Source organism: Capsicum annuum, chromosome 3 (genome assembly GCF_002878395.1).
Source record: "Capsicum annuum cultivar UCD-10X-F1 chromosome 3, UCD10Xv1.1, whole genome shotgun sequence".
Taxonomy (NCBI): Eukaryota; Viridiplantae; Streptophyta; class Magnoliopsida; order Solanales; family Solanaceae; genus Capsicum; species Capsicum annuum.
Genome location: NC_061113.1, coordinates 263,685,386 through 263,757,474, shown reverse-complemented (window position 1 = coordinate 263,757,474; position 72,089 = coordinate 263,685,386). Strand labels below are relative to the sequence as shown.

Sequence of the window (72,089 nt, the reverse complement as noted above, 5' to 3'; positions counted from 1 at the left end):
ATTGTAAATACCAAGAATATGCTAAAACATTATAAAACCCACCTCACATCATATATCGAGATTTCACAAATATAAGACTTTCAATGAGCAATTGTTTATCAAAAATACAAGATAATTTATTTATTCTAAATTTTAAAAACATACTAAAATTTTAAAAATTTACCTCAAATCATATAAAAAATTATATACATTAATAAAATATTTCTATATCTAAACCCATTTTTCCTCTACATATTGTAGGTTTGGAGAAAAACATCTAAACCTAAAAAAGAAAGAAGATAACTATCATTAATTAATTAATTAATTAAATAATCTTAATGTTAGAGTGATTCAAAAAACTAAACAAAATCCTTTTTAAGTTTTTAAAATGAAGGATTTTTCACGACTGTCAAGTTTTTTCCTTTTTTTGTTTTTTTGTTTTTTTGGCCAACTTCAAGTTTTTATTAGGTTTAGATTTTTTTTTTCTTTTTATCTAGAATATTATTTTTTATTTTTGGTGTACAATTGTGGGTTTTAATATGCATGTTTTCCCCTTATATTTTAGGACTTCTTTTTCAAGTACACAAGGAGGAAAAAAATCTATTAACATTAATTTTTCATATATTTTTTCTTACCATATATTGAAGGATTCGTTTTAAATACTATTATAAATATAATGATATAATAATTAGAAAAAATAAGTCAAAAGATAATTTTGTATACTACATAGACTTTTAACAAAGAGAAAAAAGTTCAAATCACTTTTCTAATGATATTCACACTTTTAATATATTATAGATAAAGATTATAGATTATAGATTATAGATATAGATCATAGATCATAGATCATAGATATAGATTATTGACATACATTCTATCATATCAATAATATATTATATATTTATCAGAACCTTCTCTTTGTGCTGTCTATCTACTTATATTATTCGCACAATCCACATTAATTCAAAATGAGTTATACATGTATAAATTTAGTTCGTAAGATGAGATATGCATAGTGAATATCCTAATAATTAACTCTATTTTTTATTTTAATTCTTGTACATTTAGTTTGTAAAATAAGATCCTAATAATTGACCAGCAAGGATATTTGAACTCGTCAAAACAATATAATCAATTGTTGCGGTGTATCGTATGCTAATCTGCCGAATTTTTTATGCACTAGCACCCAACCCCTACCCCCATGGTTTGGCTAATTTCTTATCAGTTCAATATAAATATATTGAGCTTCTCAAAACAAGTAAGTAGTATATATACTACTAGCCTTCCTCTTCAAACACACATAATATAGTATAATATATGATCATTTCCATTTTGAGATACATATATATATGGAGACACAACACTTACTTTTCATCTTCTTTTCACTCTTGTTATTCCTTTCCCTCATCCTTCATACATGGAAGAAATCGAAAACCTCTAACAAAAGATTGCCTCCAGGGCCATGGAGGCTACCTTTTATTGGAAACTTACACCAATTAATGAATGGCAGGTTGCCACATCGTATTTTCAAAAATCTATCGCAAAGGTATGGACCGATCTTTCATTTACGTCTAGGAGAAGTATCACTCGTAGTGGTATCTTCGCGCGATATAGCAAAAGAGATAATGAAAATTCAAGACCTTCATTTTGCTACAAGGCCTCCATCAATGGCAGGAGAAGTTATCATGTACAATCACTCGGACATTGGAGCATGTCCGTATGGTGATTACTGGAGAAACATGCGTAAAGTTTGTATTGTGGAGCTTCTTAGTGCAAAGATGGTCAAATCATTTAACTCAATTCGACAAGCAGAGATGTCAAGTCTCATTTCATCGATCAATTCCATGCCAGATTCAATAATCAACTTAACAGACAAAATTTTTTGGTTTACAAGTTGTGTAACTTGTAGGTCAGCTTTTGGAAAAGTAATCCATGGTCAAGATAAGTTGATCATGTTGGTGAAGGATATCGCGTTATTAGCTGGATATGACTTGACTAGTTTATTTCCTTCCCAAAAATGGCTTCACGATATTTGTGGATTGAAGTCAAAAATATTGAAGATTCACAGAGAAGCCGATGTAATTTTAGAGAGTATCATTAATGAACATAAGGAAAATCGAGCAAATGTTAACAAGGGCAACAGCGATTCTGGAGGTGAAGATCTAATTGATGTTCTACTACGAGTCATGGAGAGTGATGAACTGGGAACTCCCATCACAAATAACAATATCAAAGCTGTTGTTTTTGTAAGTTTAGTCCCATATAAAACATTATTACACTCTCGTTTCTTCATTTCATTTTATTATTTTTTTAGTATTAAAAGTTATTAGGTATACCTGAATATTTTTAATATCATGCAGGACATGTTCTTAGCAGGAGCTGAAACATCATCTGCAACAATTATTTGGGTATTGGCAGAATTGATGAAGAATCCAAGTATCATGGCTAAAGCACAACATGAAGTTAGAGAAGTCTTTAAGGGAAAGAAAGTAATTGATGATATTGATCTAGAAAAGTTGAAGTATCTAAAATTAGTGATCAAAGAAACACTAAGGCTACACCCTCCATTTCCTTTATTACTCCCAAGGGAATGCAGGGAAGAAACAAGAATTGGAAAATACACAATACCTATCAAAACAAAAGTCGTGGTGAATGCATGGGCAATCGGGAGAGATCCTAAATACTGGCATGATTCGGAAAGCTTTATCCCGGAGAGATTTGAGAATAGTTCTATTGATTTCCGAGGGAATCATTTTGAATTCATTCCCTTTGGCGCGGGAAGAAGAATGTGTCCAGGATTGTTATTTGGGTTAGTGAACGTACAACATCCTTTAGCTCAGTTGATTTATCACTTCGATTGGAAGACTCCTTATGAAGCCAATTCAGAGAATTTTGATATGACTGAAACATATGGAATCACTGCTAGAAGAAAACATGATCTTTCTTTAATTGCTACTCCTTTTGATATCTCTTAATAGTTGAATTTAAATAGACTTAAAAGAACTTTGCTCCTTTTAAGTAGCTGCACTAGTTGCAACTTGCTTATCAGTCACTGATAAATAAGGTAATTCATTTATAATAATGTCTTAAATTAGCAATATAATACTAAAGCTTTTCCAATTATGCATGATGTTTTCATATTGAGCTCATAAAATTTGATGATTTTTGTCCTTTACTTTCACGAAGATTCGTGTCATTTATCTTCTAGTGTTCATAATTTTTTTTGTGGATGTCTATGAGGTCCATCATGTTTACTGTTTTCTGTGTCTTTTATCTTTTAGGTCTTGAAGACTTGTGTTTCTTCTTTCTGTAGTTACACGATTTTTTGTAACTCGTAATTCATTTTACTATTTAGTACTCAATTATTTCATTCTCTTTTACTAGTTCAGTATTAACTGCCCACTCTAATAAGACCAGAAAGAATTTGTTTTACTAAATCATCCAAATCGTGAAAGCAATGATTGGAAATTGTGGGTACTTAATAATAAGACCAATGCTGAAAAGAAATAAAAGTCAGATACTACTAATTAACGTACTTTTAGCAATCATAACAAGAACAAATCAAAGCACAATTACTAAACATCACACATCTCATTAAAAATTAGAGAAAAAAAGTTTGGTGATGTAAATTAAAAACAGTGAAATGATTAAGGAATATAATTGTCTTTCCTCATAAAGCAAATTAATATAATAAATCCTTAAACTGTTAACAACATCATTAAACTTAAAAAGGATGCAATAGCCACAAATCCTCCAAGTTTGGATGTCACACTAGCTGTGCTCTCTGCTGGTGGACTTGCAGTTTTGTTACTGGAAGCCGAACCTGGAAAAAAAAAAAGGTTACGCTTGCTAAGTATTTGAATAAAAATGCTGAAACTGTTAGTGTGTTAGGTTAACAACATATCAGTAACATTTTCGATTAAATGACCTTAAAGTTTAAATATATATATATATATATATGTACACACAAATATAAATGTGTCAAAGATGAATGACGAAATGGAACAGCGAGAGAATCAAAGGATTTGTTTTGAGAAAAAATTCGCAAATAACAAAAAAATAAGTCTGAGGATGAAACGTGCGTATAAATTGAAATGTCATAAATTGAGGATGACCAACTTACGACTTTTTTGATTAATGTTGAGAATACTTACTGTTGGTGTCTGGAGTAGTGGGAGCAGTTGGGGCTGCAGCTGAACCAGGTGATGCAGCGGCTATTAATGCACATTAAAATAAAAACTTAGTTTAGTCACAAGTAAATTTAATTGATAGGCTCATTTAGTGTGAATTATTATCAAACATTCAGATTAGATTTTAAATTATGTATATGCTATCAGGTCACTCGAAACATTGGTATTAAAGAGAGCATAGAACAAATAAGGCTTTTTGATCAATATTAATATCTTCTTAAAGATGGTGCAAATACAAACATGACAAATAAAATAAAAGGGCGAAAAGAATTTCTCATGCAACGCATTTATCTCAATCAACTTTACCAAATGCAATGCATATTATATTGTGAATCAAGAATGTTAGTATCCATGATGAGAAGTAGAGAACCAAAAAAAAAAATAAGGCGAAATTCATCGACAATCTCTTAAAGTTGACATCAATTTTTATGTAGACACTTAAAGTAAATCTTTCATTTTTGAAATCTGAAGTAGGGTCATGTTGGATTATTTGACACTTTTCGCTGACATGCGACTCACTAAGAGTAAGTGCAAGACTTATATTTAACTAATTTTTATTTTATTTTTCTCTTCTTCTTTTCTGATTCTCTGGTCACACCGTCTTCCACCATTTTTCAATACAAATTTGTTTTCAAGCCAATCATTATATTGTTTTTCCAAATTTATCATCACCGTCCTTCACCTTTTTCGCGAGAAAAAATAAATATCAACACCCATATTTTATACCTTCTCTCTTTTTTCCTCTCCCTCTTCCCCCCTTCTTCTTAATTCCCACATAAAACACTGAAACATGAAAAAAAAAATATATCTAAAACAATTTTTAGCACATATATAGAATAACAGTTCTACAAATAATAAATCTATGCAAAACTTGGTTTAGAAGAAGAAAATATATAACTGTTACCATTTTTGCAAAGGGAAAGATCAGGTTTAGCCCCACAAGATTTTGCAAAATCTAAAGCTTCATCTTGAGTAACATTCAAACCCTTCATCAGATCAGCATTACCAAACACAGTGCAAAGACACTTTGCATCATTTGTCATCATTTCTTTCAATGGCATACAACAAGTTGGTGGGGGATTTTTCGAATGCGATGACAATGCTGGTTGACATGGCATTAGTTTCTGCATGCATGACATTGCAGAAGCCCCGCTTCCACCATCACCATCACCAACACCACTAGCCAAAAGCGCATTGATCAGATTTTTATCGAGATCAATGCCATGAGATAAACCCATAAAAACCCATGAGAAAATTACTGCATAAAATGATTTGGAATATGCCATGGTTAATTCTTTGTCTTAATTCTCTCGATGGATATGAATTTGTGGTGATGAGGAAATGAAACTATATATATATATATATATATATATATAGGGGGAATGTAAGATGTAATGTAACTGCTATTTTTATTTTTGGAACCGTATTTTTAGGCAGTTATAAAATCTTAATCATTCATCAATTCAAAAGTACTTTTCTTTTTTAACTACTTCCTATATTTGAATCTATTCTTTGTGTCGTCCGTGTCTCTAGAAATACCCTAATTTTCGTTAATACTGGTGACCAATTCCATACATTAAATTACTAAACTTATTTTAACCTAAAATCTAGGCAATTTCTCCATTTGGATTTGCAAATTTTTACACTAGGAATGGTTCACAACTACCCATGCTTCAATCCAACTTTGCCACATCAAATAAGATTAAGGGATAAAACCTTATATCAAACACATGGAATGTTTTTTCTTTTTTTGGTAAACAAGCCGTGGAATGTTTATGCAAACACAGAATGTAAATAAGTTTTTTTTAAGGATAATCCTACTATTCTGACCATTCGTGAAACACAAAGAATATTATCCCACTAAATATATTGCACTAAGTTTAGTGAACTTTATTTTAGAAGGAGCATTTTCCCAACAAAGAAAATTACTTTTCGTGAACTCATTCATCTAACGAACATAAATTATATTTGTAGAAATCTGCACAACTATTACATTGCTGCTGTTTGCTTCAAGATGTAAGCTTCGGCTATGGATTCATATGAAGCCAGTATTTCGGCAGAGTATAGAATTATATAAGCGAAAAATCACTAAAACAACAACAAATATCAAATTTAAATCTGTAACTTTAAAACTATAATAATGAGTTAAGAGCTAAAACGTTGAACCCATCAATTTTAAAATCCTGAATCTGCCCTTTGGTTTGCTTCTTCCTAAAGTCATTATGAGGGAAATGTTGTAGCATTAGTAAAAGCAAACAGTCTTTCAAGTGAAATTGTTTCTGCTAATCTCCAACATCAAGAGAACGCCGTGATGAGCTAGAATGGAGCAAATTCCAGAGATTATCTGCCAAGCATAACTCGGTTTACAACATCAACAGGCAAGGCATAAGCAGGATCTATTGGCTTTATTCCTGGATATTCAAGAAGCGAAAGCCCTGGATTGCAGAAAAAAATCAAAAGAAACAAGTAAAAACACTAGGGTTTCCGGGAACATCCCTTAAATTTGCTTCTAGTTTCATTACTTCATATAGTTTTATCACTTCAATGAACAGCATATTAGAAAGGACAAGAGCAATCATACTTCCTAGAAAACGTGATTTTGGACAATAGAACAACATAGAAGCACTGCTTCTGCATGATTTTCATATGGTAAAACTTGTTCAAGAACACATAGGAATGCAGCAGCCTATGCCAAGGTCCTTTTCAACATTCATATGGACCATCATATCATCGGATAAAAACACATTAGCCATTTCACAATTAAAAAATGTCATTTGTCCCTTACCAGCGACTCCAAAGTAAGTATGGAAGACATCAACTGCATCATCTGGCCTATCTGAAATTCCACCATTCTCCTTATCCTACATTCATGAAAGGAATACAACTCAGGCTTTATGAAAAATGTCAAACAACTACACAAAGATTTAGTATTCAATGCCAAGCTTCAAGTGATCATAGGGAGTTATTATATTCGGATGTAACCTGACAGTCTAAAATAAATTGTACAAGTTTTCCCTTGTCAATCCAATGAACCCTGTCGATCATAATTAAGCTGGAAAGAACCCACCAAGAGTAGCATACCTGAGAAGCAACAACATGACTATCAATAAAACTCATAACTGACTTGCTGATAGAAATTACAATGTCGCAAGAGCAACAAACATCAGGAAGCTTCTCTGGGCGCCCATTTAGACCTCCAGATTTGACTTGTCTTTCACATAACCACCAACCAAGGAGGTCTTTATCAACATGATGTAGAGATCCTGTAATTGCGAGAGCTGCCACGCAACAGAAAACTGCAATAGTAGCACAGTCAAAATTGCTTTCAGTAAGCAGCAATACACAACACAAATAACAAGACCGCTGGAAATATGGACGCTAAGTGGAACACACAGGTTGAAACCCAACAAAGAGCCAAACCTCTGCTCCTTTTCACTAACAAACATGGCATTCACCGTCATAAAACTGTATTTCATAGCAAAGGAACATATTCCTTCTTCAAATATTCCTTCTTCAAAACCTGTTCCTTCCATGTGAAAGAAATAAAAAGCAAAGGAGGGATCTTTCTCCAAAGCATTCTAGAATTATGTCCATTAGCTGATCATCAAACTAGGACCCACAAACTGATAACTTCTCTTAATATGTTTATCTGACATGCAGATCTTGCCACTGACGGAAGAAATTGTTCTTCATCCCCTCGTGACTATGCCAAAGCTGCTGACTCCTTGGCATATATTCAACATCCGTATGGCATTATTTTTAAACTTGTTATTTATCTTTTTGGTTTCTGCCTAGTATCCCGGGTTACCCATGAGAGCTTATTGTCTTGGTTGGTGATAATTATGTCTTGAACTCTGGTTATTTTTTAGGATAACCGAGAAATCCCCAAGGACTAGTGGTGCGGGTCTAAATTCAGTGGATAATATATTAGAGGAATTAAATAGAATGATTAGGGGATCGAATCCTTTGGTAGAAGTAAATTCAAAAAAGAAACTGGACGGTGTGAAAGTTTTCCAACTCTTAAATCAATAAACTTACACCTTACGTTAGAATAGACACTCTCGTTTTTCTTTCAGTTTAAAAGCCATTGTTAGTATAATAAAATGCATGATTTCTACATGTGACGTACTTTGCCCCGCATGAGATTCTGCTCCTGGTGTGCATCCAAATCCACCATCCACATTCTTGCAACTTATAATATACTTCACTGCTTTTCCAACATCAATCTTATCCAACCGATGCAGCAACGTGAGTGAAAGGATCGAAATGTAAGAGAACCTACACAAAGTATATTTAGGGTCATTATATTTTCGATTCCCGAAGGAAGGATCTTACATTCCAGAAGGAAACACATGTATCTAAAGATATATAACTTTTTTTTTTTCGAAAAAAAGATACTGCTTAATCCTTGGCATTATATGTATATTTAAAAATGAGAAACCAAATAAAGAATCTTCTTTTTGATAACGGTGGTGTCCGGGCCAGCTTGCGCGCACCTCGACTAATTCCACGTGATACCTGTCACCTCACACCAACAACAGGTATCTGTCCACCAAGGCTAAAACAGATGGGAAGAAATCACCTAGTGTTTGTCTCTATTGGGAATTGAACCTGAAACCTCGTGGTGCTCAACCCAACTTCAATGAACCATTAGGCAACACCTTTAGGTGCAAATAAAGAATCTTTTTTTTTTAAAGAAGAATCTTAAATTTATAATAGCAAATAAAATGAGAAGTTGCTACCGTGTATCGACTTCACCCCATATGTCACCAGAAAATGATCCATCTTCATTTTGCAGGCCTGCAATATCTATGCTGAAAAGTTAAGTTCACAACTTAGCAATAACCAAATTTCATAAAAGTACTTCAACTGCCAATTTCGAGAATGTCACTGTTGTGATGAGTAGTCTCGATGTTAATTTGACCACATTTCTTGGTTTTGTGAGCTTAGAATTGTAAAATTAGAAGATGACAGCATTGCAGCAGGGTTCACAATGTAGTATATAGATCTAAAAGATTTGTACATAGAACCTCCAAAACAATTGTCAATGTCAGAGACATGAAGTAGGATACAATTTGACACCTTATCAATGTCAAGGACATGTAATTTATCAAATAATGCCAAGACTTGAATGGCACTGAGTGTATATAGCAGATGCGGATCATGCCCAATATTACCACCAAATCCACCTGCATATTATACAAATAGAGAAGTGAGCCTATACATACAGATCAAGTAGATCAAAACATTAAAGTAACTACTTCTCAATGAAAAAGAAAAGAGAATAGCAACATCCATTAAAAAAGAAGCAGGCATAGCATAGCTGCAACATTTGGATATACTGACCAAAAATCATTGCGAGAAAGCAAGAAAGAAGTGCAAGACAACAACCAGATTCATGTTGGCACTGCATGACCCATGAAATAACTTCATCTTGCTCCACAGCACCAAGCTTGCCCATGATATCCAGAGTTGTCAATCCCCAGTATGCCCCATTTAATCTCAAATGCTCCATCACCACAGATTCAAAATCATCTTTCCTCTGAAGGTATAGAGGAATGTATTAGAGAAAGCAAATGATAGAGTGACAAGAGAAGTGCTTCAGTGGGTCCCTTTGGCAAAAAATTATACTATTTATACATGGTTAAATTATTTTTATGTGTATATAGTAGATATTGAATCCCCTTCGATTTGTTCATATGTTTATTTCTGAACCCCCTCAGTGAAAATCACGTCTCCTCCACCGCGTGTACGAAGGAATCATCTCACAAGCATGAGAATAGGAGGAGATAAGTCGCATTTCTTCTGTTTGATGTAAGATGAAACCAGGACTGTGGAAATGCTAACCCTAATATCTCACTCAAACAGGCATAGATTACAGTGACTGAATCCCACGGATTTCAGGTATCAAGATTAAATCTCAAGGATCAATCCCACAGTCAATCATATCACAAAGTCTATCAAGCCAACCTATACCAGACCAAAAGTATGAATCCAAAGCCACTCTTTATGTTCCAAACAACTCCATGGTCCACTTTTTCAAGGCTGGATATGATAGCCTTCCAAATATGACAACCATAATTTTGAACTTGACAATTTTCGCTATCTACTCAGAGAATCTACTTGTATCTCCTATTTAAGTTGCTCAAAGTATCCCACACATTGAAAGGAGCCTAGTAGTTTGCTTAGAGTAGAGCACACAGGGTATATGAGTAGATATGAAACAAATGAGAGTACCTTCTCAACAGTAATAATGTACTTAGCGTGCTTTTCCACCAGCAGCTCACCCATCCTGCACTCATCATGGCTTAGATTTACATGAATGCCAAGACATCTAACTTTTACAATTCCGATCTCTATTAGCAATCAATTAAGACAAGTAGTTATTTTTTCACTTCGATTGAGAGTGTCAAAACTAAAATCAACATGCATCTCACTAAAAAATCAAACAAACAAACAAGACTTACCTGTTACAAATTGGATTTGACGAGTTTGGGGGTAGAATTGAATGAAAAGAGTCGCGCAAAGAGGAAGCAGAATTCTTTCGAGTTTTCGCGATCAGTCCCTATTCTCTTGACTGAGGAAAATAAGGCAACCGTACTTGTGCAAATTACAAATATTGTCCCTTAAATATATAACATAAGCAGTTTTGGTACCTTAGATGAGTTTTTTTTTTTTTTTTTTTTAATTTGATTTCTATTTGATGAACTATGACTATTAAATTACTCCTATCAAAAATCATAAAATTCAAATTAAAAATTTAATCAGAAATAGTAAGAGATTTGCACTTACAAACGTTGTGCACAAAACTTTAGAAATAAAACAAAATTTGCAAAATTCACCTCCAATGTAAATTCATGTTAATCTTTTTTATTTTTCACATTTCCAACTTAACAACCAGAATTTTGTTGAGTATTTAACTCAGAATTTAGGTGATTTTATAAATATGAAGTGATATCTTAAGAGAAACTCTTTACGTCTGTAAAACTGATTGCTTGTTATGAATGAGCCCAACTGTTACTAACAAGGCAGCTTATGCCTATCTATTTTCAGTTGTTAACCAAAAGCTATTGAAGTTTCAGCTATGAGTTGGCCCACAAAACAAGTGTGTTTTCTTCTCTTAACCAATGTTTGGCTTTTTGGTATCAGAAATTATTTTCAGATCAAATAAAAGCATAGTTTTTGAATTTAAAAAGAAAATTATCAATGTGGAGCATGCAACTATAAGCCATTTATATGATTATCATCAAACTAACCAAACTATAGTAAAATCAAGAGGATAGCTATTCAAATATAACTGCTTACATTCATCAAAAGAAACTACAGGAGTCTTCCTGAATCAAGTTGCAAAAGATGAATCTTTGACAACAGTATACTTTTTAAGGAACTGTGCCTTTTGTTTCAACAAACTTTAAGTCATTTCAGTCACAAAATAAGCCACATGATCGACTATTTCCTAAGAGCACGTAATGCTCTAATTCCATCAATATCGATCAAGTTAGCCTGCATACTGGGCTATCTTCTTTTCCAGCGAATTCTTGTCAGCACCAACAACCCTGTCAACCTCCTTGCCGTCTTTTATGAAAAAGAAAGCTGGAACACTGCTGACATTCCATCTTGAAGCCACATCTCTTGCCTCGTCAATGTCAGCCTTTAGAAATGCAACTTTTGGATACTTTCCGGGCAGGCTTGTATAAAATGGAGATATAAAACGACATGGTCCACACCATGTTGCAGTAAAGTAAAGGATAGCCAGACGTGATGCTGCTGAAGCAGCATTTAACTTTGTCTCTAGTTCACTCACAGAATGGATACCAACAATTTTTCCTGTATATAACAAACCAGTTAAAAAATTATTGCATAAATATGTAGACTTGTCTCTCTTTCTAGACTTAAATGAAAGTAGCACATTGTAGAAAATGAGAGTAAAACAAGTTTTCAAAAAGAGATTTAACATAAGAAAGTTCCCGAAAGCAAAGATGACATGACCTGTAGCTTCAATATAACCAAATACTCAAGAGCTTCCCCAAAACATCATCTAGCTGCCACCAGCAGCCTTCCCAATAATCTCCTTCTCCTCATTTTTCACTTCGCACAGCATATACCACCTTTGTATCTCAAACCATACCCCTCCCCCACCCCAAACGGTCAACAGATTCTTTCCACTTTCTCCCATGACAAAGAGAACTGACTACCTCTTGGCTAGACAGGGTGTGCTCTTAACACTGGTCCAATCTCCTTGATATGATTAAATATCATACAATTTCCAGAAGGTACCTAATAAAACCTAGAAACCAGTCACACAATTTGGTGCATGTAACACAAATACCTACACATCACCCATTTTCTCATACCCGCGTGTGTACTTTTTTTTTCCGGATCGCCCCTGGTGTCCAGGCTTACGCACACATTTACATGCCAGCATTTAAGCTATCAATTTTTACAATACCTTGAGGTGGTCATTTACCACTTCACTTAGTAAAATATGATAGTTCTTACAAGTTACAGCTGATTATAGATGGCAGCTAACTAGCTCAATGGAGGACAACTGTGGTGGTGATGCTAGGTATTTTTCATCAGTTGAAGATTGTACATATCAGTCTTGATAGTCTTATCACTTCAGTTTACATTGTTCGTAATGTACACCAATAGGTAAAACAAAACCTGGATAATCGCAGGAAGAGACAATGGGTATGTTAATTATGAGCACTGTCTACTGGCAAAAGAATGATGCATACTTCCAGTGTATATATTACAATCTAAGTTGAGCGGACTCTTCATTTTCGATGCTGCACCCATGTTGGATTCTCCAAAAATACACTAGCTTTGGCGAATCCGACATGCATCCGTTGACATTTTTGAAGAGTACGAGCAACATAGATTACAATAACAAATGATGGGCTCTTTATCAAAAAAATAAAAATGCTGGGCACTAGTATAACGTAAGAACTACTGCCAAGAATGAACTATCAGTCGCAACAGACTTAAAAAATACACTTAAATGCAACCATCATATCAAATGAGTAGTGAACTCGAAAAACAAAGGACATACCTTCATTTGAGTCAGAAGCAGAATCAGGATCCTGCATCATATTTTTGAAAATAGAATAACTCGTTAAAAGAAGAAATTGAATTTACAAGCAGATTAGATAAAGGGACTGCAGAACGGGAACAATCAAAATTCCGAAAATCGCAACGCAACTCAGTAATCCAGATTTAGTCCCTCGTCATTTTTGCCATTACTAAGCATGGATTAAAATGTAAAGATCAACCAAATCTCTTACAAAAGCAATACAAAATCTAATTTTAATGGTGTCTAGCCTTGTCAACAATATTCCACCACCACCTACCTCAACGAAAAAAGATGAGGTAACGGGTCAAGAAGGAATATGCAGCCAACTGGATGCTAGCTGAAATTAGGTAGGAAGAGTCGAAGAGATAACACAGGCTGCAGAAGACAAACAGAAAACTAAAATACAAAATGAACAAAGTTGGAGGTGATAGGCAGAAGGTAATTGTACTCTTCATTTGTCAAGTCTACACCTTGAGAGTGGGGGCTAAGCAGGGCAGTTGGAGCTCGGAAATAAATTACTGTCAATAACCAATCAAAGGATGTATATATAACAAGGATGTGAGGTTTAGGTACAAACTAAATCATGAATAGATGCCACTGGCTGAAGCTCATGAAGGAGAACAAACAGTGAACATGGTTCTTACTTCAAAAAACTACATCGTGTGACAGCGAGAACACAAAAATATACCCGAGGAAACTTACAGAAGCTTCATGTTCAGATTGCTGTTCTTTCTTTTTACTCTTTTCATAAGCTGCCTGCAATGCAAACTGTAATGTCAAGAATACAGAAAAGCAGCCTGTTAGTGACTAAATACTTTCAGTACACTAAAAAACACCTTTGCTTCTGCCTGACGCCGCTTCCTGTCATGCTCGATTTTCCTCAACCGCTTCTCTTCTCGCAGTCGTCGGTACTTTCGGCAGTGCTCTTCAATTTTGTGAGCATTAGGTTCAACCTGCCATATTTTCAGGCTAAATCATTTAAAAGTTTACGGAATTTCTCTCCTCTTAACCCCTAAGTTAAGTACAAACGATGAAATTGAACTGCATTTAGTAGAAAACCGTGTGCACCATCACCACAATATTTGATTCACACGGTCTGGGTACATAGGGGGGAGGTGTAATGGGCAAGAAGAAGTTTGAATATTTGACCTTTTTAAGTGTCTCGGCGATCTCCTCATCAAAATCAATCATGGATGCCAAACGAAGATCGCTGGCCGCCTCTTTCCATAAGCCCAACATTGCTCTAGCCATACCCCTCACTTTGTATCCTTTTGCTGAGTCAGGGTTGACCTTTAATAAAATGATGCAAGTGTCATTAGGACTTACAATACAGCCACAAGCACAGAGGAATCTAAAATTTCTTCAATGTAAGCATGTCTTGAAATAGCTTCTGAAACACCTTTAAAGCAGCATCAGCATCACGGATCGCAGCATTGGGTTTTTTCAGCTTAACAAAGACGTTAGCTGCATAGACATTAGTATTCGCCAAAAGATCACATGAATGACATGATATAAACCCAAATTTACTAACATTAAGATGAATAGATGATAAATAGGCCAGATACTAACCTCTTGTTGCATATAATATTGCAGAACTTGGATTCAGCAAAATAGCTTCAGTTAAATAATTTATGGCTTCATTAAGCTTGCCTGCCAGGAAAATACATTTCTAATAAGGCGTAACTATCCTAACCAATATTGTAAAAAGGGATCTTCATTACACAAAAGGAAAAGACTAGCGTGCCTTCAGATATTGCGTCCAGAGCTTTAGCTTTTGATATTTGAGCAGCATCTCGGTTTTCATCTGTTACTTCACTTGAAGAATCTCCCATCTGCAATTAGATCCAACAAAAAAAAAAAAAATTAAATACAAAAGATCACGCAGAAGTCCACCTAACCCATTCATGACAGACCTGTTGTGGAGGATCATTGTCAGGTTCCACAGTATCAGTGTCATCCAACTCAACATCAGACTCTATGATGTCCTCATCCAATTCATCAAGATGTTCCTCTTCACCTTTTTCCTGTTGGGTCATTGCTCGGTATGAATACATGAAATAAACAACATTTCACCATTTCACTATAGCTGTTTCATAATGGTGCTATTTTTATCATCACATTTTATAGTGGTATTATGTTACCGCAAAACTGATAATCAACATGTGGGAAGCTTTTTATAGAGGAAAGTAGCACCAGAATAAAGTATCAAGCCATTCTGTAGCTTCAATATTCTTATCAGAAAGATCTAAGAAAAATTTTTGCAGCTCCGGCTATAACTAAATAAGGATAGATTTGACATTTGCACAAGCAAGCCTTATATCCTGGCAAAGTGGGGAGATGGTTAAAAGAAGCAAAAGTTATGTTTAACTCATAACAACCAAAAAACAAAGCACAGTTCTGTTAATCAAACTTGGCGTCAACAGTCAAGTAAGCACTCTAACTTTGAGAGTGCACATCTAGACACCTCAACTTGATCTCTACTTGATCTCTACTGGCAATAAAACACTCCAACTCGTCTCACTGTGTCTCGTGGACACCAATGTTGACACGGCACATAAATTTTGGAGGTATCCATATGATCATTTGTAAGTTGGAGTGTCTGTTGATGTATTATGCCTTAATGTTCCCAGCCAATGAGAACAAACAATGAAACAAATAGAAAGAACTCTATGATAAATAAATGTGATGCTCTACGAGCACCCAAGGGTGTGACCTAGTGGTTCAATGAAGTCGGTTGAGTACCACGAGACAAACACTGGTGATTTCTTCCGCTATGTTCTAGCCTTGTTGGACAAAGCCACCTTATGGTTATCAACCCCCTTCGACTAATTTGTGTGCCTACTTCTTTCGATTTTGAACTCCCTTAACAAAAATACTGGCTCCACCACTGTAAACCTGGTATTTGTTGCTGGAATTAATCGAGCTAACCTAGACACCACGGTTATCAACCAAAAGGAAAAAAATGATGCTCTAATGTATGGCTTGCAACATTTCTGCAGAAAGTGCCATCGACTAGCATAAATGTCCCTTTACCTCAAATCAATATATTTAACTTCCTGGCCCAAGTCAAAATTAAGTCAATTCTGGTCAAAGTAACCTTGACAAATCACAAAAATATTCAATTCAAGTAACAACAAACGTCCATCAAATTTCGCCCAAAGTGTTATTGTTACATACAAGGGACGTGATGATGAAAAATCGGTAAAACAAGTAAGGAGGTGGGGGCTAACAGATTTAACTGGTGATGGAGGAATTCGAGCACCCAAGCTGTAATCAAAAAAAAAAAAAAAAAAAAAAAAGAAACAGTTAATTCGATTGTCTGGTTCGTTCCGCTTAAGGAAATTCCCAAAAAAATAAAAAGTAGTAGTAACAGCAGCAGCAATAGGAGTACCTTTCGAGAAAGTTCCTGAAAAAGGAAAGGGAAGGTTTTAGTAAAATAGAAGGATCATTTTTGCAAAGATGAACAAAATGCTTAAGGTCTTCAAGCTTGTCATCATCCATCATCTTCCCTAACACCACTTTCCACTCTTTTTTCTCTCTCTCTCTGTATTACTAGAGAAACTTGACTTTTGTCCGAAAGATAGCCAGGTTTTCTTTTTCTTTTTCTTTTTCTTTTTCTTTTCTTTATTTTTTATGTTTTTTTATTTAGGACTGTTTGATGCACGGAGATTTATTTTAAAATGAGTTTGTTTTTAGTTCAAACAAATTGTCAGGTACCTTAATTTGGCATAAATTTTTACTTTAACATCTAAAGTAAATAGTGTTTATTTTAAACATTAAAACTAACCTCTAACTATATCATTTTGACACCTATTGACCAATCAGCATAAATAACAAAGAGAGCGTAATACACTTTAACAATCAATTAAATAACTATATGTGTTAATTAAAATAAAATAAAAAATTAAAACTGTTTAGTTTAATAAGAACCCCCCACCTAACCCGACCCCTCTCTCTTGGGATGACCTTTTTGTTGAGCTTTCATGGGAATTAGGATGGGCTTTCATGAAATTAGATCTGAAATTGAAATTTTTCAATAAATACACTTTGTTTCGTTATGAAATTTGGTGCATGTGATTGCTAAACGGCCTCTAGCTGCAGCATTTTCATGCTCCCTCCGTCTTATTTTACTCGTTCCAAATTGATATAGCACAATTATTAAGAAAAATAATAAATAACATGATTAAGCTATCATAGTACCTCTATTAAGTAATATTTATATTTTAATTTAAAAAAAAAAATAATTAATACAAAGAATAAATCTAAAAAAAAAAATTATCTTATCTTAATAAGTAAAAAAGAATAAGTAAAATGACACATCAAATTAAAAAATTTGGGATGAATAAAATAGGACGGAGGGAGTACCTTTTTAACAGCCAGCATAAATAACAAAGAGAATGTGCAAAACAATCAATCAAATAATTACACGTATTATTTTTTAAAAAAAAAATATATATTTAGTTTGACACCCCCCAAACCCAACCCTTCTCTCTTGGATGACTTTTTTTTTTTGAGCTTCCATGAAAATTAGGATGAGCTTCCATGAAATTAGATGTGAAATTTAAAAATTAGAGTAAATACACTTTATTTCGTTATGAATTAGAATAGAGAATCCGTTAATGGTGGTGATGGGTATTTTTGGATGGAATTTGATTGAAAATTAAAGCAAAGGAGAGTGATGATTTGTTAGTGGTGTTTGACGAAAATGGTTCGGAATTTTAACTGGTCGAAAGTGTTATTATGGAAGTGTCGGAGTTGATGGAGATAATTGATCGGTAAAGAGGTTGTGAGAGTGTAATAGGTGAGGAATAATGTGAGTTGTTGTATTCAAAATTTCAAAAAATGAAAATAAAAAAGATAAAACGGGGGAGGGTGATCAACATAAAATCCTAAAAGAAATGGTCACTTTCAACCATCGCAATACCTCTGAATCACTGAAAAAAATCGCACATGAAGGTCAATAATGGAGTAACTCAAAAAATCATCTTGTTAGGGTCGAAAATCAAGCATTTAATAGCTTTATACCTTCGTTCACCATGGAAGAAGTTTACGTTTTAGGAAATAAAAAATAGTGACTAAAAATGATGAAGAAAATAAAATAAAAATCATCCAAATAAGCTTCTCACACGCTCTACTCACTTTGTCATATCAACAAAAGGTACCAAAATGACACAGGAGATTAGTGTAGATGTTTAAAATGGACAACCTCGATATTATATGTCAAAGTAAAAGCTCGTGTTAAGTTTAAATGTCTAGCGATGTGTTTGACCTTTCTTTTTATTTTGAGAAAATATTCAATTACCCTCCTGAACTATACCCAAAAGGGTTATGTCACACCTCAACTTAAAGGAGATCCTATTACCCCTGAATTAATTAAAAGTGGAATTTTCACTCTCTTAGTGCTTATGTGGCACATACATGGCACATACGTGTGCCTACATGGATATTTCAGTGTGTTGCACCACGTATGTGCCACATAGGCACTAAGGGGGTGAAAATTCCACTTTTAATTAGTTCAGGGGTAATAGGACTCCCTTTAAGTTGAGGTGTGACATAACCCTTTTGGATATAGTTCAGGGGATAATTGGGTATTATCTCTTTTATTTTTGGTTCAAAATTAGTTATTCCCAATTCTAATGTTATTATTATGTATCCCACCTTAAGAATGAAAAATTAATTGCGGAATAACTTGTTTTCCAACTACAACCCCTTAGCAGCGGCGGAGTCAAGATTTTCATTAAGGGAATTCAGAAGTAAAAATATGAACTAATCAAAGGGAGTTCAACATCTACTATATATGCATAAGAAATATTCTTAACCATATAAAAATAATATAATTTTCTGTCGAAGGGGGTTCGAATGACCCCCTGAAGCAAGGATAGCTCCGCCACTACCGCTTAGTATTCGAATCATAGACATCATGCAAACACTACAAACAAGAAACTCCAGACACAAATAAAGTACTCTCCCCTACTATTACCAACACACTCTTACCCTCTATCCATCTACCCTAATCCGCGCTCTCCACACCTTCTTATCAAGGGTCATGTCCTCTAAGCTGTAACTGCTTCATATCATGCCTAATTACCTTCCACCAATATTTCTTCAGCTTACCTCTACCTCACTTGAAACCATTCACAACCAGTGACCCACATCACTGAAATGGAGTATCCGAGTCCCTCCTCGTCACGTGCCCGAACCAATGTACTCACTTTTCTCATTGTATCCTTCACCGAAGTCACTCTCACCTTCTTCCGAATAATCTCATTCTTCACCCTATCTTTCCTAATAACGTCTCACATTCATCGCAGCATCCTCATCTCTGCCACCTTCAATTTTTGAACGTAAGAGTTTGGTCAACACTCCTATTGAATGCAAACACCTATTGAAATTATTCTTAATATTTATCCTTTTGCTTTGATAATGCAAAGAACAGAACAAAGCTCATGGATTTCTTTTTCTTTCTCACTTTTCTGTGCTATGTGAAAGACATGTGTCCCTTTTCCATTAGAGAGAATTTTTTTTGCCTATTTATATTGAATTGTTTGTTAAGTATTTCTGAAGAGGTGGTTTCGACCACCTCTCATGCAATTACCAAAAAATTCTTCCATTCCCATTTAATTACATGTCATGCCTCAATATATAATAATTTCATTATCTCATCATAATGGTTTAAATATTTAATATATTCTATTAATTTATATTAATTAACTATAACTACATATTGGAAGTAAATTTTTTTTTTTTATTTATTTAGCTATCATGTTCAAAACTAATTTGTTACCACGAATCACAATAATTAATAACTTAAAATATTTAAAATACATATAGAAATTTTATTGACTCTCATTATTTTAGCAATGCCACATAAATTGAGATAAAAGAAAAAATATTGCAAATCATAATAATTAAGAACTTAAAATATTTAAAAGATATATAAAAATTTTAGTTGATTCTCAAAATTGTATTCGAGCCACATAATTTGGGACAGAAGAAGTAAATATATTATTTGATAATCACATAAAAATTATTATAAATCACAATAATTAACAAGTTAAAATACTGTTTTAAAAATAGATAAAGTTCTATTCAACTCTCAAATTTTATCAGTGCACCATAAATCATGATAAAATAAAAAATTATCTTAATTAATTGCAACTAAATAATCAAAGTAAATTAATTTTATTATTTTAATTGACTTTTATATAAAAAATTAATCTTTTTATTTATTTATTTTAGTAAATTTAAATGTTAAAATTATTATTTTTTCTTATATGAAAATACTAATATTTAGACTTAACTTTAAATTTTTAAAGTACAAAATTAATAAATTTAATTGAATAAAATAAATTTCTAATGAATATTTTCTTAGAATTTGTGTTGGGTCAATATGTATCAAGTTAAAAAGAAATAAATAAAAATATATAGTAAATTTTTATTATTGTGAAAGATAAATATAATGCACTATCCAATAATGTTTAATAATATCATATTTTGCATATGTAAATATAGCATCCCGTATTTAATTAATTTACCATTTCGATGAATTATCGATGATTACTATTGGATATGGTAAAGTATATTAATTTTTATAGTAATAACATAATCAATCGCTTTTAATTAACTATTATGAGTCATCTAGGTATTAAGAAAATAAATAATATTTAATGAAAAATAAAATAGACATAAAATGTGAAATTAGCTCTTAGTGTTTTAAATTAAATTTTTATCTTTCGAACGATGATTTTACCATACCACTTCTTATTATAAGTCATTTATGTATTAGAAAAATAAGAATAACAAAATGACATGTCAACATAAAATATTTGATTGACTATCAAAATTATATTAGTGTCACATAAATTGGGACAGAATAGAAGAAGATATAAAGCAACATATATTATTTGAAAATAAAATAAAAAGTAGAGTAAATAACAATAATTAACAAAAATAATTTAAAAAATTGACCGATTTCTGTTGCTTCAATCGTGATTTTAATGTATCACCCGCAATTAATTATTATAAGTCACTTATGTATTGAAAAATTAATAATATTGAATCCACGATTATATATATATACACACACACACACACACACATACTGTGAATAAAAATTTTCATGATTTTTTTTTAAAAAATAAAAATTACTACATATACTCAAAGGGCAAAAGAGTAAAAACACACAAGAAATAAATGTAGAGAAATCAAGAAGCGTCAAATGGATTATTAACATTTGTAACATTTAACATATTTTTAAATGTTTCCAAATTCTTCTTGAATCAACACATACAGATAATAAAAATAATAAATAATAATAATTACATTTTACTATATCACCCCTAATTAATTATTATGGTCATTTATGCACTGTACCGCATAAGTTGAAATAGAAAAATATTATAAATCACAATGATAAAAAATTTAAATTATTTTAAAAAATATAATTGGCTATCGTCGACACAAAACTCTGGACAAGGAGAGTAGCATATATTATTCAAAAATTACATAAAAAGTATTAAAAATTACAATAGTTAACAATTTAAAATATCTAAAAACAATTTAATATGTTATATGTTTCAAAAAAATTACATGAAAATACTAGAAATCACAATTATTAACAACTTAAAAAATTTAAAAGATATAAAATATTTGGTCGACTCTTAAAATTATATCAGTGTCACTAAAATTGGAATAGAAAAAAAGTATTATAAATCACAATAATTGAAAACTTAAATTATTTTTAAAATATAATTGACTATCAATACCACAAAAAATTGGACAAAAAAAGTAACGTATATTAATTTAAAAATTATATAAAAAAATATTATAAATTACAATAGTTGACAACTTAAATTATCTAAATACATATTAAAATAACATATGCTGAACTCATGCTAGATTTCGGATGAATCCTAAAAAACATATGCAATCCTTTTATTAAAATTTTTTATTTAAATATATCAAAATTGAAAAGATAAATAAATATCTTAATATTGGGCCCGTGCTGACACGGGTTATGCTCCCCTAGTTAGACAACCATATCAATCTGCTGATTTGAATTCTTATATTGGTCATATTAATAGTTCATTAAGGTGTTTGGATCAACTTATTTTTAAGTATTTTTGGTTTTTAAGTATTTTTTAAAGATTTTTGAAGGTATTTGACAAAGACAAAAAAAAAATACTTTTAAAGTACTTTAGTTTAATCTATATCTATATCTATAATCTATAATCTATAATATATTAAAAACGCGAAGAGCCTTAGAAATATTTTTTGAATTTTTTGCCTTTCATTAAAAGTCTTTGTTTTAGACAAAATCATCTTTTCACTAATTTTTCCTAATATTTAAGAATTGAAATTTAATTAAATATATTTATGAAAAAATCTTTCCTTATTAGAAGTCATCAGAATTAATGACAACTAATAATTTTTCCATTAGTTTAAGAATCCTACATTAACTAAATTTGATTTTAAGAAGTTTTGAAAAATTTAGAAATAAATATAAAAGCGTTGGAATAAGAAAAATTTAAGAAGTACTAAATTGTAAAAAGTTTTAAGTACGTAATAAGAATGTAATCAATGATTTTGTAAAGATTTGACTTTAAAAATAAGAAAAAAATTTAAATATAGAAAAAAAATTGACCGTACCACAAGTATGATCAAATTGATGCGTCTCTCTTGACGTCTGACAGCAAGGGAAAGAGGTATTGCATGACAAATATAAAAGTGATGATGTAAAATATATATGTGTCTACTCTAAAATATATGTTTATATTATTGTAAAATATATGTTTATGTTTATATGTAAAATATATATGCGAAGAATCTTTTAAAAGTGATTTAAACTTTTACACTTAACTAAAAATCTCCGCAAACAGATAAAATAATTTAATTTTAAATAATCAAGCATAACACGTGCGGTTAAACTAGTCTTTAAAAAAAAAGATAAATTCCTACTTACTTTTGACTTTTAAAAATAACCGACAACAATGATTTGCATTCTGATTTAGTTGAAATTGTTTTCAATGCACTGAATTGCCACAACAAAATTTCATGTTGTAAGTTGGTAATGACATATCCAAGAAATTATATTATGTATAAATTGAAGGAAAGGTGTCAATAAGTCTTGAATGAATGATTGGTGACATTGACCAACAGATAGGGTCAAACATCAATAGGAAACTTGATTAAATTAATTGTGGACTTGACTAATATTTTAAAAACTTTCTAATCTTTTCAAAAAATACAAATCAACCCAACCCACACCCCTCTTCAATCCCAACCAACCATTCTCTCTCTCCAGCTTCTCCCAACCAACAGTTCTGCAAAATTTCTCCCTTCAACTTCCGGCGATAAATAGTCGGGCGAGTTCATTTTCGACTTTCAACCGTCAATCGACGTGAATACTTCTCCGGCGACAATAACTTCGAGTTCTTCGTCCTTCTATTTTCTTTTTCACAGGTAAAAAATTATGAAGAAACAGAGGAACTTGAGGCAACTACTCTTCTGCTATTGAAATGTGGACTGAATAAAACCCTAATTTCTGGCATTTCTGCATTTCTTCTTCTCGTTGTCGTACTGTTGATTCGAATTTATTGGTGATTTTTTGTCACAGTTCATATTCTTAGTGTGTATGTGTATGTGTGATATGTTGGTGTTGTTGGGTTGATTTGTTATTTGTCTTGGTAGAAATGGTATTGCAACAGTTGAAACATCTGATGTAATAGATGAAATATATGATGCAACAGATGAAAATCTGATGCAACAGGTGAATAATCTAACAGATCATTCATCTGTTGTGACAGACGACTCTTCTATTTGGAAGAAATCTAAACAATATTGATCCAACAAATAACTGATTAGTGATCTATTTTTATTCTTTACAACGGTTTACTCTTCATTTTAAAATCTGATGCAACTGATTAAAAATCTGATGCAACAGGTGAATAATCTAACAGATCATTTATTTGTTAGGACAGACGACTATTCTATTTTAAAAAATCTAAATAATATTGATCCAATGGATAACTGATTAGTGATCTGTTTTTATTCTTTCCAACGGTTTACTCTTCATTTTACAACAGATTAGGACTATTTTTATTCTTTCCAATGATTTACTCATATAGGTAGGTTATCTGTTGCAACAGATAACATAGCTGGTGCAACAGATTAGTGATCCGTGTTTATTCTTTCCAATGGTTTACTCATCCGTTGCAACAGGTCGGTTGTATGTTGCAACAGATAAAATACCTAGTGCAACAGATTAGTGATCTATTTTTATTTTTTCCAATGGATTACTCATCCATTGCAACGGGCCAGTTATGTGTTGAATCAGATAAAATACCAGGTGCAACAGATAGTGTTGTTTTTATGGTTCCCACGTATTACTCATCCATTGCAAAAGGTTGGTTATATGTTGCAACAGATAACATACTTGGTGCAACAGATTAGTTGTCTGTTGGAACTGTTATATTACTGTTCTGCATTAATCAATTATAATTTATGTTATGTTCCTGTTAATTTAAGATAACATGGCTCCCAAAATAAAAGAAATCGAATCAAGTCCAAGTAAAGAAACAAGTGTAGCAGCTCATCTACATCCACCACTCTATGAGCTTGCTTTACAAGCGTTATCTTAATCAGGAGCAGAAGATAATGAACACGGAGAGGAGGAATCTTTCAAAAGAGATGATCCAAATGCTAATAGCCCTTCCATCGAAGAGTTGGTCAAAACCTTCAGCATTGATCGTTACCCTGTAAGAATGCAGTGCGATGGTGCCACAGATTTAACGGGTGATCTCGTGGTTAAGTCAGTCATGAGAAAATCTTTCGACACATTCAGAAAAATACTTCGAGAACAAAAATTGAATTCTTATGTCAGGGAAAGATGCTTTGGGAAATATCTTGATTTGTCGAAGGACAACAATGCTCGTTTCCAGATGAAAATGGTATATGATCTTATCAAGCGTAGGTTTATGTATGAAAACAAAGATAAGATGGATGAGGTGTGGATAAATTACTGTGGCATGACTGTTTGTTTTGATTGGGAGGAGTTTGCCATAGTTACCGGACTAAAATGTTATCCTCCTTCTCCTTCTCAAGCTATACCTACTCTGACCCCAAAAAAAGCACCCCGCACACCCAAAAAAGGGAAAGGCAAGTTGAGTGATCGTGATAACCTGGTGTCCATTGTTGGTCCAAGCTTCAAAACAAAAATCTGATTGAAGCGTTGAAAGGTAAAGGACTTTCAAAGAATACCAGCAATCATTGTGCTTGGTTTGGTTTGTACATAATATTTTTTGGGTGAGAGACGTTAACAACAACATAAACCTCGATTTAATTAATCTCTCCGAGGATCTTGAGGCATTTAACAGCTATCCTTGGGGTTATGAAAGCTTCAAAATGACTGTCGAATATTTGTTGACTCAGTTAATGCCAAAAACAGTCAACTTATATGATTTTCCATGGGCCTTCATGGTAAATATTTCTTTTATCATGATATGATTCATCATTTTTTTATTCAATAATGCTTTTGATTTATTGGCGTTATGTTATAGTCTTGGACATTTGAAGTCATTCCTTATTTGAGACAACAAGTGAACTACCAGGAAGAAGTTTCCTGTCCAAGAATTCTGAGATGGTTGTCGGACAAAACTGATAATAATGCAAAATTTCTTGATCTTTTCAGTTCCCCAAGGAAGCAGTAAGTCCAATTCTAATCAAGTTTTTGTTTTAATTAATGATTAAATGATTTCATCATCATTCTTAATATATGTACCAATTTATTTTAGATTGTCCATCCGTGGCTTGTTTCGATCAACCGAGAGTTGAAGCTACCATTTTTTCTTACTTTACGGTCTGTGCAAACTTTATCGGACCCTAAGGTCATTGATGGAATAAAAATAGAATTGTTTGGAGTAACAACCATCACAAGAAAAATAATTTTGAAGGGTGGGGCTAATGATGCTCCTCTTACAGTTTTTGAAACAACAAGTCATTATGATTATGATCATAATGATTGTACAGATTTTTCTCCAGATTTTGCCGCATTTAGCGAATGTTCTTCATGCAAATGTTAAGACTGCAAGGCGAAACATGATGAAGTGATTAATGCTATTAATGCACTAACTGCTTCTGTAAAAAAATGACATCTATGAGGGGTGTCATTCCATCAAAGAGGATTTCATATCCAAACACTCCACTAGAGATCAAGGCAGCTAAGAGGAGAAGGAAAGACACTTCTAAGGCATCATCAATCATAAAAAAAGCAAGATTGCAACATCTCTGTCTTTGTCTTGCACCGATGTTCAGTGTGCAAGGGCCACAGAAGAGCAGCATGAGCTGAAGAAGGTGAATGTACATCATCTGTTCCAAAAAATAAACAAGCACATATCTGTTTCAACAGATGATACATCTGCTGAAAATTATCAAATAGATGTATACATCTGTTGCAACTGTTGTCTAACCAGTTGTATTAGATTCATTATCTGTTTTAACAGATGAGTCTTATATTACAACAGATGGGTTATCTATTCAAAATTATCGTACTGCTCTGATTTACCTGTTCGAATTTGTCCCAACAGATAATCCATATGATGCAACATAAGAATCATCTGTTGCAACAGATAGAAAATCTATTGTATATCTCTACTTAGCATTGTTAATTCTGGCTTTCCAGGTGGATCTCACAGCTACTGCCGAGGAGCATAATATGACAGTTGATAATCTATCAACTGCTTCCAAAGATGAAGAAAAAGTAGAGCCTGACAGTTTGGGAGAATGGAAGAATTACTCGTTTGAAGGGTTCAATATCTCGGACGAGGCTCTAAAAAAACTAATACAATTGATCAACGACTATTCAGAATGGATTACCGATGGGTTGTTAAAGCATCATGTCAGTAGGTACATAAATCAATTTTATGGATATTGGTTTATAAAATTCTTGTTGTACGAACCTGACATTAACACATATAAATCATCATGTTGAAAACAAAATGACGAGCACTACAAAGTGAACGAATCGAGTCTTGGTTTTGATATGTTCGACCTTGTTGTTGCACATCACAGAATGAAGAATTGGTTTTATTTGATGTTACAACCCCAAACTTGCTGGAATGATGAGGTTTAAAGGTCATACATATTACTATTAATTAATATTTTATTTAACTGCATCTGCATATTGATTTTTTCATCACGAATTCAAAATATTTAATAATATGTGCAGCACATCGATGTCATGTTTTACTACATCCGAAAGAAGAACAAGTTGCAAACACAAGAACAATACAGATATACAACAGAAAATTATTTGTACAAAGTTTACATCAATAATGCCTACGATAGGTATTGTCAACAACAGTCGGAAGTTTTCCAAAACGAGGAATGCTTAATCAACATCATCAAAGGTTTTAGCATTCCGACTGGCTTACCTTGCTATTTGATCGATGAAGTGTACATCCCAATCAATTGTGGTGATGAATTCCATTGGGTGTTGGCTGTCTTCGTTCTAAAAGAGAGGCGCATCCGAGTTTATGACTCGATGTCGCGAAGGAGACGTTTCGGTCCGTCGTCTGAGATACAAAAGCTGGCCAAAATATTGCCTACTTACCTTGATATGAATGACTTTTTGGATCAAAAGATTCGTACTGATTGGTCGACGATTGAAGCATACCGGGATAAAATGGCTAATCCATTTGATGTACAATATATTGACGGAATTGCTCAATAAATCATTGGTAGGCTGTAAGTTTAAGTGTCATGATTTAGTTTTATTTCAAATATTTCACAATGCTTGCATGAACTGGAAGATATGGATTATCTATTTTTTTATAACGCAAGGATTGCGGTCCTTTTGTTGCCGCCTATGTTGAGTATTTGAGCGATGGATTACAAGTACCAAATGATGGACTTGATGCCAAATTACTCCGCAAAAGATATGCTGCTCTTTTATGAAAATATGGAGAAGCAAAAGCTCAGAAGCCGTACGCAACCAACGTTAAAGATCCACGACGACCAAAGCCGAATTCCATAGCACTGGATGAAGAACAACTTGTCCATATTGATTAGATCTTTATAGCTCGAGTCCGTCAATGTAATAACCTATCCTTCTTCGTTTAACTTGTTGATTTATTTGTAGAGTAGATCGTTTGTACTCATAATGATTTTTTTTACATTTCATTTATTTGTTGAGTTATTTTACTTCATGTAATTTCCGAAGGCTTCAATTTATTTTATTCTTTCTATGAATATAATTAATTCTGAGTTTTGAATATGTTAATTAAAATGGAGTACTAGATTCAAATATCGCAACAGATAATACATCTGCTGCAACAGACGGCATATCTTATCAGACAGATTTAGACATATGTTACAACATGAGATGCAACACATAGGTTATCTGCTGGAAATTATATAACAGGTCTTCCTACTTTTTTTATTTGCTCCAACGGATTACCGATCAGTCGCAACAGATAAGTTATATATTGCAACAGATCGTAAATCTATTGCGATAAACAGACGGGGAACATCTGTATAACGCAACAGATGACCAGCCTATTCCAACAGATAATCAATCTGTCAAAACAGGTACTATATCTGTTACGACAAATATAAAATCTGTTGCATTATAAAAATTTAACTTTGCCAGACATAAAAATTATTGCCCTTATATGTATAGTGAATTAGCTTGAAATGAAAATTTGTTATCGTGCTCGTCTCTATCTTTGTACATGTTCATTTTTATACACGGGCTCCATGGGTTACATGGAGCTCAGGTTATGTTAACACAACCAAATTATGCAACAAACGATCTAGCTACCGTAACAACTGATCTATATATTGAAACAGATTGATAATATGTTGCATCAGAATACCCATCTGTTGCATAATTTACAATAGATGGGTAATCTGTTGAGTAGGGTTCAAAGAACAGAGCAACATATGGTTAATCTGTTGAGAAATATGGATTGTCTGTTGCAACAGATTACCCATTGCACCAGTTGCAGTAAATAGGTAATCTCTTACAACAGATGAAACATCTGTTTCAATATCTTTCTTTGAGGCAAATTATTTTAGTTGAAAGAAGACGTACTGCATCATCCAGAGGGTTAAAGAGATCAGCCTCGTTAATATTTTTTTTTTGTTCTCTACTACAGTCAATCACCTAAGGATCTTTGGATGAGAAACCTTATTCGGGTAATCCGTGAAATACTTTCGGAGGGGAGAAATAGCTTCACATGCCCAAGCCTAAAAATTGTAAATAGGAAGCAAGCTAAAAAAAGTCACAAGTATATTCAATATAAATTAATGAACGAGTAAAACTAGTGATCAATTTTACCATGAAAGCCCAAGGAAAGCCATATAATATGGTCGTCTTTGGCTTTAGCTCTTTCATTAAATATTTGATAGTCAAGTAGTAGCTGTCATAGCCTCAGGGATAATCGTTAAATCTCCCAAAATCATCAGCAAGCGCCAACAAATCATGTTCTATGAATTTCTTGACGTCTCTTACCAATAAAACGGAATGGACAAACCAAACTAAGCATAATTTCTAACTGTAGTGCTTTGGTATGTCTTTATTCTTGAGATCCGCTATCAAATCCTTCACTTTATAGCAAGGTCCAACAATGCCCAGCAACCCATTTTTTTTACCTTGTGTTTGTTGGACCCTTTGTGAGGTGTTTTCTTGATGGAAGGTTCTTCTGGACGATCGCATCTCAAGCCCATCACAATAGCAAACTCTTTCAATTCAAAACAAACCGGCATGCCACAGTAGTTGATCCAGACTTCATCCATCTTATTTCTGCCCTCCTTCGGACCTCAATCATTCCCCGCATACATGATCCTGCGCTTGAGAAGACCATATACTATGATCATTGGGAAACGAAGAGGGCGGGGCCCAGAAAGCTCAAAAAAATTTGCAAAACAGCTCTTCTTAAAAAGTCCATCTATGTTTTCCTTCTTCATAATACTCCTAAGTTCGTCAAAAGGTTTCCCCAACTGATATTTAAGTACAAGATCACCAAATATTGCATTAGGGTTATTCATCAGCATCACAACTCGAAACTTGTCAATACTAATGTTTTGACAGAATCATGCTGAAACTTCGATATAATTTTACGCCATATTGGTGAGGAGGAGTTATCACTTTCCTCGGCTTTATTTTGTCCTGACTGAGATTGTGCTGGAAGTTCCTCCGAATCTATCTGTACTCTAGCCTTTTTTATTTGGTGATCGGAAGTTGATCCATTTTCTCCATTTTCTTTTTTTTTTCTTTTGGAAGACATCTTTTAACTACAAATAAAAGAAAAATAAAAAATACATTGCATTTGATGTCTGCATAATTTTTTTAAAAAAGGTGAGACAAATTTCAATAAATTATTCTTACCACATAACAAAAAAAATACTTCAATGGACAATCCATCAGTTGGAACAGATGGGGAACCCGAATATGTTTGAAGACCTATTTAATATCTCTCCACAGATATTCCACCAGTTGCAACAGGTGGAGAAATTTCAATAAATTACACTGCCACATTACAAGAAAATACTCCAACGGATAACCCATCAGTTGGAACAGATGGGAAATATGTTTGAAGACCTATTTAATATCTCCCAACAGATCTTTCACCCGTTGCAATAGATAGACCACCACCACCACAACCAAGGCCACGACCAATGCCACCAAGACCACCACCAATGCCACCAATACCAATACCAATACCAACACCAACACCAAGACCACCGACATCACCGCCAAAAAACACAAATACCAACACCACCAACAACAGCCACCAACAATACCACAAACACCATCCAACAATACCACGACAGTCAACAAAACACTGAGAGAAAAATTAGGGTTTTCTCGGGTGCTTCTTACTTTTTTAGCATCAAAACTCAAAATTGTTAACTCATTCTCGAAGATAATACAACTAAAAGTCTTTTTTTTATCATTAACTAAAAAGTCCTATTTTTATGAATAAAAAACAAATGTAGAACTCTTCTCGAACTCTGTTACATGCGAAGATAGAGAAAACAACGGATACAAGCGGGAATGAAGTCAAAAAAAATAATTATATGTAGTCGTAAATAGGAAGAAAATTGACCTATTTTGAAAGGTTGAGCAATATGTTGAGTAGTTGTTGTTTGTATTATTTGTATTGTTGAGAGGGAGAGGACACCCTGAGATAGAGAGAGAGAAGAGTGAGAACTCAAGATTTGAAATGAAAAGTTTTTCGCGCAAATGGATGATTTGTATGGGTTGATTTGTAATTTTGAAAAAGAATGACAAGTTTTGAAATTGGTAATTTGGTCCGAATTGATCTTAATTAATTTTAAAAAATTTAAAAGATATAGTTTTTAAAACAATGAGTTGATGAGAATCGATCGACGACTCGGGTTGGAATGAACGCAATACCAGCGCCATGCAATTTCAAAGACTTGATTGGAATTGTAGTTGACCCTGCGAGCTCATTTATTCATCCCTAGTTCCACCTAAATCAACTTAGGTACTATCGCTATCCTAACATTGAGTTGATGAGAACTCATTTTAAATCAGAGTGATCGATCGATGACTCAGGTTGGGATGACCATAATATCAATGTCATGCAATTGCAAAGACTCGATTGGATTTATAGTTGACCCTGTGAGCTCATTCATTCATCCCTAGTTCCACCTAAATTAACTTAGGTACTATCACTATCTTAACATTAAGTTGATGAGAACTCATTTCAACTCAGAGTGATCGATCGATGACTCGGGTCGGGATAAACGCAATACCAACGCCATGCAATTGCAAAGAATCGATTGGATTTGTAGTTGACCCTGCGAGCTCACTCATTCATCCCTAGTTCCACCTAAATCAACTTAGGTATGATCACTATCCTAACATTGAGTTGATGAGAACTCATTTCAACTCAGAGTGATCGATCGACAACTTGGGTTGGTATGAACACAATACCAACGCCATGCAATTACAAAGACTCGATTGGATTTGTAGTTGACCCTGCGAGCTCATTCATTCATCCCTAGTTCCACCTAAATCAATTGCTATGAAATCTGTTGCAACAAACGACTAAGCTGTTGAAAATTTTCAAACAGGTATATATATGTTGCAACAGATGACATATCTGATTTAATTATCAAATGAACATTTTCATCTGTTGTCACAGATGACTGAGCTTTTGGAAATTTTAAACAGATATTTATATATGTTGCAACAGTGACATATCTGTTTGAAAATCTTTTTATCTCTTTTAATTTTAAAGCAAGAAGCTTCTGGTCCGAGTAGATAATATCAAGTAGTAGTACTTACTACTAAAGGCAGTAAAAAATATTTCTTGGATATCTCAAAAGTGAGTTTATTGAGCAGACTTATCTTGTCTTTTCAATGTCAGTAGTCTTAGTCTTCCTCATTCCCCTCAAATTATTAATGAAATTAATGAAAATTAATTAATGAATATTGAAAACCACCACGTCTACGTACATAATACATCTATAGAAATTATCTCCTCTCTTCTTACAGCTGCAGTTTATTTTATTCAACTCTCATTTTTTTCTCTCTCCTCTTTAGGGTCGCAGCCTTTTTTATCTCTTTTCTCTTCTCTTCTCATAAAGATCTTTTCGGATCTAAACCCATCCATATCTTTCCTCGACCTAAATTTCTATTTTGATCCCCTTGTTTATATTAAAACATAATTCATTATTGCTCTTTCATTCTCGTCTTCTTCTTTGCATGTTATTTACATATATTTTTTATTTAATTACTCTTTACCCATATCATATTTTTTTAAAAAAAATTAAGGAACTTATAAGTTTTGAATAAACAATCCGAGAATTTTTATTACAATATGAGAAAAAAGTCATTTGTTGGGAGAAGTTTAAAATCCTTGTTGGTAGTATCATTTTTTTTATATATATTTTGTTTGTTTCATTATTGTTGATGCAGTTATTGATGTTGTTGGTGGGGTTGGCGTTGTTGGAACTTGTGGTGTTGTTGATGGTTCTGGCAGAAAGGATATTGCTTCTTTGTTGTTGGAACAAATATTATTTCTTTTTTGTTGATCTTTATGCTGTTGTTGACGTTGCAACAGATAGAGAAACTATTGGAACAAATAAAATCACCAGAAAGGCTGGTTTGATGTATTCCATCAGACTCTATATCTGTTGTAACAGACTCCACATCTGTTGCAACAAACTTCACATTTGTTGCAACAGAATCCACATCTGATGCAACAGATGGATGATGTTCTTTTTATGACATCAATTTTTTTCCTCTTCTTTATAGATATAAGAAACTGACAGTTGATCAACTTTTGACGGACTATCTCAAGAGGCTGCAGTAAAGATGGGATCGGAGGAATAAGCTGTTTGTAGATGGAACCACTTCATATGTGGGAGGTATGTATTACTGATAATGTTATCGTGAAAATACACATAGAGTGCACTGATTTTGTGAATGATGTTTTTACTTATTAGTCATAGATCTTTTAAACAAGATGTCTGCAATTTTATAGTTAAGTTTGGTAGGTCCGAACTGATAAGACTGAGGGACCATGAATATGGTTCTAATAGCCTGTTAAGATTTAATGTCGGTTGTTGCTCATGTTTATTTGTCAAGCATTGTGAAGGGATCTAATTTTTGTGTCATTGTAAAGAGATTCAATAGCGATTGGACTAACTTTTAGGGTTCATTGGACCCTTAGAGGGCCTTCGAAGCTTAGCACTGCATCTAATAAGAACGGAAAACCAATATATTTACTGCCCTGGCCAAAATTTATATGGTTGGGTAGCTCGTTCGGGGTGGTGATTTTATGCCGGAATGTGCGGTAGGAGAATGCTTTCGAAGGAAAATGAGTGGTTGATGGAAGACTGTATCATCTGAGAGCTAATTGAAGAAGAGACATAGGGTAGAAAGTAACTTCTAACGAATCTAGCCGGTAGAATTATCTTAACAGATGCGAGATCTGAATCAAGTGCAAATATGAAAGTATATTCAGTAATATAATTTCATCTGTTGTGTCTCTGAAAGAAAAATAATGCAGATGGACACTTTGCTAGGGAGCTGCGTGGTCGGGATTATCACCTAGATAGAAAATAGGAAAAGACCAATAAAGAAGCCTCACGGGCATCGAGGGAAGAAATGATGTACAGCAAGTCTAGAAAACTTATATCAACAGCAACTGCAGTTAAAATAAGGAATCTCAGCGAAGGCGGCAAATTTCTAAATTTTAAATTTCATCCCATGCCTTCTTGTTTGTGTTTTTGATTAGGTCCACTGTCGTTGACCTGATCGAAACCACAGATGAGATTGAAAGGCAAATAAAGTATCATTGCTTCCTTAGCAATATGGTTATAATTTATTGTGTTTTCTTGCCTTGACATGCTTTCAACATTCCTTGGAGAAGATTAGATGCTTGCTGTAGTATGTGAATCCCGATAATTTTCAAGCTTGCCTCCAGCTTGTTGATTCTGTATTCAAGTTGGTCGTTTCCCTCTTCGAAGTTGGTAAAGAGTTTCTCGTCTCTTGTGAGCTCGATCAGGAATACTACCTTCAAAATTGTGGCATTCTAGAAGCCCTTCAGAACACTTTCTTCAGAAGCCTTAAAGGATATATGGAGGGTCTCTGTGTTTGTTTTAGGTCAAAATGTGTTGATGCACGTTGAAGATGTGGTCCCAAAAGTTGAACAACACACTTTTATCAAGCGTTGCTCCATGCATCTTGCTCAACCAATTTGATAAATTAGTAAGCATGGAGTTACGTAGAGTGTGTCTAAACCGGCTCTACCAAGCCTATCAAATGTTACGTAACTCTAAGCTCATTACTCTATCAAAAAAATATGACCGAGTTAGTGCACAAATCGAACGAGCTCAATCTCTCAGTCTTTCTACTGATTGCTCTTCTCCAATATAAATGACAAGATATCTGCTATGCAAAAGTCTACACTGTCGCCAGACATGTTCCCAGGCAATCATGTCTGGCGATGGTGTAGACTTTTGCATAGCAGATATCTTGTCATCTATATTGGAGAAGAGTGATCAACAGAAAGGCTGACAGATTGGGCTTTTTTTCTATGTGCACTAACTCGGGCATATTGTTTTGATAGGGTAATGAGCTTGGAGTTACGTAACGTTTGATAGGCTTGGTAAAGCCGGTTTAAATAACATGCTACGTAACTTCATGCTTACTAATTTATCAAATTGATTGAGCAAGATGCATTGAGCAACGCTCGATAAAAGTGTGTTGTTCAACTGTTGGGACCATATCTTCAACGTGCATCAACACATTTTGACCTAAAATAAACACAGCGACCCTCCATGTATCCTTTAAAGCTTCTGAAGAGAAAGTGTTATGAAGGGCTACTAGAATGACACAACTTTGAAGGTAGTGTTCCTGATCGAGCTCAAAAGAGACGAGAAAATCCTTACCAACTTCGAAGAAGGTAATGACCAGCTTGAATACAGAATCAACAAGCTGGAGGCAAGCTTAAAAATTATTGGGATTCACATACTACAACAAGCATCTGATCTTCTTCAAGGAATATTGAAAGCATGTCAAGGCAAGAAAACACAATCAATTATAATCATATTGCTAAGGAAACAATGATACTCTATTTGACTTTCAATCTCGTTTGTGGTTTCGATCAGGTTAACAACAGTGGACCTGATTGGAAACACAAACAAGAAGATGAGATGAAATTTAAAATTCAGAAATTGCCGCCTTCACTTAGTTTTTTTATTTCCACTACAATTGTTGTTGGCACAAGTTTTGTAGACTTGCTGAACATCATTTCTACCCTCGATGCCCGTGAGGCTGCTTTGTTGGTCTTCTCTTATTCTCTACCTAGGTGATAATCTCGACCATGCAGCTCCCTAGCAAAGTGTCCATTTACATTGTTTTTCTTTCAGAGACACAACAGACGAAATTACATTACCGGATGCACTTTTATATTTGCACTTGATTCAGATTTCGGATCTGTTAAGATAATTTCATTGACCGAATTCGTTAGAAGTTAGTTTCTATCCTGTGTATCTTCTTCAATTAGCTCTCAGATGATATAGTCTTCCATCAACAACCCATTTTCCCTCGAAAGTGTTCTCCTACCACACCTTCTGGCGTATAATCATCAACCCGAGCGAGCAACCCAACCATATAAATTTTGGCCAGGGCAATAACTATATTGGTTTTCCATTCTTGTTTGATGTAGTGCGAGGATTCGAGGGCCTTCTAAGGGTCCAATGCACACTTAAAGTTAAGTCCAGTAGCTATTGATTCTCTACAGTGACGATAAATATTGATCCTTTCTCAAAACTCGACACGCATAAACACGACCACCAACCGTCAGTAATTCGTAACAGGGTATCTGCACCATCTTCATGAGGTCCTCAGCCTTATCAATTTCAAACCCATCAAACTTAACGGTACAATGCAGGATCTTGTTTGAATGATCAATGCCTAATCGGTTAAAAACTGCATTCATAAAAATATTGTACTTTGTGTGTGTTGTTCCGGTAACCTTATCAGTAATACATACTTAACTCCCACACATATGATAGTGGATCCATCTGCACGCACCTTATTCTTCCTAGCCCATCTATGGCTTAAATTGAATAAACAGATGACTAGCTTGTTACAATAGATGACGCATCTGTTTATATTGCCAATTAATTGGAGACATCTGTTACGACAGTGATCAACCTGTTGCAGAAATCAAACAGATATATACATCTGTTGCAAAAAGATTGTCAGTATGTTGTAAGTTATCTAACAGAAAGAATATATTTTGTAACAGATTACCCATCTGTTAGATTTATTTTAAAGAATTTTTTTTCTTTCCGAGATACAATAATTTATAAATAGGTCCCTCCTTAAAAATATAGATGATCTAGCTTCGTACCAGATATTCATATCGAGTCCTTGCGTGAACTTCAAAGGCAGTTTGATTGATGAACTCCAGAGAAATATTTGGCTGACTTCGGAGTAATGCCGGATGAATGAAAGATGTATGATTAACAATAATAATAATAGTAGTAATAATAATTAGGTAATGTTTTTTATTTTAGCGATTATTTTCCTCCTTTTGTATATCAAATCTACCCAAGGGATTCAAAAATCTATGAACATTCATTTCATTTTGTTGTCGACTTTGAATTTTTAATTCTTATTTAGTATTTAATAATAATCATTCTGTTTATTCCTTGTTCTCAACATGTCAACGGTTGGTAGTAGAGATTGAGCAGCAATTTGTGTCAGCAGTTAGAGGTTAATCTGCTACGACAGATTGATCATATGTTGCACCTGACGGTTATTAATAAAAAAGGGCTATTGTTGTTATTGAGAGGGTGAAAAGAAAGACATGACTCGGAGTTTCGATTATTCAATATGAAAAATGTTTCGTAAATAAATAATAAACACAATTTATAACCACAATTTTAATAACTTATCGTGACTTTTCACCATTTTTATTTTTTAAATTATTTATTATATAATAAAATGATTATTATTTTATTAAGGAATTTGAAAAGGTATTTTTTTTATTTATAAAATAAAAAAGTAAGCAAATTTGGATTAATGATATGATATATAGTTATTTTTTTTAAAAAAAAGTAGATTATATGTTGCAACAATTAAATTATCTGATGCAACAGGTTCACTATGGTTGCAACAGATGATATATCTGTTGTCACAGATGATTTATCTGATGCAACCTATATCGAGTCACAACTCAATAAAAACAATTCTTGGAAAGAACTAATTAATAATAATAATCTGAAAAGTCATGACTTATCACAATATTTCTTAATTTAATTAATTCATTACTTTTCACATTAATAAAAATGTAATTAATAAATGGAGGTGAACAGTTAGATTATATGTTGCAACAGATATGTTATCTAATGCAACATATTTTATATTTGTTGCAACAGATAATATATCTGTTGTCACAGATGTGTTATCTGATGCAACAGATATAAAATTTGTTGCCACAACTCAATAAAACGGTTCTTCGAAAGACTAATTAATAATAATAATCTGAAAAGTCATGACTTATATCACAATATTTACTTTCTTAATTTAATCAAAAAATTAATTAATGTATGGAGGTGAATAGTCGCGCCTTTTTGCCTCTCATTCAAATTCAATCCTTTATAAATAGGTCCGTCCTTACTCAATCGTTCATTCAAATACACACTCCATTTATTTATTGCATCTCGTCTTTCATATTACACTCTAGAAGATAAGATTATGGCTGACCCAGTGTGGAACATTGCTTTTCTGCAATACGCCGTGAATGAACTTCGGAATCAACTTCGTGATCTGCAATGGGAATTGGAAGGAGTTAGATCAAGAATGCTCCGCAAGATACGCAGGCTGAGGAGGGCCTTGCTACTTCCGGTTGAAGATTGGCAGGCTGGCAATGATGATGCTGATAATAATAATAATAATAATAATAATAATAATAATAATTAGACTATTATTTTTCTTTTAGTCTATTATATGTATTTTTATTTGTTTAATAAATAAATTATGTTTGATCTTTGACGTTTTAATCCATATTTAATTTTCATTCTGTCTATTATCTTCTCAACAAATATTTCGATGATTCGACGTAAAAAGGAATAATTTAGAATCCAGTAGCAATAACAAGATTTATCTGTTGGGTTTGTGGCAGGGGGTGATTTGTGTTGTTTCAAACAGATTAATCATTCGTTGCAACACATAATTAGTCTGGTGCAACAGATAAACATTCTGATGCAACAGATAATTAGTCTGGTGCAACAGATAAACATCCTAATATAACAGATAATACGTCTGATGCAACAGATAATACGATGATGCAACAGATAAATAGTCTGATGCAACATATTACTCATCTGATGCACTAGATGATTGATTTGTTTAAATTGTGGGCACTTGTGCTAGATTCATAATCGGGATTCTATCCATTGTTGGAAAAACAAAAGTGTACCCAGATGACAAATACGAATAAAAATCATAATTTTACTTACCAGAGTAACCTGTGGAAAGTGATGTAGTAAACAAAGTTTGACCTAAGAAATTGGTCAGATCGCAGCAGTAGCGTTGTACCAACAACAACAACAAATGGTCGACAAGAAGAAGATGAAGCAAAAGATGATGAATAAAGCAGCAGAAACAGAAACAATTAACGACAAAAATCGCTAAGAGAGAGAAAACAACAATGGATGAAAAGAGAGAAAAAGACGCCTTTTTTCCCTCCGCTCCTCGTTATTTTAGGTATATATTGAAATCAAAGTGTAAATTTTAAAACTTGTGGATTATTTTAAAAATTTTTCAACTTTCTTAATACATAATAAAGCAATTGTCACATCCAATTAATAATTAAGACTTGTGTCACCTACACCTCATTTTAAAACTCTTTTTTCACCCGTGACCCAGACCCCATCTCACATGACACAAATAATGCAGAATCGTCTTTATTTAGCAAATTGAGTTCTTGTGACCTGAAAATTCAACATCTTGGGATCACAAATTCTACTCTACTCGTCAAATATGGACAAATCCTTACACAAAATAAAGAAATTATGGCTTGTCCTAATACAACGTCATCAGGTCCCCTAATGCAAAAACAAAAAAATACTCTTATGTACGTTGTCATGCCTTTGAAAGTCTTCCCTCTGATACCACCAAATGTAGTGAATATACATGAACCAACAGGGGCGGACCCACCTATGTGTAATTTTGGGATGCTCTGGTATTCACTAAACTGACGTAAATTAGGTATAATTATATAAGAAATAAAGAATAAATAGTATAATTTATTAAAAAATTCTCAGAGAACAAACATATGATTATTAGCAGTATACGAAACGATAAATAGGAGCAGAAATCGAATAACAAGAAACTATTAAGGGTAACCTACGTACTCCTACCTACTAGATAGGAAGTTGTGGAGAACTCGTATTAGGACATCAAAGTTAATTGTTCCCTTATTTCAACTTGGGACTCATCCAAACACAATCTACTGATGGCGATGAGAAAACACGGCTCAGATGTACAAAGTGGTGAATAGAAGAATAAAAACCATATCCTGACAACATAATAACTATTGAGGAAAAAATGCTTCTTTACATTGGCAAAAATTTGGAAACCTACAAAAAGCTTGTAGTATTTCATCGGAGAAAAGGCTCCGATCACAATTACAAGAAAAGGAACCTAGAATAATCATATCTAAGAAAAAACAGAACTACTGAGGGTCCAAACGAACGCAATTTAATAGTAGCTTTAAAAATAATTTTCTGGTACAGTCTTCTTTCTGTGTCAACATTATTTTGCCGCCTTTGGTATTTCACGTCTACTTGACCAAATTGATAATGTGGGGAGAACATGAGCCTGAAGAGTTCATAGAGAGGCTTCTGCTACCAAGTCCTGGAGTAGGAGTGCTACATTCTGGGGATTGCTTGCTGTTGGGAGGATAAGGTGATGCACTTGTTACCCTGGATTCAAGAACACAGAAGTGCAGTTATTCAAAAAAAAGTGTGTGCAGTGATGGTGGCGGTGCTCGTGAAGGTTACACTTGAATAAGACAGCACACATTAACGCAAATTAAATGAAAACAAACCCCATATTACCTTTCCTTGCGCTTCTCCAGGAACCGAGCCAATGATGCCTTGCGTGCCTGCGGCACAGCTGGAAATGAGAAATACCCAATCATTATGCTGGTGAAAAATTGGTCAAGAATCTTTGAGGTAGCAATATTCAGTTAGGAAAGCACGAGAATATACCTGATGGGACCAGGGGGGCAGGAAAAGATCCTACAGGACTGGCAACATTGGAAGGCTCTGCTTTAAGAGAAGGAGATGGCACTACTCCTATTGATTTGATTATAGTTGCTCCATTTGTATTACTAGTCACTCCAGCAGATTGCGAGCCACCACGGGATGTTATAGAAATGGGGCTGACAAGAGTAGGTGTTGTATTATGGCACTGATTTACAACAAAAGAGTCAATAGCAGGAGACTTTGGGATAGGCGCCTGAACAGGAGATAGAATAGATGTTGTTGCATTTGGTGTAACAGGTGGTGCATTTCCAGCAAGCAACATAATAGCTTGAGCCTAAACCAAAAGAAGAAATAATTGCTAAGATACTCAACATAAGATAAATTCATGAAACCAATATCAAAGAAAACCTAAAGGTCTAGCGAATTTACCTTTTCTGGTGAAACATTGTCATAAACGCAGACAGAACCACCATAAAAGATGGTCAACTGGGCAGGACCTGGGGGAGTCTTGGGAGCACCCCTGCCAATAAAAATCCACAACAAACTCAGCATCTCCCTTCAGTAAAAGTTTTCTAAATAGACATTATATATCAATGTTAGCTAACATACCTTAAATCAGTGGTGCCGACGACAGCGCTGCTACTTGGAACAACTGAAGTGGAGCCAGCAACAGGAGCTCCCGCACCAGGGAGTGAATTTACAGTAGTTATCAGATTCTGTCCAACAGGAGAAATAAAAGACTTATGACCAGGCATAGTCATAGATACAGAAATCGGATTTGCAACTGGGAGCACTCTGACTCCATGAAATCGATGCATGGAGTGTGCATCATAGTGATGAGGAGGGAAAGCTGTCGCTGTGTAGTGTGTTCCACCTTGCTTTTCAAGCATCATATTTTTCTGACATTTAGAGGAACAACTAATGAAAAGACAGCAAGTGGGAAAGTATTCATACAAGATCTCTGGCACCATTCGGCAATCCCATCTAGGCATTTTAGGAGGTAAATTAAAATACATGTTTATGGAGATCCATAACTAACCCGTGTGACACCAGGGCATGTCCTATGCCTCGAGTCGACAGCTTTAGTTGTGGTTATAGTCACCAATCCAGTTGATGCAAGAGAATCAAAACCAATTTCAGGTTTATCCTCTTGAGCATTCTTGAAAGAGAGGTATTGAGGATGAGCAGAGACGTTCGAGAATGACCACTGCATCGCTGAACTTCTTGCAGGTGCTGCAAAATCACAAAACAAACAAAGAAAATTACCATCTTAGTTGCATCCAACACTATATTTACTAGGTGTATAAGCGGGCTTCTGATGTGAAAGAAATACCTAATTCAACTTTATTAACTCTACCAATAAACAAATGCAATTAAGTAGTTACCTAAATAATAATCAACTACTTGGTAAAATTGGTGAAGTATATATTCAGAAAAGACAGACGAGACGCCGACCCACGAACCTATATATTGTCATAACCTATGTACTCTTTCCAAGACCTTCTTTTTCCCCTTAAAATAAGACAATGTGAACAAATAAACAATTCAAAAGTGCTTCACTAGTGCAGCTAAAAAAGGTTCTTGCCTTCTCGGAATTTAAATACAGGCTATTAAGCATCTCATGTGCAATATAATAGCATACAATATTGTATTTACCAATGCAAGAAGAAGTAAAGAACATGGAAAACCATCTAGTCAAAGTAACATTATACATACAACCATACAAGTTGGGATTTCTTTAATACTACTACTACCTTATTATAACGGGAGAGGAAAAATACTTTATTCATTACTTTAATCATGTTCTTAGTAATATACAACATAATTTATTCATGAAAGAAGATGACTTGTGGGGTTTCACAACTCATCTAAATTAAAAAAAAATTATTTTTCACAAGTAAATTAATCCAACTCATACAATGCATTCAAAAAGGTGCTTGTAATCCGCTAAACAAAGCCTAGCTCAAAGGTTCCATCTCATTTAAAAAATCAAACCTTACAGTTGCAGTACCCACTCCACAACAAATAGGATTCCTTTTTAAATTTTCCCATTTGAAGTATTCTCACTCAACGTGGACCACACTATGTATTTTCGCACTAATGGTCAAAAATACAACTCTCGTATTTTCACGTGTTTCAGTGTTATTTCCCTTTTTTTCTACCTTCTTTTACCTGAATTATCACCATTTATATATCAAAAATGTTGATAGTTCAGGTGTATTTTCTACCATTATCTATAAAAGATACTAATATAGATGTCAACCTACAACAGAGCAATATAAAAGGGCGCAGCCTAATGCACTAAAGTTCCTGCTACGCAGAAGGGCCCACCATAAGAGTGCATTTCTGCAAGAGGTTGTTTACCAGGCTTGAACCCGTAATCTTCTAGTTACGTGACAGCAACGTTGCCCGTTACTCCACGGCTCCCCTTCTACAATGGAGCAATAAAACAACCTTTCTCTGTTTGGGGGTGAGGAAAAACAGATGAAATTTGTAAAAATGAAACTAAAATCCTGAACTTGTATAAGTTAGATCGAAACCCAATTCGATTCTTGAACAGTCATATGAGTTTCAATACCTTCCACCACCCTCACGAGGAGCAATAGTGTTCCCACTTATCCTCCAGCATGACTCGAACACTCAACCTATCGATGTGTTCAACCTTGTCAAAGCTAGAATTTTCACTAAGACGTTCAAAGTACGTATACGAAGAGGTCAAAGTAGGCTTAAACATCTAATATATACACAAAAAATAATTTTAACCGTATATAACGATATGTAATTTTCCGCCTGGGTGCTTGCTAGGTCAGCCCCTATATTCATTCAACCACCTGAGCAAGCCTCACTTGTCAACACTATTTGGCTTGTTTGCACTATTGAAACAGAAGAAATATTACATAAAAACAATATAGTTACCTGAATCTGTAGGTTCTTCAACAACTTCTTGCTTTACACTACTCAAACCCATGAAATCTCTCTCCATTTTTCTCCACTTTAACTTGAGGAATTATACTTATACAAGTATATTTTAGAATTGGAAGAGATTTGTCTGTATAAAACTATAGAGAGCTCTGTTGATTATTTGTTCTTTTTGGGGTTTGCTTTGTTTATTTGTGAAAGGAGAAATGTGAATGAAATGGTAGGATATAAAGGTTTTAAAAATGAATTCATTGCTTCTTCTTCTTTTTTTTTTTCCCTTTTTTTTATTAATCAGATAACGTCGGCGCCGTTGATTCCTTCAAGATTACGCGCACTTCTCTTTATTTATTACCGGTAATCTTTCCGTGCTAGTACAAGTTTACCGATTATTACCGGTAATTCTTCCGTGCTTGGACTTCCTCCGTCAAATTAATACTTGTCAACTATTAACATATCACTAATACATGTACAAATAATAAATAATAAAAATAATTTTACTATAGTAATATAATAACAATAATAAAAAACTCAATGTATTCCAATAAAGTAGAATTTAAAGAGGGTAAAATATACACAATTCATACCGTTATCTTCAAAGAAATTTTACTATAGTGATATAATACACAAAATAAAAATAATTTTATTAATTTAAATATAATAAGTTTAATATGAAATATATTAAGTGATGAATACTATTTAAAAGGTAAAATGAATAGCTAGAAAGGGATGAATTACAAATTAATTTTTTTAAATTGAATAAATATTATTGAATATTTATAATTAAGTATAATGAACAAGCATTGTTTAGCCGCAAAAAATAGTATTTTGTTTCTCGCATAATATCTGATTCCACATTTAAATAAAAAATTTATCCTACATTTTCTGTGGAAGATTACTTTTATTATTTGAGCTCATAAAATAATTTTATTCATCACACTTACAATCCTAAACGATGGTATTATTTATTTTAATGTTTATAACCTTCTATATGAGTTCAAGATTCTTTCAAGTATAAAACTTACTCGGACTTCATAATCATATTAAGGTATATTATTTTTTTCATTAAAATTTGTATTGATTATATATAAGAATTGAGTGGTGTAAACACGAGCTATAAAATTCGGTTAACAAAATTAAAATGTGAATTTAATTGATTATTCTCAAAAAGAAGAATCTCTTTTTACTTAGATAATTAACCTTAAGGACTTGTTTGACGCAGACTACAAACTAATTTTGAAACGAAAATTAATATAAATTAATCCTATATTTGACTGATATAAATATTAGGATAAGTTATAGAATCTAAAGTAACTTGTTTCATCGCAAAGTGGGAAAACATTTCATTAAAAATTTAAAATCACGTTGCCCACAATAGAGAGTCCTATAAGGACACGTATCAAAACACGTGACTATTCATCTCGAAATATACGTCATATGATTTTCCATTTCTTTTTCTTTTTTTTCTTACTGTTTTTTTTTTCATAATTAATTAATGTTCACATTTGTGAGTAGCGTACATCATTCAAATTTCTCCTTGTAAATAACAGCCTGGCTCTGCAAAAACAACAACGCACCACGACATGTGGCATCATTCTGTTCGGCCTCTTTCGCTTTCTTATTTATAAGTAGTTTTGCCGCATGTTTAACTTTTAATTATTTAAATTTAGCGAATTTTATCTATTAGGAAGGTTTTAATAAAGTGCAAAGTTCAAAACATATATTTTATTATAAACACGTATATATTTTATCATCAGAAATTTCAAGTGATTAATGGATTTAATATATTATAAATGTAGATGCAGATTCATAGACTTTTTAAATCTCTTAAAATCAAATTTCGTTGATTTACAATTCTTAAACTAATGAAAAAAATATTAATTTTCATTAATTCTGATGAATTCTAATAATAAAAAGTTTATCATAAATATATTTAATTAATTTTTAATTATTAAATATTAAAAAAAATAGTAAAAAGATAATTATGTTTAGAGTAAAGACTTTTAATGAAGGATAATTTCAAACATATTTCCAATGCCCTTCGCACTTTTAATAGATTATATATTATATATATCGATTATAAATATAGATTATAAATTATAGATATAGATTATATATTATAGATAAAAATAATAAATAAATATAAATACTGTCCCATTTCATTCACTTTTACTTATTTAAAATGAACTTTATATGCCCCTTAAAAATTGATAACTAATATAAGGATTCTACTATGATGTTCATATAAATTAGTAATATTTAATATTATATTTTTAAAAATAATTTTTTTTAAAAATAATTAATATTATGAATAAAACAGAAAAAAAAATTCAAAAGAAGTGGTATGAGTCCTAGTGAAAATAAAAAAGGGTCCATTTTACGATTCACCAACAATAGTAACACTTTCAATATGCCTTCAATGTGTTTTCATAAAAAGAAGTTTGAAAAGGAATAAAATGTATGTAATCTATACCTAAGAAGTAAGATAAAGGAGGTTTTTTTCTAAGAAATTCATAATGTGAGTATATTTTTAATTTTGATTAATTTATAAAGAAATTACTCAGATTGAAATATCTATCACTTTCAATTTGGAAATAGTAATTTGAGTCATTAAAGAAGCAAAGGTGATGAAAGCTCTTTAAGAGGGTAAAATTAAATTATTGATATATGAGTGGTAATAAATGGTAAGGCAGCTATGTATTAGAGCCTGTTTGTATAGAATTAAAATATGATTAAATCAATTTTTAATTATTATTTTTTAGCTTTTTAAGGTGTTTGGTAAAATTATTATCTAAAAAAAGTTACAAATTGATTAAAAAAATCAAAAAGTGAGAAGCTGAGTACCTCAGTTTTTTGTTTTTTAGATTAAAATTCTTTTAAGTTTGATCAAAATATTTATCTTTTTATCCTTTATATTTTTCTTCAATTTCAACAATATCCTAAACTTGTAGCCCTTGAATATATAGCTTTTTTTTCTTTTTTTCTTTGCCGCTTCGCTTCATCTCTTCCCTCTAATTTCTTCTTCATCTTTGTTCTTTATTTTCATCGAATCCATTATTACATCAGAGGTTTGTTCAAAATTTTATTTTAAAATTAAAAATTATTAATAATTCACGTTATTTGTGATGTTAACAACTTTAAGAATATTTAAGTCATTTTAACAACAAAAAAATGTTTAGCATCACTTATTTACCAAACACATCATCAATTTTTTTTCAGTTTCAACACTTTTATCCAAACATTTATCTGCTTAATTTATAAGCACTTATTTTAAGTTTTTAATCACTTAAACTAAAAAACTATTTTTTTTAATTCTATCCGGACTCTTATTTTATTCTTAGTAAATAATAATATTTCAAATAACTTGACTTTCTAAAGTAAAAATATTTTTAATTTTACAGAAGACGACCGGCCAAACATGTTAAACATTTACTACAAAGTCCAAAGTAAAAAGTCAATGGAACAATTGCTAATGGTTATGTTTTAGAAATATGAAATTATGATAAAAACCCATCTTATAAAAATGATGATAATAATACTTATACTTAAAATAACTGCTTCAAACCAAAAAAAAAAGGTAAAGAAAAAGAGTTCGGTTCATTGAATGGTTCGCTGAATTTATTTTATTATTTATTTATTTAGCTCCAACCCATAAAAAAATGGCCAATATTGTTGAATAGTCCACCCATCAAAAGTTTATTTAATCATAATCATAATATTATTGAAAGGAACAAAAAAAGAAAAAGAGGAATCTTGAAAAAATTGAATTCAAACGAGATCCACGAATTAATAATTCAACGAAGCACATGAAAATGTAGAATAATTATTCAATACTATAGTAGAAGTACCAAAATAGTAAGATAACACAAAAGTAGAAATTATCGTATATTTTAAGAATATATTCACATGACAACGTGAGCTCTAACTAACGAAAAAATTATTTTTAAAATAATTTTAGATCTCATACACGCCAACCATGACTTTGCTTTAAAAGTTAAAACTCATCCATGCCAATTAAAGATGTAAGAAGATTTTATTTTTATACTAACAATTTAGAAATATTATTTCTATAAGGTTGGATTCTCAGAATATTTGTAAAAAAGATAATTTTAAGTATCTTGAGTTTATGATTCAAGGAAATAACGAGATTGATGAGGATGTTTCTAAATATATTGAAGTAGGTTGGATGAAGTGGAGGCTCGTCTCGGAAGTGTTGTGTGATAAAAAGATGTTCCTTAAGCTTAAAAAGTAAATTCTTCTGAGTGGCAGTTCGTCCGGTCATGCTGTACGGAGCGAAGTGTTGGTCAGTTAAGAACTCCTACATTAAAAATTAAAGATGGCGGAAATAAGAATGTTGTGTTGGATGTGTGGGCTTACTAGAGGGGATAGAGTTAGAAATGAGATTATCCGGGAGAAGGTGGGAGTGGCTTCGGTGGAGGAGAAGATGCAGGAAAGAAGACTGAGATGGTTTGGGCATGTGATGAGGAGGAGCACGGATGTCCCATTCGTAGGTGTGAGAGGCTAGCTATGGATGACTTCATAAGGAGTAGAGGTAGGCCGAAGAAATATTGAAGGGAGTTAATTAGACATGACATGGAGCAGCTACAGCTTACTGAGGACATGACCCTCAATAGGAAGGTGTGGAGGTCGCAGATGAGGGTAGAAGGCTAGTGTGAGTGTGGGTTGTAGCTAGTAGTTAGGAGAGCTTTTGTATAGCCGGGTTAGTAATCCTAGGACTCTGTCCATAGATAGGAGTCTCTAGCCCGGAGAGTTTAGGTGGGATGGGTGTCTTTGGGCTTGTGAGTGTATGGTACTACTAGGTGGGTGTCCTATTTCTTTATTTTTTATTTCCTATTTGTTATTTCGTATTGCTCTTATTTCGTCTTTCTTAGATTGCTATTTGTATTATTTCTGTTATGTTATTCATCCTGTTTCATGTTTCATTACGACCTCATTTACTATTCTTTATCTTGAGGCGGGGATCGATTGAAAACAGTCTCTCTACTCCTTCGGAGATAGTGGTATGGATTGTGTACATTTTACCCTCCCTAGACTCCATTTTGTAAAAATACACTGAATTTTTTGTTATTGTTGTTGATAAGTCATTATAATTGAATAAAATAAAAAAAGATTTCAGTATAAAATAATATAATATTGATTAATGAATAATTCAATGATACGACTTACCAGATGTGCTAGGTCGTTCTATATAAAAAGAGCATTATGAGACCTTGTTTGAATATTGATGGTTCATTATTGAATCGTATCGTGGTGTTTGCTTAAATATTTTATTTCAGTTATTATTTAGATTTTATTATATCATATAGCTAAATATATTGTTATGTAATCATACCTACCCCCTCCCCCTCCCCCTCCCCCTCCTCCTCCTTCTGATAAGTTTATTCTTCATATTATTGACATGAAATATTAGATATCGATTAAAAATAAATAAAATTTATCAAATATTATATTTATTGAGATAATATAATATAATATATACATTTCAAAACAATAAGTAACGGCCATACAATCATTCAAAATAGCGTAGGTGATAATTTTATCTCTTCATTTGCTCCCTCCTTTTCTATTTATTTGACACATTTTTAAGGAAAATATTAACACGAAGATAATTTGATTAAATTATTTTTATTTATCACTTAACTTTATTTAATACTTCTCTTTTTGTATTATATTAATCTCCCTTTGTATTTATTACTATGGCGTAAAGTGGAACAAAAAACTAATTATGAGTAGATTTTATGAACTGACAAGTATTGTAATAAACATCTAATTTTAGTAAGAATGAATTTAATTAGACACGGAGGAAGTATTTAGTTTTCAGTATTTTGGTTATGAAGTACTCCATCTGTTAGTAAATCTGGCATTCTTACACATCACAGTTCAACTTATTAAACATTGAATGGTTCTTCAGACCTTTATGCAAAACAGTTTAATAACCTTCATTAAACTTTATTACTGTAATTAAAATAAAGTCTTCAATTTTTTAGTACTCCATATGTTTCATCGTGGTGGTTTGGTGACCATACACACATATTATACTAATACTAATCAGGTTAGTTTTCATCAACAATATTTTAATCAGATAATACAGATCCACTAATAGAATTTTCTATCTCCATTCTCAATAATAGGACATATTTTACCAGTACATGATAAATTGATTCTCCTATCCTAGGAATATAAGTTTTTATTAAAAAAAATGTAAAAATCATGGCAATATTAGTTGAAGATGCTTTAGTTGGCGACACAATTATTTGAGGATGGAAATTTCGGAACAATTAATTATGCCTCATTTATTGTTAATTGATCTTTTTCTTTTAAAAAAAAAATGAAGTCAATATCGTGATATATGTCTAATTGTCTATGCACTTTTAACTTTCAATAAATTGGACACTTTTATTTGGTTCCTGTGTACATGAAACAAATTGCTAATAATTAAAAATAATAAATGTAATGGCCAGTAATTCATAGGTGGATCAAACGTACAATAAATAGTTAGTGTAGTATATAAGGAAGATTTGAAAAGAATAAGATCCTCAACTTAATAGATAGGATAGAAAGATGATTTTCACTAGATTCTCCACTCAAAAAGAGATATTATTTGAAAAGGGTGGAGGGGTATACAAGTAAACATATCAATTAACTTGAAGGTAAATGAGAAACTAAAGATGTTACGTAATGGTAACCTTCTTTGTGACTCTAACCTATATGCCCGCAGATCCTTACTAGATAGCTTGGGAAGTCCTCTAATCCAGCACATTTTCAGAGAGCAGAATAGGACAGCGGACAAACTAGCAAAGTTTGGCTCGGAAAAGGAACTCTTTGATTGACTTCATGTTTTTCAATCCCTTCGACTGAAATAGGGGTAGTTTTTTGGGAGAATTTTACAGGAAAAACTTTCCCAAGATCTGTATCTAATGACAATACTAACTCAAGCAGTTTTGTGTTTGCGTCTGGTTAGGCTTTTTGTATGATAAACTACTTTTAATTATTGGCACCCCATCTAGTTTACCAAAAAAAGAAACTAAAGCCTTGATCTGGACATGCTGATATCACCATAATGGAAATTTTACTATTAAATACCCTTTGTGTAATTTATCACAAATCATAATATTACAATTGAAATAATAAAATGAACGAAAATTTGAAGAAAGTAAGATAATCTCTTTTTTTTTTTTTTGCTGAGGTGCATATATTTCACTTTCTTTAAGGAGATTTAAGTCTACTGCAGCACAATCTACACTGATCCAACAATATATCTCTTGACTTGTCCCCTCCAGAATACAACAGACTATCAAAACTTCAACATATTAAAACTCTTTGTATAATGAATATAGTTAAAGACTTGAAATATTTTTTATGTCTCAACTCTTTCTTTCACTAAAAATTACTCTTTTGTATATTGAATATAATTGAAGACGTGGGATATTTTCTATGTCTCAACTCCCTTTTTCACTAATACAGTTATTTTCTTTAGTATAGTGAATATAGTTGAAGACTTAAAATATTTTTTATATCTCAACTCTCTCTTTCACTACCACACATGTTAATATTTTTATACACTTATCATTTTATCTTATCTTCACAATATACTACCACTTATCTATACCATCACAAGAAAAAACACACTCTTTATACGGGTGTAGTATTTCTCCCATTTAGTAAATGAGGGAGTAGTGAATATCAAGTGAAGAAGATGAATGTTTTAGAGGTTACATATACGTTATATGAATTACAATGCATAAAGAGATAAAATAATGGTAGAAGTTACAAGAACTTTATAGCCATATTTTTAACACTAACTCATAAAATTACATATATAAAAATAATAAGAGTAAAGAAATATTAAATGACAAAATTATGATGAAATGTTATAATAATTATCATTTCTTTTCTATATATTAGAAATGATGGTTTTGACATGTTAGTTTATGGGTATTAAAACAAAGTTTTAGGATATTAGGGTCTATAAAATATTTTGCAAGATTAATTTGCTTAGGAAAATTGTATTTTGAGTTTTAATATTTGGACCTTATCAATAACTATAAGAAAAGTCCATCCATTTCAAATTAATTATAACTAATGCCATTACAATAAATTACCACTTTGTCATTGATGCTACTCCTATTTAATTATTATAAATTATTTATATATTAAAAAATTAATAATATTTAATTAAAATAAAATAAATATTTATGACATATCTGCTTCAACCGTAATTATATTATATCATCCCTGTCTAATTATTATATCACATATAATTAATTATTATAAAATATATATATTATTTTATTTATTATTATTATTTCTATATAATAGAAGCGCTGGTTTCGACCAACTGCTTCATTATTTACTATATTACTCTTAATTGCTCTGTGATTTACCACATTACTTCTAACTAATTATTATAAGTCATTTATATATTAGAATTAATAATATTTTTTACTATATTACCCCTAATTAATTATTATAAGTTATTTATATATTAGAGCGCTGGTTTCGACCAGGTGCTTCATTATTTACTATATTACCCCTAATTGCTTCGTGATTTACCATATTATCCCTAATTAATTATTATAAGCCATTTATATATTAGAATTAATAATAGCTTTACTATATAACCCCTAATTAATTATTATAAGTCATTAATATATTAGAATTAATAATATTTAATTAAAAAATAGATATTTATGATGTTTGTTTCAGCTGCTTTAATCATGATTTTACTATATTATTCCTAATTAGTTATTATAAGTCATTTATGTATTAAAAAATTAATAATATTTAATTAAAAAAATAGATGGCATGTCTGCTGCAGCTGCTTCAACCATAATTTTGCTAAATATCGCTCATAATTAATTATTATGAGTCATCTAAGTGTTAAAAATCTAATAATATTTTTAAAAAATAAAATAAACATAAAATGATAAACTAACTTTTGACATATTAAATTAAGTTGACCCCCTTCAATCGTGATTTTACCGTATTACCCCTAATTAATTATTATAAGTCATTTATGTATTAAAAAATTCATAATATTTAATTAAAACATTGGTTTCGACATGACTGCTTCAAGAGTTGCGCCATGATTTTACTATATCACCCCTAATTAATTATTATAAGTAATTTATGTATTAGTATATTAATAGTATTTAATTAAAATAAGAAAAATATGTGTTTATGACATGTTTGTTGCAGCTTCAACCATAATTTTACTAAATATCGCTCCTAATTAATTATGATGAGTCGTCTAAGTATTAAAAAATTAATAATATTTAATAAAATGATAAAATCGATAAATGATAAATTAACTCTTGATGTTTTAAATTAAGTTGGCGTCCTTCAACCTTGATTTTATTGTATCACTCCTAATTAATTATTGTAGGTCATTTATGTATTAAAAAAATAATAATATTTAATTAAAAAAATAGACATTTATGACATGTCTATTTCAGCTGCTTCAATTGTAATTTTACTAAATACTGCTCTTAATTAATCATTTAAGCATTAAAAAATTAATGATATTAAATAAAAAGGAAAAAATAGACATAAAATGATAAGCATGTAGCAGATTGACGTGTTTGTTGTGTTGCCTACTTAGATACTTCCTTTTATATTTGTTTATTTTACTTTCAATTTTAATCTATTATATATTTGAGAATTACTTAAAAGTATTATAAAATAATAATTAACAATTTAAAGTAATTAAAAGACATAAAAAAAATTTGGTTGACTCTCTAAATTTTATTACTGTCACGTAAATTAGAACAGAAGAAAAAGTACTACAAATCACAACAATTAATAATTAAAATATTTTAAAAATATGTAAAAAATTTAGTTAACTCTCAAAAATTGTATCAATACCACACAAATTGAGACAGAGAGTATAACATATATCATTTAAAAATTACATAAAAAGTATTATAAATCATAATAGTTAATCTTGAAAATATTTTTCGCGCTGCCACCTCAATTCTAACTGTTGTTATATTTGGATATCTAGATCTGATAATATCGTTCACCCATCCATAAAAATTTCTTAACTTAGTAGTGGTTCAAAACATTTCAATATCTGTATTTATAAGTGTTTTGCCTTTGAGAAGATGACCCAAGACTTTGTTGTTAATTGAAGTATTTTTTGTTCTAGTTTTTGTATGAAACATTTCAATATGTACATTTATGTTTGTATCTCATTAATATCGAATTTTGATGCTAAAAAATATCTATAGTGTTGAGCCCGTGCTAACATGGGCCATTCACCTCTAGTAAATTAATAATTACCACTTTCTACACTTTATAACATTTATAAATTATCATGTAATTTAATTTAATATTAAAATTCACCAACTACTACTGAGGTATCGGTGGCTATAAATTTAGAATCAACAATTTATTTTTTTTACTAGACAATTTGTGTTAGTTATGTTGGAAAAACAAAATCTTCCATCTCGATAATCATCAATGTCTATTTTTATTATTGTCTTTTTTTTTACCATAAAAAAATATAATACATATATGAGGTTGATTTTTTCTTAATTAGAGATTTGAATTTTGATATCTAAATATAAATTTTTTTTCTATATATAGCGCTACTCCAAATGAATTTATCCGATAATAATCCAAATTAATTGGATTTTAATATGTAGACAGATGTCTCTTTGGGATATCAAACTCCGAGTGAACTTTTTTAAAAGAAAAAGAAAAAAATCTACTACTTTCTTTTGGATAAATAAATAAATGTATATACTATACTTTTTTATTTTATTTTTTTGGTTGCAATGTATAATTTAATGAAGGCATGTGACAGGTAGTTTAATATTATAAAACGAATATTAAATTGTGGGGCCCAAAATTTGATCCGTGACGTCATTTCCTACGTAATCGATAGCAATGTGTTTATTTATTTATTTTTAGGACCCCCCACCCCCACCCCCGCACCACCTATCCTTATTTTTTTTTAATTATTCCGTACTTTCTAGCACTCATCTTTGTTAATTTATTTACAATAATTAATAACTCCTTGGGGAAAAACAAGGTGTATTTAATAGCTCCATATTTTATTATAAATTTCTCAAGACGCCCACCTTTCAACAGCTGCACATGGGGATTTTTAAAAGTGACTATTTGACTTTTTTATTTTATGATGTACAAATTAATTTAATAAATCAGTATTGATATATTTAAAATGTGGATAGATAAGTTTTTTGTTAGAATAACTAATATGTTCTTTAAGCAATACAAAAGTTAAGGATTATTTTTTTCATACTAAACAAATTATTTTTTTCAAAATCATAAGTTATCTACTTAACTGCAAGTCTGAAAAATTACCGCAATATTTTTTTCATGATCTGCTTATAAGTTGTCCGATTAAGAAACTGCCGATTTAAAATATTGCTTACAAGTTGTCTTAAATAAGCTATTTACTCTTTAATTACAAATTTGTTCAAAATAAATATTAAAATACTTAAATGGACACAGACAATGTTGTATAGTATTTTATAAACAAATTTTGCTTTTGGCCCTTTTTCTTTTTTAAATAGTACTCAACCTTTTTTCTCCTCGAAACACACGTCCTTTAAACAATTGCATTCAATTACTTTTCCAGAAACAAAAAAGTGTATAAAATACTTAATTAAAAAATGTCTTACCAACGTGGTCCAAAACTCACAAGGCACCCAAAACTAGGGGCTGTTTTTGTTGCAGTATTATATTTGTAACACCTACCCAGAAACAACTCCACTTGCTCAATATTTTTTGTCTACTTAAGATACGAAGTAATCTACACGTGAAATATTTTTAAAAGAAATTATAAATTTTTAAAAAATAAAAATAAAAAATTGCATTGAGGATTCCAATTATTAAAAAATAATTATAAAATTATTTTTTTTAAAATAATTATTAAAAATAGATTATAAAATTAAGAAAAACACTTAATATTCATCTAATTGTATTTACTCAAATATTTCATGTTATGTTAAGAATTTTTTTTGTTAACATAAATATTAAAGCAAACGTTCTCCTCAATTCTTACTTTTCCATTTTATTACTTTCCTTCGCAATTCTTCTTTGACTTCTTATTTTGCTCCTTTTTATTAAAAATCTTTTCCCACGAAGTTTCATTCATTTTTTTTCTTTTTATTGTTGGTGTTTTTGTACAAGTATAAACCTTATAATAATTTTGGTGTCCAATTTTTTATTTCTTGGGAAGTGGGAGAGGCGACATATATATAGCCTTATTTGTGTAAAATATTCATCTGATTAATCCAAACTTGAAGAATATATTATCATTGGTGATTTATCAATCTTCACGGGGAGATCTACAATAACGTACGGGGTTTTTCGAAAATCTTTATCTGTCACCGTAAGACTTATAATTAAATTAAAAAAATTCTCAATAGATTTAAATATTAATAGGTGGGAATTCATAACTAAGTAATGGCATGACTCAGTGGTAGGAGGTCATGTTATTGATGATTGTGAGTTTGAACCCTTATGGGGGTTTATATTTTTCTATTTCAAGTTTATATATAGTTATAGTGTGAGTTTAAATGTAATCATTTTATTTTTTTCTGGGGTAAATATCTTATTTTAAATTTTAAGAGTGATTATATTAATTTCATATCCAATAGTCATTTTTAAAAATAAAAATTGTTCTCTTTAAATTAATTACACATTTCTACATGATTATCTATATAATATAAAATCAAGCATAAATAAGGTGATCTGAAACTTCTGTATGGACTAGATTTTTCTTTTAAAAAAAGGCGGGGGAGGGGGAGGGGGACATTGTTCCTATTTTTCGCCATTGGATCTAGGATTATATTAGTAAATTTACTCCTTTTTAACTCTGTAATTATATTAAATGACTGCATTAGAAAAAGTGAAAAGTCATTAATTGACCAACTCAGAAGACCCTTCTTTAGTTCACTTAATAACACATTCATATTCTTCATTTAATATATTGTTGATTCTTTTTGTATTTCAACATCAATAGGTCATGGACCATGTAATTTGATGGTGTGAGTTAAGCCTTTTTAGTTATGATCCTTTTTGTATTCCTATCTAATTAGTTAGATAAAAAAAAAAAAAAAAAGGACAACTAACAATTAATGAAATGAACATCATGAACATGATTAATTCAAGAAAAGATTGTGCCATAAAATAGCGTACTTTTGGATGTTTTTAGAATTTCCAACAACGTAAGTGAAAAATGATTTCCTTTGAAAGTTGCATGACTAAAAGGGTTGCATAATTAGGAATAAGATTATGAAGTTCCTACATACTTTAATTTGCACTTCATATTATTTGAACTTTTTTTACATCAAAGTTTTTCTTTTTTTCCAGACGTGAACATTTCACGAGTCTCTCTCTATATGTATGTGGGGGTGGGGGGTAATGTTTGTTGTTTACTTGTTTTGGATAGATCGATTATAGTATTACTTTGTGGCAGTTATATGTATAGTTGTGGTAATGCTTGTTGGTTTGGATAGATCATTGTAGTATTACTTTGTGGTAATCTTATTTCTATTATTACTTATTGTGCTAATACCTATTGTTCTTTACTATATTTTTTTCTAGACTGTTCTTGTCTTAATCCGGGGATCTCTAGCCTTTGAAGTAGCGGTACGAATTGCGCACACTTACCCTCCGCGGAGCCCACTTTGTGGGAATATGCTGGGTATTGTTGTTTACAGGTTTCACATACAAAGTAAGAAAATGGGTAGAGAGAGGAGTGAGGAGGATCAATGATGGAGCAACTTCAGCATCAGTGCCTGAGAGGCCAAAACAGGCAAGTATGACATAAATGGGATACATAGTCAGCCTAGGAGCTGAGGCATATTACCAGTAATCACCACATGAACAAGCTCCATTTTGGAAGTGGTGAAACCTATTTATATCTCTTATAACAATTTCTCGCTGCACAAGTGTTGATATAAACTTGATTGCCGCATGACAGTCTAAACATATTCGTAGATTTTTAATAATCCGAATTGGGCTTCCAGGCGGAGTTCTTAGTAAAGCAAACGCTAAAGCTAACCTCTCGCTGTGTAACCAAAGGAGGCGTATCTTTTCATCATCTTCGACATCAAGTAGAACAACATCACAATTAGGAATGTATCCTCCTCCCTTACTTTTCAAGTTAAACCATTCCAACATTCCGTGTATGAGTTTGATATCAGGATGTGAAGAAGCATCACCAACAGAGAAATAATGAACACTGCCCTGGTTTTCAACCCAACTAAGTCCTGGTTCCTTCTTTAGTCGTTTCTTCTTCATACTTTTCCGAACAAAAGCTACATTCTCCCACCTCTTCGAAGTGGCATACATATTCGATAATAACACATAAGCCGCTTCATCTTGTGGTTCCAATTCAAGCACACGCTGAGCAGCTGTTTTCCCAAGCTCAACTTCATTATGAAGAACACAGGCACCAAGCAAAGCACGCCATACCATGACACTTGGCTCAAATGGGATGTCTTCAATCAACTTAAGAGCCTTATCAAGGTGACCTAAGCGCCCCAAAAGTGATACCATGCATGTATAATGTTCAATCCAAGGTTCGATACCATAATCATCCAGCATCATAGAGAGATAGGCATATCCTTGACTCAAAGATCCTGAATTGCTACATGCTGAAAGAACACCGAGAAATGTTAATTGATTGGGATTGACATGCGATCTGACCATTCTCTCAAAGATATTGAGAGCTTCACTCCCAAGACCATGCATGGAATATGCTGAAACCATAGCATTCCATGAAACAACATCACGCTCATTCATTGTTTCAAACGCCAAACGAGCATCCTTAATACTCCCACATTTTGCATACATATCCACTAAAGCATTTCCAACTGCAAGATCTTGATCGTAAATGGTTTTTATAGTGAAGGAGTGAATTTGATGACCTGTCTCCAATGCAGCCAGGGCTGCACAGGCACGCAGCAGAGAAGAATATGTCACCGATGAACCTCGCACTTGAGCTTCATGCATATCAATAAACAGAGATAGCGCCTTCTCTACATCTCCACATTGAACATGGCCAACGATAATGGTGTTCCATGATACCTCATTTTTGTTCTCCGTCTCCAGAAACATTCCTACGGTATTTTCCATCTTCCCACACTTGGCATACACATCCATGAGGGCATTTGTAACAAACACATCTGAATAAAGACCAAACTTTGTCACGTAGCAGTGGATTTGCATCCCAAGGTCTAACGCCTCCACAGATGCACATGCCTGCAGCACACTAGCAAAAGTAAACTGGTTTGGAACAACTGATTCTCTCCTCATTTGGGAAAAGAACTCCAGTGCCTCATCACAGCGGTTACTCTGTGAAAATCGTGCAATAATAAAACTCCAGTGAACTACATCACGCTCAGGAATCTCTTGAAACACACGCGCAGCGTCATTCAAATCTCCAGATTTACAATATAGGTCAAGCAACGAAATACCAACCGAAGGATCCATCTCATACCTCGTTTTTAATACACATCCATGAACACTCTTTCCCACATCAATGGCCTGTAGACCAAGGCAAGCCTTTATGACACTCGCAAATGTATAATTGTTCGGCATCCAACCCTCCAGCCTCATTTGGGAGAGGCACCCAAGCGCTTCATCAAAACACTCATTTTCTGCATAGCAAGTAACCATCCCTGTCCAAGAAACCATGTCCTTGTCAATAACGCCATCAAAAACATCCCTCGAAAAATCAACAAGTCCTGAAACGGAGTAAGCATCAACGAGGGCAGTAGTAACAAAAGGATTAGAGTCATGTCCAAGCTTATAAATACACGCGTGAATCCTCCAACCCATCTCCGCTTCCTCCATACTCACAAGCACTTTCAAGATCGTCGTGAATACAAACGGGTTCAGCTCATGACCTTCTCTATGCAACCTAACAAACAATTCAACGGCTGCCGTATACTGCTCTGCCTGCAAATAGCCCTGAAGTAACGTAACAAATGAAACGACGTTTCTCGTAGACATTTCGTCGAACAGGTGAACTGCATCATGTAATAACTCACACTTGACGTACAAGTTGAGCAAAATGTTTTGCCCGAATAGGTCTAGACATGCGCCGCCTCTCTTTAAAATGTCGCAGTGGAGTGCCTTTCCAGCGATGAAATCCTTGGTCTTTACGGAACTCTGAAGCAGGTTCGCGTATGCACGAGAATCGAATGATGAAATTTCTTGTAAATTCGTGTGTTGGTTTTTGGTGAAGTGGAAGGATTGGGATGAGAATTGGCAGTGCCATAACAGAACCCAGAATTGGGATTGGAATGCTGGAAGGTTTGCAAATGTTGTCCATGCCTGTCCTCTGCCCAGTACGTACCTCAGCATGCGTGTGTATGTTTAGACATATGCGGGTGCAGGTGCAGGTGCAGGTGCAGGGCGGGGCAAGATAGAAATTTAAAATTTTAGTAAATTTTATGCTTGAATATTTACAGAGGGTTATACCAGTAGACGGGCTGCTCCACTCCATACCAACATGGATTGTGGTGGGGTTTCGATCCTAGTATGGACAAAACTCTATTGGGAGTGACGCACAATTCAGATTAATCAGGATTTTAATGTGGGCATAATCAGAATTCCAATGCGAACATATGGAAAAAAAAAATAAGTATACCTTTTCTGTACAATTTTGAAAAGAAAAAGACATTTTTGTACTCTCTTCCATAGTTCTTGTGTTGGTTGCTCCCAGGTTGGTCCTTTTAGTACATGGAGCCCGTATTGTATGGACTATGGATCACTGGAGTGGCCCATTATGTAGTTATGATGGATTAGTTATGTTGGAATAAGTTATACTGAAATTAGTTATGCTGAGATTATTTTTTATTAAGTATTTGATTTGTTGTATTCAAAGTAATATACATGGTATAATTTCTAAGAATAAATTAATAAATTACTAAAATACTCTCCATCTTATTTAATTTTTTTTATATGTATTTCTTTTCAAACTTTAAATATTTATTTTAAAAATATAACTTTCATCTTATTTAGCTTAATTTTTTTGTGTGCGTGCATTTTCATGATTACGTCGTGTGTATTTTAAAAATAAAACTTTTATCTTATTTAGCTTTAATATTTTTGTGTGTGTCTTCTCATGATTATGTCGTGTGTGTTTAAAAAAAATCTTAGTACATCTTATTTAGTTTGAAATACTAAAAACTTCCAACTTAAGCTTATTAAAGTAAAAAAGGATTTATTGTTTATGTCACTTTATTTAAACACATATCACTCGATATAAAATATTAAAATTCATTTTAATTGATATATATAATATCATTTTTCATGTGATTAAAAAACTATTTAATTTAAAATACGTAATTCAACAATGGAGTCGACATTTCAATTGTTTTTTAGAGAAATTAAAATATTTAAATAAACATAATAATTATTCAAATAAATTTAACGTATAATATATTCATAAATAAAATATATATGTGTGTGTGGAATGAAAATCATAGGTTTTGGGGATAGTTTTGTCATTTTATAATGTTATCCAAGGATAAATTAGGGTGGGATAACTTATACCACCAAATGTGTGGGATAAATTATCTCAACTACTATTAATCCCGGAATAAGTTATTTCGAGTATTACCAACCAAATGATGCATTAAAAAAATTATTTTGAGACTATTATTTTATCCCAGAATTATTTGCTCTATTACCTCACACCAAACGACCCCTGAGTTTTTATATATTACTTCAAATCTCATTCCACTAAATTAATTACAAAAATTTCTTCTAAATCTCTAAACAAGTTCTTTATCAGATACATCACTACCCAATATTATACACAACACACAACTCCTATTTTTTCTCCCTAAATCACGGTGATATTGACGCAGATTAAGCCAAAATTCCGTTGTTGATGCAGAACTTGTTTATCCTCTAATCCATCAACATTAAAGTTACAACTTCCACAACCTTCATTAACTGTATGCATCAACTCCTATTGAAGTTGGTATTGAGTTTGTGCCTGGTGAATTTGATTTCGAAGGTATGATTTTTATGTTCTTGATAGATAAATTTCTTGCATATACATTATTATTATGTATCGTAGTAGAAAATTTAACTAATGATAATGTAAATGGTGAATCTGATACATAAGTATAATACACTGAGACATTGCATGCTTTCTGATACATACTGAAATTTGCGTGTGATTTACGTTTTTTTAACATCTGATACATTCACTTTACTAAGTCTGATATATAGTTCTAGGGGTAATAAGACATTGCATGCTTTCTGATACATATTAATATTTATATGTGATTTTGATTTTTGTTATACCTGATACATCAATATACTGAGATTGATATATAGATCTAATTTTAACGATATATTACATTTTTTATGATACATAATAAGAAATTTCATATGATTTGAGTTAGTTTACACCTAATACATTCAACATATTTGTTACGATGCATAGATCAATTTTTTTAAGATATATCATTATATCTAATAGATACTAAATTTTGAACTTGTTTTGGATTGTCTTGCAAACGATATATTAAAAATGTTGGGCATAACTGATATATATGTATTGTATTTATAGTTCATCTAAAAAAAATACGTAGTAGCTTATGTATCATTATCAATAATATGTTTTGAATTAGGTAAATATAAGTTTTTCTGACGTTCTTTGCTGATTTAATTTTGTATTTTTATGTAATATTTTTAATTTAGAGGATTTGAGAGAATTGTGATTGGAGGATGGTGATTCAAATTTGAATCATGAAGTTGTTGCTAATTTTAAGGATTCAAGAAACATATCCCAATCAAAATTTCACTAATTTCTCTATCATTTAATCTCCTACCATTATTTTTCTTTTTTATAGGCAAATAATTTGCTAGTTATGTATCTGTTACTTATGTATATGTAATTGTGAAAAAAGTTGAGAGAAAGTGCAATTAGGTAGCAAACTGTTGTGGTTTATGTTATTTGCCCAAATTATAGACTCTATTTTATACACTAAGGTAAGAAAAGTGCATCTAAATTATAGCACATTTTAAAAAATAATTATATCTAAATTATTGAGAGTATAAATTTTAGGAAAAATAGTCTCGTGGATTCAAGTATTTGTCCTGATTTGTAAACTAGATACTTCTACTTACAATTTTGTTATCTGCGTCATTAAACCCATAAAAAGAAGTACTTTAAAACATTTACCCATCAAAACATACTCTCTCCATTTAAAAAAGAATGACCTGATTTAACTTGACACGAAATTTAATAAATTAAGAAAGACTTTTGCCATGGCATCAAAATATATATAAGTTACCAATTATACCCTTAACTTAAGAAAAATAATTTTTAAATAAATTGTATAGAAAGAAGCAAAAGGTCAATGATAGGTGTCCATATAAAAAACAGGTGTTGAGTGTACTTGATAACACGCCTAACATTCTCTTTCATTACAGGTAACAATTAAATGTATCCGCTACTCCACCCTTAATCAGAGGTCGAAGGTTCTACTTTGGGCATGGAGAAAACTCTGTTGGGAGCGCTACCCCCGAATGGAGCCCTACCCCGCGCGAATTCGAATTAGTCGAACTCCAAAGCGGATACCAAACACCGAATGGCAAAAAAAAAAATGCATCCATTTGTTTTTCTCATTCTCAGCACAACCTAGTAGGAGTAAACTCCTTTGAATGTTCAACTCTTTTCTCCCAATTTGAAGAAAAAAAACATGGCTAATGAAAAAGTTGTATTTAATTTTTTTCAGCAATTACAGGTATTTTTGTTTTAAATTTCTTCTACTCCATTCTTGATTATAGAGTAAATACTTTTGTTACTGTATTTTTTTTATTATATCAGTAATATAATGGAATTAATTTTTTTAAAAGAATTTATTCCCAAATATATCCCACTTGTATATGATAATGATGGAATATGTTTTTTTTAAAAAAAATTACTCCACTCCTAATTTCTCATAGCCTCCGGTAATAAGTAGCGTATTGGGCGGTAAAGTTTCATTTTCCTCCATGACGCCAAATTTTTTTACTATTGCTTTCAATTTACTAATCATAATAAAATTGCAGTGTGTATTTATAGAGATTTTGAGACTTCATTTCTTACAAAATTATACTGTTCTATTGCATATTATCTTCTTCTCAGTTTTAATTTCCTATAATATGTTGTAAATATAAAAACAAAGAGCTCACAATTAGAATCAATTACAGAAAATTCAAGACTAAAATATAAGGACCGTCAAGCTAATGGTGAATGGCTTTTGAAAGAAAGCAAAGCTGGGCGCCTCAGAGATGGATCAATATTCGATCTTTAGCTTGTGCTATTCATGCGTCGACATCAACTGTTTTCCGACGTATCAAATAAGGTGCTATGAGGGCGCACACAAATGCTATAAAGCCTCATTTGATGGAGAAAAATAAAAAGATATGAGTCAAGTTTTGTTTATCAATGCAGCATTCCGGATACACTTCATTTGAATCTAAATTTTTCAAATATGTTTAATTATGTTCACATAGATGAAAAATGATTTTTTCTATCAAAGAAATGTGAAAGGTACTATCTCCTCCCAGAAGAACTAGAATCTAATCCACATAGATCATGTAAAAGTAAGAATTTTAATACCAAAGTGATGTTCATGGCTGTTGTCCCACGTCCCAAATTTGATCACAATGGAGTTGAGTTGTTTTCAGGAAAAATAGGAATTTTTTCTTTTGTTGTAAAAGAGGCAGTTATGAGGAGTAACAAAAATCGAGTTGTGGGGACTTTGGAAGCAAAGCCCATATTATCTGTGACTAGAGATATAAATAGGTCTTGCTTGATCGAAAAAATTCTTTCCGCAGTTAGATCAAAATGGCCAGTTTCAGAGTTAAATACTCCCATTTTTATTCAACAAGACAATGCAAGACCTCATATTAATGTAAATGATATGGAATTTAATGAAGCTGCTCGAGAAGGTGGATTTGAAATAGTTCAGACTTAAATGTTTTAGATCTTGGATTCTCTAGAGCCATTCAATCCCTTCAATACCAAAAGGCTCCTTTAAATATTGATGAGTTGATAAATGCAATTGAAACATCTTTTAATGAAATGAAAGTGGAGCAACTCAATCATGTGTTTTTAACTTTGCAATCTTGCATGATTGAGGTTATGAAAGCTAAAGGCGGGAACAACTATAAAGTGCCTCACTTGATGAAAGAAAGATTAGAACGAGAAGGAAGTCTTCTAGTTCAACTTTGTTGTGATACTGATGCTGTCAGTGAAGCTAGTGCTTTCCTCCAAATGTGATATAGGATATATGCATGTCAATGCTAGTAGAAGTACAATCTATTTTTAAAGTTTACTGTTTTTCTCTTCTGTAGCCTTGGGCATCTTGCATCTTTTTTGTATGAACTCCTACTTGTAAATGATCTCTTCTTGGTATAAGCTCCATTATGTAGATGACCTCTTTTTTGTAGTACTCATAAATTCTTATATGTAGATGACTATTCTTTTAGACAAACTCCTATATATTGATGGCTGTTTTTTTTTGTATGAAGTCCTAAATTTAAAGTTGTGCGTGAAAAGATTGTGCATGTGAGTATTATGTTTGTTCTTTAATGTCCTTATATATACTCTTTTTTTTTTTTTAATTTTATTTTGTTCTTTGCTTAATATAAGCAAACTGCTAAGAAAAATCTTTGTTGAAGCTATATATTGCAACTGGTCAAGTAATGAGAATTGCTTTGAAAAAAAGGGAAAGCATAAAAATTACTCCAGGAAAAGAATAAAAAACCAAAAAAAAAAAAAAAGTTAAAGTGACAACATTGATGTGATTTGATGAGTTGCATATTTTTAAATTTCTAATTGATAAAAAATATATTAACCTGACAGATATCTATGTTAGTGGGTCCATATTTAGTGAATATTGAAAATGATAGCAAGGGTATTAATGGAATTTCAAAAGTTTAAAATTGCTTAAAAAAAACAAAGGTCATTCTTTTTTAAACAGCCTCAATAAGAAAAGTAAATTATTTTTTTTAAATGGAGGAAGTAACATTTTAAACCCTCTTTTCATCCAACAAATATGAGTGTAATACACTCGATGATGCGTAATATGCCACAATATTTTTCAATAACACGTAGAAAATTAAATATTTAGAACATATATAAAGTATAATTTATTTATTTTTTGAAAAATAAACTCCCCACGTCACCCCCGCACCTCTCATTCTTGTCTTTTTCGTACCACCGTCAACCCATACCATTCATCAAAGAGTTCAATTTTTGAAACAATTCTTGAATTTGAATTTTGATTTGTGGGTTCAAGTTAAAGATTGAAGTCTTAAAATAATATTAGAGAACCCATTTTTTTGTGAAAATTTGCGGGTGGGTGAGCGGATATGGAGTGGGGGGTAGAATAGGAAAGAGAATTAGGGGCTTGTGGAAATGGTGACAAGATTTTTGATAATGAAAATGGAGGAAAAACAGGAGTGATTTTTGTGTGTGTGATGTGCGTATTAAGGGCCCGTTTGACCATGAAAATTTTTCTCTTTTTTTTAAAAAAAAATTTTGGAGTTGAAAATTGTGGTGTTTGGCCATGAAAATTTGAAAAATAATTTCGGGATTTTTTTTTTTGAAAAGGGAAAACAGTTTTTTGTTGTTTTCACAATTTTCCAACTCCAATTCCAATTTTTATTATTATTATATATAATTCCAATATTTTAAATTTTTACATAAAACTCTCCTTATAAAATTACTTTTTCAATATTACGTATAAATCAGTTTTTGTAGACACGTAATTTTGTCCTTTCTCAAAAATATTTTAATTATTTTTATTTTATTTATTTATTTTATTTTATTTTATTCACCTTATCATACTTTTGTTTAATTAATAATTTCTCAAAAAAAAAAAAGAATTGAAAATAATTAAATACATAAAATATTTGTCACCTCACTATGCCACATCAACACCTCACTTTCCATTTTTCATTAGATACATGCAAAAGGCACACGCTCTACTCATTTTTTCACACGTCATCCTCATCTTTCCACATGCCACACGAACTTTTTTCACATGCCACAGACTTATTCCCTCAACCCACCAATTATATACTTCTACATAGGATAATAAATAAAGAAAAAAAATCAAATAAAAAATAAAAAAGGAAAATTCTAAAGAGGGAGGCTCATTCTTTCATCATCATCTTCTCCACAATAACAATAATCACCAAATCATCTTCCTGACAAGAACGAAAAAACGAGGGAGAGAAAGAAAGAATCGCGTGAGAAAAAAATCAAGATAGAAAAAGGGTCTGACAATGGGAATCCGGCGTAAACAGTGCCGGTGAACAGTAATAGCGTGAAAAGTAACGGCGTGAACAGTAACGGTGAACAATGTCGGTGAAAAGTGACGGAGAACGGGTCATTATTTCTCATTGTTGAGTTGGATTGTTGGTGTTAAAGTTCGGCTTGAGATTTTCGGGTGCGAACTTTTTTTATTCGAATAACATTGAGTTTGAAAGCTTCAAATTGAGGTCCAATTTTACTCTCTTTCTCTTTTTATTTCATTGTTTATTATATTTAGTGTTATTTTGACTCGTGATTTGTTTGCTTGATTATGGTTGATGAAATGGTATCTCGTTTGAGAATTGAAATTGGTTGTTTGGGGATGGAATTGAGAAATTGATAAAAAGTTGAATTTAGATTAACTTTGGTTTATTGTTGTTTTGTTTAATTCGTAATGAGCATGAATATTGTTGGAATGTGATAGAATTATGATATGTTGAAATGGATAGACAAATGTCGGTTTGGGTAGGCAAAACTTAGGAGTGATGTGTTTATTAAATGTTTTAAATGTTTAATATGCGTGTGAATGTTTGGTTTCTAGTTCATCGTGTTTGATTCAAATGTATTTATTTAGCCGGGGAATGCCCCGAGACACAATGTATTTATTCACCGAAAAATGCCCCGACATACTATGTTGGCGGAAGATGTTCGTAAGGAAGGCCCGACGCGTCGGGTAAAGTACGAGAGCGTAGTTAGTATTAGTGTAGGTTAGATAGGATTTATTTTTGCATTTTTCTATTTTCGACTGGACACTGTACTTTTGATTCATTTTTTTTTTTGTGTTTTGTTTGTTTGTTTGATTATTTTACGTGTTTTGTGTGGTTTGTACATTCGTAGTGTCAAAATTAGCCGATACGCTCCACCAAGCGATCGTGGTCAAACCACTGGATCGAAGGGTGACTAACACCTTCCCCTCGGTCAACAGAATTCCTTAGCCGGAATCTCTGTTCTCAAACCAGTTTAAAGAGTCAAATGGTTTTGAAAAGGATTTTCCAATGGTGACTTGGCACACCAGATTATGTCAAGTGGCGACTCTGAGTTTTGAATGTAAAAGGTCCTTTTCGAAATAAATTATCTTCATTTTGTCACTTTAATAATCAAAACCCTTTCGAACCTTAAAATGAAATCTTTTCGAAGTTGAAAAAGGGGTGTGACAGCTCTGGCGACTCTGCTGGAGACTTTTTAGAATTCGAGCTTATTTTGGAGTTGTATCGATTTAGTTTGGCACTATAGTTGTATAGACATTTTATTTGTGTTGTTTTGTGTTATTGTTTATCATTGTTGAGTGCCTACGTGCTCTTTGTTTACAGTTTTTACTTTATGTGTTACCGCTTTATATTTGGCATCATTTGCATAACCCAAGTATTTTTTTCTGCAACAAGTCCGTAGTACACGTGTGTACACGACCTATAGTTGAGTCACCTTTATTTTAGGAGGGGGAGCTGTTGGGTTGTATGGAGTAGGTGGACAGCTAAAGCAATCCTCTATCGACCATACGCTCCCCCAAACAACCTTGTTAGTAGACCCCAGCGTAGGTCAGTCTCTAAGTCATGCTTATCTGATCATATTGAGACCTAGCGGGACCCACGTGGTCCTTTGTAGGAACTCATCTCTAAAGCATCCCTACGTGCTAAATGTTGCATCTTTGAGGGTAACGTGGTCATTTGACGGACTGATTTGGTGAAAGCATGTGTTAGAAGTAAAGTGTGTAGGCAAGAAATGTTGAAAAAAAATAGAAAAGAAAAGAAAGGAGTGAAAAAGAAAATATAGTTTCGTAAATTTTTTTAGAGTTCTTTATGGTTATTATTTTTTCTCAATCCAAAAATTCAAAATGATTTTCTTACTTTTTCACGCATTTACTGAAAAAACAAAAACCTCAAAAAGATTTTTCCTTTATCTCTTTTAGCTTGCATTCACAATTCAAAAATAAAAAAAAATAAAAAAATTTAGGAGCTTTTTATAAAAGAAAAATTCAAAAAAACATGGTAGAAGTTTTGTACATTTCATATAATGAAAATACCAAAAAAAATAAAATCTTTCATAGTTGTTGATGTAAGTTTTATGTGAAGTGTCTGATTAAAACCCCCAAAAAAATTTAATTGTCTCTTAAGTTAGGGTCGTGTCTCTTAAGTTAGGGTCAATCTGTCGTTTAATTCTTTATTGTCCTATCTAGACGAACTACGCATCCTTGATTCTCCTCTCTCGGGAGTGAGATACGTAGGCAACCTATTGTTGGTTCTGGGATCTTATTTGAAAAATCCAAAAAGATTTTCTTCACTCTTTATTTAGAGTAGGTGTTTCATATACATTTTTAAAAGAAAACTATAAAAAGGTTTTCCTTTAAGAGCTTCAAGTTTAATTTTCATATAAAATTCAAAATTGAAAATTCGAAAAGATTTTTGTTTGGTAATCGTAGGTTCCATTTTTGTATAGAGAGTTTAAACCTAAAAAATGCAAAAAAGATTTTCGTCAATTCTTTTGATAATTGGTTATTTTCTTTTTCTTCTTAAAGTTTCAAGAAAAAAAAAAGAAAAAAGAGAGGAAAAAGAGTTTGGTTGGCCATTTTGGCAAAATTTCACGAACTACGCACACCTGATTCTCCTCTTTCGGGGGTGAGATACGTAGGTTCCCTTGTTGGGTTCGGTGATCTTTTGTAAAAGAAAAAAAATGTTGAACTCTAACATATTTGTTGCCTCTTGTTCAGTTAGTTTAAGGTGGTTGGTTTGTGGCTTCCTAACTGGTCCTTCATATCATACCAAATTCAAGGAAGGGTTAGTTGTGTCCAACAAGGATAAGTTGTGTCCAACAAGGATATAGAGAGTGACATCGTGGATAAATAAAGAGTTAGGAAATTGAGAGTTTAAAGGAAGAGAATTTGAGACTGAGACAACAAATGATGGAAATGTACCGACCTTGGGCCAGTGGGCTGCCTCCACCTCAGTTCCCCACTTTTGACCCTGCAAATATCTTGAATCTTCCACCAAAATCGCAAAGTCAGTTTCCTACTATGGTTGATGCACCATAGCATGTCTCAGAATCTATTCCACGTCAAATGCACTTTAATACTTCCACCACTGTTTCTTTAGCTTAAGAGTGTCAAACGGGCCGGGTCGGGTTAACCCATAACCGGCCCCTTCTATTTTAACCGGGTTGAGGGCCGGGTTTGGCTCTAGTCAGGCCGGGTCGGGCCCAATAGTGAAAAAATTAAAACCCACCCAAACCCGTCCCACTTAACTCAACCCGGTCAAATCCACCTAAACCCGGTTAAAAAATTGGTCAAACCCAATCAAAAATATAAAAAAAAAATCTTCTTTAATATACATTACATATAGCCACCTATACAAATTCTAAATACGTTAAATAATATATATATAATATATATATATATATAGTATATACTACATTAGAATTTAAAAAATATATACACACATACACAATTAGTCAATTACTCATATATACGCACCATTCAATGTATATATACTACTACTTATAAAATATACTATAATATATATACATTACAATATATATAGATATACTTATATACTAATTTATAAAACATATACACATGTATACGTTAAATATACACTTCTATAAAAGATATATACACCTGTATATGCACCATTCAATGTATATATACTACTACTTATAAAATATACTACATTATATATACATTACAATATATATAGATATACTTATATACCAATTTATAAAACATATACACATGTGTACGTTGAATATACACTTCTATAGAAGATATATACAAGTGTATACGCACTATTCAATGTATATACACTACTACTTGTAAAATATACTACATCATATAAATATTACAATATATATAGATATACTTATATACTAATTTATAAAACATATACACATGTATACGTTAAATATACACTTCTATAGAAGATATATACACGTGTATACGCACCATTCAATGTATATATACTACTACTTATAAAATATACTACAATATATATACATTAAAATATATATAGATATACTTATATACTAATTCATAAAACATATACACATGTATATGTTAAATATACACTTCTATAGAAGATATATACACGTGTATACGCACCATTCAGTGTATATATACTACTATTTATAAAATATACTACAATATATATACATTGCAATATATATAGATATAGTTATATACTAATTTATAAAACATATACACATGTATATGTTAAATATGCACTTCTATAGAAGATATATACATGTGTATACGCACCATTCAATGTGTATATACTACTACTTATAAAATATACTACATTATATATACATTACAATATATATGGATATTGTTATATACTAATTTATAAAACATATACACATGTATACGTTAAATATACACTTCTATAGAAGACATATACACAAATATACAAAACATATGCTACTTAATATAATAAATTAATAATATATTATAAGTAAGTTTTTAATTTAAAATAGAAAACTAGAAATTCAATTTAAAATTTAAAATCGTTGAATGAAAAAATATATAAAAAGCAAGGACTAAGGAGTGAATGAATTTGAGAAATTTTATTGATTGCAAGATAATCCAAAATTTATAATTTACATGAATGAAAAATCTACAAATTATGCATCATTTTTTCCAACTCATTCATGTTAATATTAACGGGAACTTGCATAGGATAGTCGAAGTCAACGGGGGCAAAATCATGCATTGGACTTGATTCTGCTGAGTTCTCCCGTGAAGTCATAATTTCTTCAAGTTTCAGCTCGTCGCTTGGCTTCGGTTCCATTCCTTGGTTTCTTCTTTCCGCTCTAATCTAATCGCTGAGGCAAACTAGAACATTCATTG

At 32.2% G+C, this 72,089-nt stretch overlaps 6 protein-coding genes across 11 annotated transcripts; 1 reads left to right on the top strand and 5 right to left on the bottom strand.

Moving 5' to 3' along the window:
- The first annotated feature begins 1,239 nt into the window (after positions 1-1,239).
- LOC107864792 (premnaspirodiene oxygenase-like) lies at positions 1,240-3,150 on the top strand. The gene is made up of 2 exons (XM_016711216.2): positions 1,240-2,225; positions 2,340-3,150. Exons 1-2 carry the CDS (start codon positions 1,329-1,331, stop codon positions 2,952-2,954), a joined length of 1,512 nt encoding a protein of 503 aa, XP_016566702.2. The 5' UTR covers positions 1,240-1,328; the 3' UTR covers positions 2,955-3,150.
- A 326-nt stretch (positions 3,151-3,476) lies between these two features.
- LOC107865892 (non-specific lipid transfer protein GPI-anchored 3-like) lies at positions 3,477-5,538 on the bottom strand. Its single transcript, XM_016712085.2, has 3 exons — positions 5,074-5,538; positions 4,134-4,193; positions 3,477-3,802 (listed from the first exon to the last, which is right to left on the bottom strand). The coding sequence occupies exons 1-3, from the start codon at positions 5,453-5,455 to the stop codon at positions 3,678-3,680; spliced, it is 567 nt and encodes a 188-aa protein (XP_016567571.1). The 5' UTR covers positions 5,456-5,538; the 3' UTR covers positions 3,477-3,677.
- A 580-nt stretch (positions 5,539-6,118) lies between these two features.
- LOC107862215 (geranylgeranyl transferase type-2 subunit beta 1) lies at positions 6,119-10,789 on the bottom strand. 4 transcript variants are annotated; one of them, XM_016707712.2, is made up of 10 exons: positions 10,637-10,789; positions 10,407-10,461; positions 9,516-9,711; positions 9,242-9,358; positions 8,912-8,978; positions 8,299-8,447; positions 7,332-7,465; positions 7,152-7,250; positions 6,955-7,030; positions 6,119-6,604 (listed from the first exon to the last, which is right to left on the bottom strand). In XM_016707712.2, exons 2-10 carry the CDS (start codon positions 10,458-10,460, stop codon positions 6,510-6,512), a joined length of 987 nt encoding a protein of 328 aa, XP_016563198.2. In that variant the 5' UTR covers position 10,461; positions 10,637-10,789; the 3' UTR covers positions 6,119-6,509. The 4 variants fall into 4 exon arrangements, with proteins under 4 accessions (XP_016563198.2, XP_016563199.2, XP_047265941.1 ...); XM_016707713.2 differs by having other exon boundaries at positions 9,561-9,711; positions 10,637-10,788; XM_047409985.1 differs by having other exon boundaries at positions 10,407-10,525; positions 10,637-10,787.
- A 664-nt stretch (positions 10,790-11,453) lies between these two features.
- On the bottom strand, positions 11,454-16,919 carry LOC107862214 (TPR repeat-containing thioredoxin TDX). 2 transcript variants are annotated; one of them, XM_016707708.2, is made up of 11 exons: positions 16,634-16,919; positions 16,473-16,509; positions 15,156-15,266; positions 14,987-15,074; positions 14,812-14,892; positions 14,642-14,706; positions 14,392-14,532; positions 14,079-14,195; positions 13,945-13,998; positions 13,222-13,252; positions 11,454-11,996 (listed from the first exon to the last, which is right to left on the bottom strand). In XM_016707708.2, the coding sequence occupies exons 1-11, from the start codon at positions 16,744-16,746 to the stop codon at positions 11,668-11,670; spliced, it is 1,167 nt and encodes a 388-aa protein (XP_016563194.2). In that variant the 5' UTR covers positions 16,747-16,919; the 3' UTR covers positions 11,454-11,667. The 2 variants fall into 2 exon arrangements, with proteins under 2 accessions (XP_016563194.2, XP_016563195.2); XM_016707709.2 differs by having other exon boundaries at positions 16,482-16,509; positions 16,634-16,836.
- A 23,392-nt stretch (positions 16,920-40,311) lies between these two features.
- Positions 40,312-44,258, bottom strand: LOC107862213 (protein TIFY 6B). 2 transcript variants are annotated; one of them, XM_016707707.2, is made up of 7 exons: positions 43,921-44,258; positions 42,044-42,237; positions 41,614-41,720; positions 41,434-41,524; positions 41,008-41,338; positions 40,855-40,912; positions 40,312-40,719 (listed from the first exon to the last, which is right to left on the bottom strand). In XM_016707707.2, the coding sequence occupies exons 1-7, from the start codon at positions 43,985-43,987 to the stop codon at positions 40,578-40,580; spliced, it is 990 nt and encodes a 329-aa protein (XP_016563193.2). In that variant the 5' UTR covers positions 43,988-44,258; the 3' UTR covers positions 40,312-40,577. The 2 variants fall into 2 exon arrangements, with proteins under 2 accessions (XP_016563193.2, XP_016563192.2); XM_016707706.2 differs by having other exon boundaries at positions 41,614-41,903; positions 43,921-44,236.
- Positions 44,259-57,674: 13,416 nt separating this feature from the next.
- Positions 57,675-60,662, bottom strand: LOC107862131 (putative pentatricopeptide repeat-containing protein At5g13230, mitochondrial). Its single transcript, XM_016707596.2, has one exon. It carries the CDS (start codon positions 60,286-60,288, stop codon positions 57,781-57,783), a length of 2,508 nt encoding a protein of 835 aa, XP_016563082.1. The 5' UTR covers positions 60,289-60,662; the 3' UTR covers positions 57,675-57,780.
- Positions 60,663-72,089: the final 11,427 nt, after the last annotated feature.

Bases quoted from the DNA above. Each gene is read 5' to 3' on its own strand.
- LOC107864792 (XM_016711216.2), top strand. From the start codon at position 1,329: ATGGAGACACAACACTTACTTTTCATCTTCTTTTCACTCTTGTTATTC. The intron at 2,226-2,339 runs GTAAGTTTAGTC...AATATCATGCAG, and splicing joins ATATCAAAGCTGTTGTTTTT to GACATGTTCTTAGCAGGAGC.
- LOC107865892 (XM_016712085.2), bottom strand. From the start codon at position 5,455: ATGGCATATTCCAAATCATTTTATGCAGTAATTTTCTCATGGGTTTTT. The intron at 4,194-5,073 runs GTAACAGTTATA...GTGCATTAATAG, and splicing joins TCTTTCCCTTTGCAAAAATG to CCGCTGCATCACCTGGTTCA. The intron at 3,803-4,133 runs GTAAGTATTCTC...TTTTTTTTCCAG, and splicing joins CACTACTCCAGACACCAACA to GTTCGGCTTCCAGTAACAAA.
- LOC107862215 (XM_016707712.2), bottom strand. From the start codon at position 10,460: ATGGGTGAGCTGCTGGTGGAAAAGCACGCTAAGTACATTATTACTGTT. The intron at 9,359-9,515 runs GTCAGTATATCC...TATAATATGCAG, and splicing joins CTTTCTCGCAATGATTTTTG to GTGGATTTGGTGGTAATATT. The intron at 7,466-8,298 runs GTACGTCACATG...CTACTATTGCAG, and splicing joins AGAATCTCATGCGGGGCAAA to TTTTCTGTTGCGTGGCAGCT.
- LOC107862214 (XM_016707708.2), bottom strand. From the start codon at position 16,746: ATGATGGATGATGACAAGCTTGAAGACCTTAAGCATTTTGTTCATCTT. The intron at 14,196-14,391 runs GTCAAATATTCA...AAAATATGGCAG, and splicing joins TCGCCGAGACACTTAAAAAG to GTTGAACCTAATGCTCACAA. The intron at 13,253-13,944 runs GTAAGTTTCCTC...AATATGATGCAG, and splicing joins AATCTGAACATGAAGCTTCT to GATCCTGATTCTGCTTCTGA.
- LOC107862213 (XM_016707706.2), bottom strand. From the start codon at position 43,987: ATGGAGAGAGATTTCATGGGTTTGAGTAGTGTAAAGCAAGAAGTTGTT. The intron at 42,238-43,920 runs GTAACTATATTG...GTGATTTTGCAG, and splicing joins TGAAGAACCTACAGATTCAG to CACCTGCAAGAAGTTCAGCG. The intron at 41,339-41,433 runs GTAAATTCGCTA...CTTTTGGTTTAG, and splicing joins ACAATGTTTCACCAGAAAAG to GCTCAAGCTATTATGTTGCT.
- LOC107862131 (XM_016707596.2), bottom strand. From the start codon at position 60,288: ATGCTGAGGTACGTACTGGGCAGAGGACAGGCATGGACAACATTTGCA.